Raw genomic sequence first — 72,089 nt, 5'->3', positions numbered from 1 at the left:
ACCAATAAGAAAGGCCAAGAATATTCAACTCTTCTTGATCCTAAGTTTGCCCCGGTGCTACTATTTGTTGATTACAACTTAGATGATACACACGATGAGGTCAACTCCGAGGATGAAGACTACACCATAGAAGATGAAGATGAAGAGTTAGATCACGAGGATGATAATTCATTTGACGAGGATATTAGTGACAACGATAAGGATGATGATAAACTTGGAGAGGCGGCAAATGACATTTGTAAAGGAGATTATAATGAAAACAATGAGGATGCTAGGACAGAGGAAAGTGACGACACCGATGACCAAGAGGAAGATGTCACCATATTCTTCTACAGTATAGCCAGAAAAGAACTATTATGCAAAAGAGGTGATATATTCAATTGCCACTCATTCTGGAGAACACCACAGGGCTGGTTGCTTATGGTACACCTTGAATCACATGAAACATTCTTATGGAGTCCTTTCACAGATCAAAGGATCAATCTACCCTTGGATGAAGATAGTTTCCTTACAAATAATGAGGTCGTTTGTTTGCTATCACATAAACCCACTTATCCAAATTGTGTTGTGCTAGTGGTAAATTGTAGGAACACATCATTTTGGTATTGCTATCCTCAAGGGCACACATGGTTCAAGCATGAGTACCAGTCAAGTATGATCACTACTCATGAAAACCGTAGAAACGTCATTCTAACAATGAAAGATCTCACTGCAGTTGGAGGGAGGTTTTGCACATATTTAAGTAAGGAGAAGGCAATTGTGACACTTGAGTTCTTGCCAAATCCAACATTTACAACTACGCCAGTTAAGGATGCATCAGATCCAATTTATTGGTACACCACTTTTACTAATTGCTTGTTAGAATCTTGTGGAGAGTTGTTCATGTTATCATTTAAACATCCAGTGGTATGTGCTCAGAAGGTTGTGCAGATTGAAGTTCATAAACTCGATTTATCTAGAAGAATTTGGGTGAAAGTTAACACAATTGGTAACAAGGCATTTTTGGTTGAGTGTATTGGCTTTGGATCATCGCTCACTGCAGAAGATGTTGGATTGAAGAGAAACTGCATTTATTTTGTGAGACCTAATGATAAGGGTTTGTATGTTTATGACATGGAACGAGGAACTACTGTAATGCATAATCCAGGGGCAGACCTACCGGATAACATGACACTTCAGATCGTGGTGCCTCCATTTTGAATCGTTCATGCTGGACATATGTTTCCCCTTGTTTTGTTTAATAATGTTCTAATGATACATCTTGAATGTTGGTTGTTTAAATTATTGAATATACATTTCCCTTTGTTATTTTTTCTTTTATTATAAATTATAAGAGAATATATTTTTTTCTTTTATTATAAATTATAAGAGAATAATAAGTGATAGAAAAGTACTCCCTTTTTAACAGATGACATCGTTAACTGTTTAATTGTGTTTGACAATTCGTCTTATTAAAAAAAAGTAAGTGTCATCTTTTTTTTAACTTGTTTCATTATTATTGAAGAAACTAAACGTGATCTACATTTTTACATATTTACACTAAATTTTTAAATAAGATGACTGATTAAATGTTATGCTAAACATTAACGGGTTCATCTGATAATAACGGAGGTAGTATTAGATTGGACAACGTGTATAACTTTTTTACAATTAATTTTGAGCTTTGGAACTATTAATAACAAAACTTTTCTTTTAAAACAAAGTTAGGTGCAAAGTATTATGTATATGAAATAAGGTGATAACGACTAGTTAAGAACAATCCTCGTTTCATTTCCGTGTTACATAATGAAATCGTGGGAAATCGTGCAAATGTCTAGCTTGAGCCGAGTGTCCATGTTTTCAAATAATCTGGCACAGCCATAGTGCTCTTTGATCTCCATATACTACATGACTGTCACGAGTACAACAACGATTTTCCCGTGCGGCTGGAATCGGTTTTTGCGGGCGGATCTTTCACCCGTCTGGAATGAGGTGTCTGCGAAAATCCCGATTTTCGCATGCGGGTGATGCATACGCACGGGAAAAATAAAAAAATCAAAAAAAAAAATTCAAAAACACTGTCACCACCGTCGTCATCGCCGCCGCCTTGCCCGAAGCCCGCTGCCGTCACCACCGTTGTCGTCGTCGTTGCCGCCTTGCCTGAAACCCGCTGCCGTCGTCCCCGTGGCGGCAGGTGACGGATCCGGCCTCCCCGCGGTGGTCGGCGACGGATCAGCTCTGCCGCCACCACCACCATGGCCGATGCCGCTGCCGCTATAACCCAATGCCGCCGCCTTAGTCGAGGCTGTCGTCACCGGGAGATGGGATGAGTGGGAGGAGGAGGCGGATAGGGAGAGGGAGGAGTAGGGCGGAGAGGGAGATGGGAGGAGTTGGTGGATAGCGATGGGATCTGAGAGTGGGTGTGGGGCGGCGACGACGGGATTTAAAGGTGGGTGGCTATTTTCATGTGCGGGTCACTTAATAGGTCCTGTTAAGTGGTCCACCTGTGAAAATTGACTTTTCCGTGCGGTCGTTTTAAAGAGCCGCATGTGAAAATGGAGCACGATTTTCGCAGACGTGACCACTTACGATCCGTCTGTAATCTAAAATGATTCCCGTCCAGAAAAAAATATTTCTGTAGTAATGTGTATCTCTGTATCTTTGCCTCTAATAACGTACTACTAAAAATTGTCCGTCCATCGGTTTCATCCTTTGTCCACGTGACGTGCTTCCTGTTTATTACCCCACGTCCCGAATCTCTAGCTTCCTCTCCTTCCCGTCATCCCGTGTCATGTGTTTATCCCCTCCCGTCGTCCGTCGATCGAAGTCAGGGTCCAATGCGTCCTCCTTTTGCGCTCCGCTGCCGCACCACTGCTCCCGTGTCGCCGCGCCTCTTCTACTGGCTTGGGTTGGCCTGTGCATGGCCTCAACCCCTGCATCGATCGACGTCTTCGGCAGCGTGGAGGCGCAGTACCTGGCGCCAGATAGGGGGAGCTGGAGATCGATCGAGGAAGCACCGAAGCAACACGCAGTATCACCATCGCTGCCGCGCGCTGCTGCACGCGTGGTCCGTGGGGGTAAGGTAGGACAGGAGGCCGGAGACGTGGTGCATTCTTTCACCTCCTTTGCTTGTCGCGCTCAAGGTTATCACTGTACCGGTTTGTACTCTATTATCTTATTACAATATTATGATCCTATCAAATTAAAACGATACCGATCTTATCTAATATCTTAATTTTTATAGTATCATGATCTTACTATTTATTTTTATATGATCCTACGAAATATTAGTATCCTGATTCTACGATCCCTATGATCCTGAAATATTCACAAGTGGATGTAAAGGTTTGTGTGGGTTTAGTGTTTGACCTTGGCCCTTACAATGTGTGTAAACAATATACTCCTATTACCATTTAAGGTTGAACATGGAATATATCTTTTTCTTTTTCAGAATTACATGGAATGTATCTGAATTTACTGTGTGGACATACCCTTGCCATGTTTCTCAAGTCAATGTATGAATATGCCCTTGCAAGTACTGTATTTTTTTTTCGTATTTTTACATTTTAAATATAAATTGTAAAAAACATGCCTTCCACGTGCATTATTACGAGTCTTTATATATGTATATATATAGTCTGAATCTGTTGGGTGTGTCTAAACTTCATGCGACACATTTTTTAGCCAAAAACCGTCGGATTTCAGCCTATGAGATTAAAACCCTATATGATTAAGACAACAACCATATGGAGTAGTAAAATATTAATTATTAATAAGTTGTGGCATAACTTAATTTAGTCAAAATACAAAAAAAAATCCATTTTAGAGAACTAACAAACACAAAATTTACATTCAAATATAGAAAAATTATATATGTAAGTGCAGTGTAATTATACTACATGTATAATGTAACTACACTGTAAACACCAGGTACATACTGTAAAATCTGTAATTCCATCCGTGCGAAACTGTATACAGCCCGCGGACCGCGGCAGACGCCAGACGCAAACTGCAAGTGTGAAACATGAAGTGTAAAAGTGTGAACACAGCAAGCAGCAAGCAGCGAGCAGCGGTGGTATGAGCACAGGCAACGGATTTAACTGGACACGAATCTTATAGCGAATCCAATGGCCATAAAACTGACTGCTATATATGGAGCCATAAATCTGGCGACAAAAATATAGTAAAACTGTTTGTCTTATTTAATAGCAAATTAGTGCTGTGCGTTACAACGGGAATACTCAAAATTTATGAGATGATTAACTTCACTTTAAGAAAAGAGTAAATTTCATAAAACTACACATATCATGATCAAACTATCGTAAAACTACATATTTAACTCGATGTATTACAAAACTAGACATTTAAAATAGGGTCTCACAAAACTACATAGTTAGTAACAAAATTATCATAAAACGATTTAGAACAAATTTAGTCACAAAACTAACAATGGTGCTAGAGATTTAAACTTTAAAATATGTAATTTTGTGATAACTTTAGTATTAAATATATAGTTTTATGATACTTAACCTTAAATCTGTACTTTTATGATAAATTTAGTGCTAAATTTGTAGTTTTGTAATATAATGTCTTAAATATATAGTTTTATGATATTATGATAAAATACCCTTAGTTTTGTAAAATTTACTCTTAGGGAAAAAAAATCTGCAGTTACAACTCATAACTTACAAAGAAATCAATCCAAACGTAGGTGTCGGATCTACCTTTCATGACATAACAGTAAAGCAAGGAAAGAAAATTACTATAACCGCTTCAATTCAAAGTAGGATGCTCTGCAAAAAATATTTCGTGGTGGATGGGACTGCATCATCAAAAGTCATGAAAAAAAATCATGAAGCTAACTCAACAACTAGATTAGCTCAAATCCCATGATAAAATGCTTAAAATGAATTAAAAATATGCAACTCAATGAGCTCAAATCTAAGGTACATAGGTCAAAAATCAAATGAAAAAGGGATAGGTTCTTAATCTTATAACATGAACAATTAGATAGTTGAATAGGTTTATTTCGATAATTCTTTTAGAAAAAAAAGGTAATATGATTGATTAGCTACTCCTCCTATGTTTTTTTTATTTTCTTCATACTTTACCGGACCGGGATGCCACATTAGTGAAACCAACTTCATACTACCAGGAGATCTAATTTAAACTAGTTTTCTAAGTTTTTTTTTTTGGTGTTGTAGTTCAGGGATACAATTTAAACCCGACAGAAAGATAAGGGATGTAAAGTGGACATATTCGTAACAAAAAAACAAAACAAAGCAAATTTGACCCAATAGGCCCAATCAGCTCAACTAAAACCAACACTAAGGGTTCCACCCACACCATCTACGCCGCCGCCTCAGCTCCGCATCACGCACCACTGCCTATCCCCGCTCCACATTGCGCGACATTTCATTTTCTCCTTTGTTCTGTGTAGTGCCGTCGTGCCCCACCACCTCCTCTTGCGCGATTCCGCCCCGCCCCCCCCTCCTCCTCCTCCATCCTGATATCGTCTCCTCACCGGCCATCCCTGTCCTTGCCCTTGCCCTACCAGGGCTCCGACGCTCATTGTCGCTGCCTCCACAAGTACCTCTACATCTAGTGGTGATGGCAACGGAGGAAGGGAGCCAGGGTTTCAGCGGCTGGTAGCTGATGATGTGATGACGATGATGCATCTCATGTGGCTTGAGGTATAACAAAGATTTTTTTAAGGAATTTTTGGATTTGCATTTTAGCTTCAGTTCTTGTCTTTTCCTTGTGGTGTTATGCATTCGATTTGGTTGTATGGAAGCTATGAAACATTTATTTTGGAAAGTGCTTATGTAAGATTGGGTTCTTATGAGGATTCTGTTGTTATGATTTTTTTTCCCTTTATCCGATTCTGATGATACGAAGGAACGACCAGGATTAGGGGCGACGGGCGCAACACGTGTGACGGGTGAAGGCGCATTGTGATGGACGAAAGCGTATTAGTACGATTGGAAAATTATGAATTTTAAGGGATGTAAAGTGGACCTATTGGTAACAAAAAAAAAACAAAACAAAGCAGCTCTGGCAGCCCAACTAAAACTAACCCTAAGGGTTCCACCCACTACATCTATGCCGACGCATCTCCCCCACTCCACACGGCGCGACACTTTCTCCTTTGTTCCATGTAGCGCCGCCGACCCACCTTGATCCACTGCCTCCTCTTGCACGGTTCCGTCCCGCCCCTACCCCCTCCACCACCTCCTCCCCCTCCTCCTCCTCCATCCTGATATCGTCTCCTCGCCAGTCATCTCTATGCTTGCCTATGCCCTACCAGGGGTCCGATGATCGTTGTCGCTGCCTCCACAAGTACTTCTACATCTATTGGTGATGGGAGCAGAGGAAGGGTGATGAGAACAGGGGTTCAGTGGCTGGTAGATGATGTGACGTCGATGATGCCTCTCATGTGGATGGAGGTATAACAAAGATTGGGTTTTCTTAGGGAACTTTTGGTTAGCTTTTTAGCTTTGGTTCTTGTTTTTCCCTTGTGGTGTTATGTATCCGATTTGGTTGGATAAAAGCTGTAAAACACCTATTTTGGAAAGTGCTTTTTTAAGATTGGATTCTTATGAGCATTCTGTTGTTATGATTTTTCCCTTTCTCTGATTCTGATGACGCAAAGGAACGACCGGGATTAGGGGGCGACGGGCGCAACATGCGTGACGGGTGAAGCCGCACCATGACGGATCGAAGCGTATTAGTACGATCAGAAAATTATGGATTCTTTAGTAGATATAGATGTGATAATCATGAAAATAAGGGTATGTTTAGCATAGCTTGAGCTCTTGAAATTCTACCAAACAGTTTCAGTTCTATCTAAAATGGGAGTGGAACTGGGGGAGCGCTATCACAAAACGAACTAGAGAGGTGGTTTTGTGTTTAGGTTGCTCCATAACTATACTCCAGACCTAGGGACTGTTTGGTAAAGCTCTAACTCCTAAATTTATCTCCAGGAGTTGAGTCTGGAGTAGAGTTGTTAAGCTATCTAAACCCAACTCTACCTCTCTAGTTTATTTTGTGAGAGCGCTTTACCCAGCTCCACTCCTTTTTTTAAAACTAAACTAGCAGGAGAAGTGTCAATTATATTTTCAATAAGCAGGAGTAAAACTTTAAAACTAAACTAGCAGGAGAAGTGTCAATTATATTTTCAATAAGCAGGAGTAAAACCTTAGATGGGTTACAAGAAAAGAAAAAAAAAACAACCACCGGCTGGCTGAACAACTACACAGCACATGCCACAACTCACTAACAACTGAAACCACTAACGGAGCCCAACTTAGGGTATAGTTACCAAGCTTGACCGAAAAGACATAGGGGTTCCGACTTTGCAACCGTGTCATCGTTGCCGAGCTTGCTGCCAAGTGACACAGTAGCACCGACTTCAAACCAGATGCATCATCCAAACCAAGCTCGCTGCCAAAATGATCAAGTAGCTTCGACTTTCCACGATGAACTTCAGCCAAAGCCGCGTAAGCGCCACATCCTATTCACAGCCAACAACAACACCCCTAGAAAGAGAATGTAGCATGTCATCGTTGCCCAGCTTTGTCACCCCGACGAACCAGCTCACCGCAAAATCAAACAAAGAGCGAAGGTCGCCCACCGCAAAACAAAAGGTGGGACCAGAAAGCGAAGGCCTCGTCAAAACCTAGGATTTAAAAGCTTCGAAGCCAATGCATAGACCATCAACGATATCCTTGCACGAAGAAGTCTCTACAAAGCGATGCCCCCAAGCTGGACATGACATAGATTGCCGCCACGACTCGTCTGAAGCTGGAGCAAGGTTTTCACCCAGAGAGCGGTAAGGACAGTGGCGGATCCAGAAAATTGATTCATTAGTATCATAACATGTCTATCAGTGTCATAGTATGTTAATTATGCTTAGAATATGATGATATAATATATGGATAAGTAGTTTTGCTATAGGTTTTGCCGAAAGTCATCGGTGTCGCCTGATACCAATGACTATACTGTAGATCCGCCCCTGGGTAAGGAAATGAGAGGGGTCAATGCCATAACGACGCCTCCAAGGGGGGAACGACGCCAAAAGGCATTGCCATCGTCAGCTGGCCAACGGCCCGGTGAGGCTTTCGCCAGTAATTACCCGTCCAAACCCACACAACCAATCCGCACAAGAAGGATCGTCGCCGGTCTACTACATAGTCTCTTCAGCGATTAGGCCTAGGCCATCGCCCACAGTTTCGGCAGAGTAACAACGTTGCTTTGAACGCCGTCAAGCCACTCCCCTCTGCAAGGCACCATCCTCCCCATGGATCTCTCTGCGACCACATCTGAGGCTGGCCATAGGAGGAGGAGCTGCACGAAGAAGAGGATGCCTTGCCACCAGTGGAGCACAAGCCGACGCCAGCGCCCAGAAAACTCCCCTGCATGTCACCAACTGTGATGGATGTCGCCACGCGCTTGAGGCCATGACCGCCATGTCGCGACGGCGCCTTTGGCGCCACCTCGTGCCCCCTACTACGTCCGAGGGGCGCTAGCTTTGGTAGGCTCTGGCTGCGCCCATTGCAGTAGCCGCCGCCCCACCGCCACCTCTCCTGCGCCCTCGCCGCCTGCCACCTCATCCTCCCCTTCCTCCACCTTCGCCGGCTCCAAATCTGGCGAAGCCCGCCGTGGATCTGGCCTCGTCGTCGCCGCTGTTCTCTTCCTCGGCGCCTGCCATCTACCTTCCTTGCCTCCACCTTTGGCCGTCGCCGTTGTCCGCGAGAGGGTGGCAGGACCGAGTGGGGCTCGGATCTAGCGAGGGACACAAAGTCTGGCGCCGTCGCCACCCCCGCACCTAGCCTGCCTCCGCGCGCCCTGCCCGACACCCCGACGACTCGACGCCACCGCACCGTCGCTGCCTTGATCTGGCCGGGGTCATGAGCACCGACCCCGCGACCTCGAGGGAGTTGGAAGGCCCCGCCGCCGCCGTCCTTGTAGCCGTGCGTTTTCCGGCGTCTGCTTGGGCGACAACGAAGCGGAGGAGGGAGTAAGGCGGGGGTGAGGAGGAGGCAGTGGTGGTCACCGCCCGTGTCGCCCCTGCTCCTAAGTGACACGGGGCTCCTCTCGTCTCACATGCAAATTAAACCACATCCACTCATCTTTTAGGTGGAGTTAAATCTGTTTGGTTAGACTCAAGCTCCAAGAGAGTTGGAGCTAGAGATAGAGCTGTGCCAAACTGATCCCTAATTTGTGAAGCTAAATTTAAGAGTTGGAGTTTTACCTAACGTGTCCTCGTAGATACGTACGGAACACTGGATCCGTGTCAGACACAGACACGCACCTAGCTTGCCCTATCAGCGCATCGTAGCCGAAAACGTGTAGACACCAACTATCCGTCCGATTCCATATCCAATTCTCATCCGCTTGGTGAATCCAGTTCAGCCCACGACGACGACGAGTTCCAATAAATAGACACAGGGCAGCGCGAAGTGTATCGGCGAGGCAGCGCGAAGCACTAGGCCACTAGCTAGCTGCTGTCGACGCGTAAAGGTATGGCATCAAACATCCGACTACTTCATACTAAGTAATATCGTTACTTGGGCCGAGTTTAGTTCCGAATTTTTTCTTCAAACTACAACTTTTCTATTATATTAAAACTTTTCTATACATAAACTTTTATCTTTTTCATCACATCATTCTAATTTCAATCAAACTTTCAATTTTAACGTGAACTAAACACACCCTTACTCTATCCCTTTCCAAAATAAACCATACAAGACATCCCTACTATGCTGTCATATCTCATATTAAAATTATAGATTTATTTATTTTAAAACGAAGAGAATATGCAGTTAGTTAGCCAATAAATTAAATATTTATTAGAGATTTCTTTTACTACATTATTTTATCATTGGTATTAAGCTACAGAGTACTTATTAATTTATTTCTTAAAATATTTAATTTATTTTTTCAATCAAATAGATAATCCAATTTTTTTTCTAATCAAATAGATAATCCACGGTAGTAATCAGGCGAATAATCTTTTTCTAAGGGGCCCGTAGTTTGGTTTGGTCTTTTATGTGTTTAATTGGATGTTATTTTTACTCAGTAAATTCATTTTATGTTTATTGCGTTTGTACCTACGTGTTGTTTTTAATAAAATCTGGCCAGTGTGTCTTTGCTGTCCTGACAGAAAAAGAAAAAATAAAAACAATAAGAATCCTTAAATTGTTTATTTTCCTTTTAAAATACAATTCAACCTTTTTTTGTTAGTAAGAGCATGTTGTCTAACCCTCTTATATATTCAATGATATTAGCACACTTGGCTCATGGTAGCTCGTTCTTTTTTTTTTAAAAAAAAAACAAAGCAGTCTAACCTTTCAATAAATTTCTGCAGCACTGTCACAGGGGAAAAAAATGCTATCCCACAGTATAGACAGTTGTAAGGAAGACCAAGAACATCTAGCTAGCTCTTCTAGATCCTAAGCTTGCCCCGGTGCTACTGTTGGTTGCTTACCGCATTATTGATACAGACGACAAGGGCAACACCGAGGATGAATATTGTCCCATAGATGATGAAGAGGAAGAATTAGATCACGGGGATGAAAATTCACATGATGAGGATATCGTTGATAACGATAAGGATGATTGTGACCTTGGGGATGAAAATGATAATCACACGTGCGAAAGAGATTATGATGGAAGCGATGATGCTGGAACGGAGGAAAGTGATGACAGCGATGATCAGGAGGAAGATGACACTCTTTTCTTCTACAGTATAGCTAAAAGAGAATTGCTATCCAAAAGAGTGGATGAATTCGGCATCCACTTATATTGGATAACAGCACAAGGCTGGTTGCTTATGGTGCACCTTGAATCGTATGAAATTTTCCTATGGAGTCCCATCACAAATTAAAAGATCAACCTACCCTTCGATGAAGACAATTTTCTTGCAAATAATAATGTGGTCAAGTGCTTTCTATCACATAAACCTTCTGATCCAAACTGTATCGTGCTAGTAGTAAATTGCAGGGACACAATGTTCTGGTACTGCCATCCTAAAGGAGACATATGGTTCAAGCATGAGTACCAATCAAGTATGATTAGTACAGGAGAGGACAGAGAAAATGTTATTGCAACTGTGAAACACCTTACGGCTGTTGGGGGGAGATTCCATGCATATTTAAATAAGGATAAGGCAATTTTGACACTTGAATTCCTGCCAAAGCCAACATTTACAACTACGCCAGTTAAGGATGCACCAGATCCAAGTTATTGGTGCACGTTTTCTACTTGTTTCTTGGTAGAATCAGGGGGAGAGTTGTTCACGTTGTCATTCAAACATCCAATTGAATGTGTTGATAAGGTTATGCAAATTGAAGTTCATAAACTCAATTTATCTGAAAGAATTTGGATGAAAGTTAGCACAATTGATAACAAGGCATTTTTGGTTGACCGTATTGGCTTTGGAGCATCACTCAATGCAGAAGATGTTGGATTGAAGAGGAACTGCATTTACTTTGTAAGACCTAAAGATAAGGGATTATATGTTTATAACATGGAACGAGGAACTACCACCATACACAATCCAGGGGAAGATCTACCAGATAACATTGCACTTGAGATTGTGATGCCTCCATCTTGAATCCTTCATGTTGTACATATGTTATCCTTTTCTTAAGATAATGTTTTAACGGTATATCTTGGACTGATAAGTTCTTTAAATCACTTGATTTTTTTTTTCATTTTCATATTTTTTATTAAATTAAGAAAATAATAATAAGTAATGGAAAAAATAGATTGGAGAATATATGTATGAAATTTCTTATAATTAATTTTAAGTATTGGAACTATTAGTAAAAAAAATATTTTTTTCTTTCATAATCTTTTGCAGCCGTACATGAACTATTTAAATTTAAAGAAAATTAATATATTGTAGGGGCCTCCCATACTGTTTTCCAATAAAAAATAATTGTTTTTTATGAAGAATACCTCTATTACTGTAAAGTTATGATTAATATTTGTGATGAACAATTCGCTGTGCAAATTATTTAACCAAAGAATTGGTTTTATAGTATGTGTGAATGTTGGTGTGAATGCGTGTGATTCATGTGGGTTAGGTTGTGATATCTATATCTAGAAACGATTGTTCTGTCTGATTATGTGCAGTTGGCTTGAGGTCCGCCTTGGTCAATTGTGAGGATCGGGACAATGCTCAGGGAGAAGCAGAGGTCTAATGCGGTTAGGATACCATGTGAGAAGGTGACTAGAGTTAGGATTTTTCGAGGTCAACTTCGGTCAAAGGTGGGGATCGGGATTAGACTCAGGGAGGAGTTGAGGTCTATACGATCAAGGATACCAGATGACGAAATTAGGTACGAGATGGCACATGGCATATGATGGATGGACATGGTGCGGGAGAGATCTTCGCAACGGGTTTCACGAGGTGTGCATGCAAGTGTCGGTGTCTGCGAAGGAGATTGGAAGAAATTCGAGAAGAGTATATGGTGCTACAGATGGGTGAGGTACTGTAGCATGCATATACGTGTGTTTACATGTGAGAAGTATATATGCATGTATGTATGCGTGCCGATGCATGTGCATGTGTGGCTCAGTGGTTCTGCATGTTGATGCATGCATGTGCAGTCGGCAGGCGGAAGCAGTGGGCTGCCAGCAGGCCGAGTAGGCCGAGTCTGGAGGCCGGCTCGGGCTCCACGCAGCGATCGATCGAGACCGGTTTGGAGTGCTATTGTGAATTCTACGCTTAGTTTGAGTAGTTTTTTTTTTATATAAATAGAGAAGGGGTTGAGACTAAAAGATATCGACTTTTGGGGAGAAAAGTTAGAGTTTACTTAGAGGTTTTAATCCTAGTTCGTGAGTTGAGAGAGCAGTGCTTTGGGTGCACTTTGCAAACACATATTAATGCAATAAAGTTGATATACTTTCAAGTGTTTTATCGATACGTGTTTTTCTGGATTCCGACAGTTTGACCGGAGGCAAGACGGCGGTCTAACCGGCGAGCGGTCACACCGGCAGTAGGAGGCGGTTCAACCGACGGCAAGGCGGCGGTTAGACTGGCGGCGTGCGAGCGGTCCGACCGGCGGTGACAGGACTACGTCGAGATCTCCATCAATTTGAGGGTAACTTTTATTTCCGCTAAAAGTTTTTTGGGTTTTTTTTTCCTACCATTCACCCCCCCTTCCCTGGTAGATTTGTTTGTTCTTGTGCGATCCTACAAAGAGAGGAGAGTGAATATGTTGGACTCGTGTGAGTCTCACGCTGATTTGGCTTGTCATGCAGTTAAAATCGGGCATAATACTCTCTAGGTGTTTGGGTGATCCGGTGTTGTGAATTGAGAGATCTATATTATATGTTATTTTGTTTTAGGGATGAATTTCAAACTCAATGATAAATCAAGAGACTTAAAGTCAATTTATTTCATATTATTTTAACACATAATAATAATAATAATAATAATAATAATCTCTATCTCCTCTCTACTATTATAAAAGTTGAAGATTTTTTTGTCAATATTTTGGTACGTCATTCGTATTTGAGTTGGTTTTTAAGTTCGTTCGCTTTTGGAAATACAAATCCGTGTATGAGCCGGATTTTAAATTCGTTTACTTTTGAAAATACAAAAAAGTCATATTAGAAGTTTCTTTAAAAAAACCAGCATACTAACTTGAGATGAAAGTCAGACTTCTAATTGCAGCTCATAATTTTCTTAAAAAAATATCCAAATGAATTCCATAATAAATTTCATACTAACTAAACCGTATAATAATAACAAAATTAAAATAAAATTCACCAGTTGTAATGCACGGACATTTTTTCTAGTAAAACTAATGCATGTCCGGGTTATTTTTGTCGAGCAAAGAAAGGAAAGGCTAGCGTGGCCGATCATCCCAATTCGATTGTTTTTTTTGGAAGCAAAATCCCATCCGACCGCTGACTAGAATTCGAATCTAATTCGCAGCAAGACGAGGCTTATATAAATAAACAGATTGAGGGCGTGAGGCCAAGGGAAGCCAAATTAATCTGTCGGTCGATCGAGAACAAGCATTGGCCTGAAGTTTACACGTTAAAGGTAATGCACCAAACTTGTCTTGCGTATACGTAACTGCAGTTAAAGTGTGAGCTTTTCATATGATTTCTATTAGCGCGATTGTTTATATCTTTTTTTCGTTCAAAACAAAAGGGCATGGTCTTTCAAAAAAAAAAGGAGATTAACATTTTTTTCCACAATACGATTCGACTTTGTAGTCAATACGAGCAGCCAAACCTTTTATGTTCATCACTCCCTCGTTTTATATTATAAGACATTTGATTTTTTTTCTAATCAAACTTTATTAAGTTTGATCAAATTTAGAAAAAGTTAGTAACATCTAAAATATCAATTAGTTTTATTAAATCTAGCATTGAATATGTTTGATAAAATATTTATTTTGTGTTGAAAATATTACTATATTTTTCTATAAATTTGGTTAAACTTAAAAAGTTTGCCTATAAAAAAAGTCAAACCTCTTATAATACGAAATGGAGGGAGTGTTTTTTTAATCTGATGTAGGTAAGGTCTTTTGTGACTCGGGTTCTGGTTGTTTGTTGCCGAGGAGTTCCTTCTTGCCCTGTTACTCCAAGTCTAATTAACATCTTTCCATGTCTTCGCCATCGCGGCAGGGAACTACTGCTTGTTGAGGGGCAGAGAAGCTCACAGTACGGAGACCAATAAGAAAGGCCAAGATTCAACTCTTCTAGATCCTAAGTTTGCCCCGGTGCTACTATTTGTTGATGGCAACTTGCACGATGTAGATGACGAAGATGTTGAGTTGTGATCTAAATTCATTTGCACTTAATAAAGGCCAGCTTCTACCGTAGCGGAGCGAGTTTGATATGAAGGATCTTGGTGCTGCTAAGAAAATTCTAGGTATGGAAATCACTAGAGACAGAAATTCGGGTTCGTTATTTCTTAGTCAGCAAAGCTACATTATGAAGGTTCTTTAGCGTTTTAACATGCATGATGCAAAGCTTGTTAGCACTCCTATTGCACCTCATTTTAAATTATCAGCTTTACAATGTGCTAGTACTAATGAGGATGTAGAATACATGTCTAGAGTTCCATATTCTAGTGCTATTGGTTCTTTGATGTATGCCATGGTTTGCTCCCGGCCAGATTTATCTCATGCTATGAGTTTGGTTAGTAGATACATGGCTAATCCTGGTAAAGAACACTGGAAAGCTGTTCAGTGGATTTTCAGGTACCTCAGAGGCACAGCTGATGCTTGCTTGAAGTTTGGCAGGACTGATAAGAGGCTTGTTGGATATGTCGATTCTGATTTTGCTGCAGATTTAGATAAGAGAAGGTCACTCACAGGTTATGTGTTTACCATTGGTAGTTGTGCTGTGAGTTGGAAGGCAACATTGCAGCCTGTTGTTGCCCAGTCTACCACTGAAGCAGAATACATGGCTATTGCTGAAGCATGTAAAGAATCAGTTTGGCTGAAAGGATTGTTTGCTGAGCTTTGTGGAGTTGATTCTTGCATTAACTTGTTTTGTGACAGTCAAAGTGCTATATGCCTCACCAAAGATCAGATGTTTCATGAGAGGACAAAGCACATTGATATCAAGTACCATTATGTTCGCGATGTAGTCGCGCAAGATAAGTACTCATGATAATCCTGCTGATATGATGACAAAGTCTGTTCCTGTTGCTAAGATTGAGCTTTGCTCAAGCTTAGTTGGTATAGTGGTTTAGCCCAAGAGGCTATTTGGCGCCGAAAGTGTTTTTTTTGTCTTTGTTGTGTTCAGGGTGAATGATTGATTCATACTACAAGAAGGAATTTGTCTCAAGGTGGAGTTTGTTGAGTTGTGATCCAAATTCATTTGCACTTAATAAAGGCCAGCTTCTGCCGTAGCGTAGCTTGCACCATGATTTGTACGGATCATCATCCCTTTTAGGGTTCCACTATATATATACCTCTTGTAAGCCGCCGTGCGGCGATGTAACCTCACCTCAGATATAGTGAAGATATTTTGCTGGCTGGCGCCCGTGATTTTTTCTCTCCTGTTTTGGGAGGGTTTTCCACGTTAAATCTCGTGTCTTTTGTGATTGATCTATTGTTTTTTATCGTTTATTCGCCTCTAGTTTCCTAACAAAAGATAGCACCGAGAACGATGAGGATGACAGTATAGATGATGAGGATAATTCTGAGGGTGAAGAGTTAGATATCGAGGATGAGAATAGCAACAACGATGATGATGAACTAGGTGAGGCAAACACTTACTTTGAAAGAAACGATGATGGTTGCCATGAGGATGGTGGAGATGACGATGATGATCTAGAGGTAGATGACACTGTGTTCTTTTACAGTATAGCCAAAAGACGATTGATGTCCAAAACAGTGGAAGAATTCAGTACCCATTTCTATTGGACCTCAAGGGTCAAGGGTCAGTACCCGAGCCAAATTATTTCCCCATGGCCCTCAAGGGTCTGGCGCGTGGCTGGTTGATGACCCAGCCCCCCGACTCCATCCACTCCTGGGAGGACCTGTGCCAGCAGTTCGTCACGAACTTCCAGGGCAAATATCCCTGTCCAGGAGAAGAGGTGGACCTACACGCTGTGCGGCGGAAGGACGACGAGTCCCTCCGCTCATACATACAACGCTTCTGCCAGGTCCGCAATACTATTCCATGCATTCTGGCCCACGCAGTCGTTTATGCGTTTCGGAATGGCGTGCGGTATAACCGCATGCTGGAGAAGATCGCCTCCAAGGAGCCCAAGACCACCGCCGAGCTCTTCGAGCTGGCGGACAAGGTGGCTCGGAAGGAGGAAGCGTGGGCTTGGAACTCCCCCGGCACCGGCGCGGCGCCTGCGGCTGCCCCCGAGTCTGTTTCCCGCTCTAAATGGCGAGATAGGAGGGGCAAAAGGAAACCGGCCAGCTCCGATGACGAGGGCCATGTCCTTGCGGCTGATGGGCCCTCACGGGCCCCGTGCAAGGGAAAGGCCACCGGCGACAAGCCGAGCTCCACTGCTCCATCTGGCGAGGGCCGGTCGGCACATAAGTGGTGCTCGGTGCACAACACTTGTCGGCACAGTCTCACCGACTGCCGCTCAGTCAAGAATTTGGCCGAGCGGTTCCAGAAAGCCGATGAGGAGAAGTGGCAGGGTCGACGAGAGGGCAAAGCCCCCGCGACCCCAGCCGATGACCGGCGAGGGGAGGCCAAGAAGAAGGCCCCCGCCGATGATGGCGTTGACAACGAGGATCTGGAGTTCCAGATACCTCAGGGGACCGTCGCCACACTCGACGGGGGGGCTTGCGCTCACACCTCCCGCCGAGGTTTCAAGGCCATGAGGCGAGAGCTTCTGGCCGCCGTCCCAACCCACGAGGCGGCTCGGAAGGCGCGCTGGTCGGAGGTGAAGCTCACCTTCGACCAAAGCGACCATCCGAAAGTGCTCGCTCGTGGAGGGAAGTTGGCCCTTGTGGTCTCCCCAACCATTCACAACGTCAGGATGAAGCGTGTCCTGGTTGACGGAGGAGCCAGCCTGAGCATCATCTCCCCGGTTGCCTTTGACGCGCTCAAGGCCCCGGGGATGAAGCTCCAGCCGTTACTGCTGATCATCGGCGTGACCCCGGGACACACGTGGCCTCTAGGCCACGTTGAGCTCCCGGTAACCTTCGGTGACTACACCAACTTCCGCACCGAGCGGATCGACTTCGACGTGGCGGACCTCAATTTGCCCTACAACGCAGTCCTGGGCAGGTCTGCGTTGGTGAAGTTCATGGCCGCCACCCACTACGCCTACCTACAGATGAAGATGCCGGGCCCTAGTGGCCCCATCACCGTCTTTGGCGATGTCAAAGTCGCCCTCGCCTATGCGGAGCAGTGTGCCGACAACTTGGCGATAGCCACGGAGCCGCGTGCCCCGGAGGCCTTCGCGTCCCGCGCCTCCAAGAAGCGCCTCACCTCGACTGACGAGGTGCCCATCAAGGACATCCCCCTTGGCGATGATCCGTCCAAGACCGCCAAGATTGGCGGTACCTTGGACACCAAATAGGAAAGCGCGCTCGTCTCCTTCCTGCGGGCAAACTCCGATGTCTTCGCGTGGAAGCCGTCGGACATGCCCGGGGTCCCCAGGGAGGTGATCGAGCACCGCCTCGCCGTGCGGCCGGACGCGCGACCCGTCCGGCAAAAAGTGTGGCGTCAAGCCCTGGAGCGACAGGCCTTCATCCAAGAGGAAGTGACGCGGCTCCTGGAGGATGACTTCATCCGCGAGGTTATCCATCCGGAGTGGCTGGCGAATCCGGTGGTCGTCCTGAAGGCCAACGGCAAGCTCCGGATGTGCATCGACTACACAGACCTCAACAAGGCATGCCCTAAAGATCCTTTCCCTTTACTACGCATAGATCAGATAGTCGACTCCACTTCGGGGTGCGACCTTTTGTGTTTTCTAGATGCCTACTCTGGGTATCACCAGATCCACATGGCTAGGGAAGATGAGGAAAAAACTGTCTTCATTACTCCTGTGGGCACCTTTTGTTATAAAACTATGCCTTTTGGGTTAAAGAATGCAGGCCCTACTTTTCAGCGTATGACTCGTATTACTTTGAGTAATCAGATAGGGCGCAATATAGAGGCGTATGTCGATGACCTAGTGGTAAAAACGCGCCACCAGGACACGTTGTTGCAGGACTTGGCTGAGACTTTCGATAGTCTTAGGACCACATGCATGAAGCTGAACCCCGACAAGTGTGTGTTCGGTGTGCCGGCGGGCAAACTCTTCGGTTTTCTAGTCTCCTCCCGAGGCATAGAAGCTAATCCTGAGAAAATACGCGCGATAGAGAGGATGCGCCCCCTAGCAAGCTTAGGGATGTGCAGTGCGTCACTGGATGCATGGCCGCCCTAAGTCGATTCATATCGAGGCTGGGAGAGAGGGCGCTGCCCCTATTCAAGCTCCTTAAGCGCTTCGGGCCGTTCGTGTGGACGGAGGAAGCTGAGCAAGCTCTCAATCAGCTGAAAACTTACCTCACTTCCCCTCCCATCTTGGTGGCCCCAGAGCCGGAGGAACCGTTGCTGCTCTACTTGGCCGTGACCCCCCATGCGGTGAGTGCTCTAGTAGTCAAGCGCGACGAGAGCGGACCAGAGGCCCCCTTGACTCGCGATGGCCCTTCGTCTTTCGAAGGCCTGGCGCCCGAAGCCACCAACCCCCGGGAGGACCCCGAGGCCCCCATGGGGGGAGGGGAGGTGTTGGCGAAGGATCCCAAGGCCTGTGATCCTGACACGACTCAAGACCCCCCCGGGGCCCCTGAGCAAGGGCGCCGCAGATCATCTGCCCCTGACAACACGGACCGGCCCTGCCGAAAGGTGCAGCGGCCCGTCTACTTTGTCAGCGAGGCACTCTGAGATGCGAAGACCCGATACCCACAGGCCCAGAAGATGCTTTATGCAGTCTTAATGGCCTCAAGGAAATTGCGCCACTATTTCCAAGCGCATCGGGTTTCCGTAGCAACAGCCTATCCTCTCGGCCAAATCTTGCACAACCGAGAGGGTTCTAGTCGGGTTGTAAAGTGGGCCATCGAGCTTGCAGAGTTCGACCTGCACTTCGAACCACGGCACGCGATCAAAAGCCAGGTCCTGGCTGACTTCATCGCGGAGTGGACTCCAATGGACGACCTTGTTCCGTCCAACGTTCCCTCCCTCCCCGGAGAAGGAGAAGACCCAAACGCCGACATTCGTGGCGGGCACTGGGTTATGCATTTTGACGGCTCCCTCAACCTTCAAGGTGCAGGTGCCGGAGTCACGCTGACTTCGCCAAGCGGGGACGTCCTCAAATACGTTCTTTGGCTCGACTTTCGAGCCACTGACAACATGGCGGAATATGAAGGACACCTCACGAGGTTGAGGGCGGTGGCCGGAATGGGCATCCGCTGCCTCCTGGTCCTTAGGCGACTCCCAGCTGGTCGTGAATCAAGTATCTAAAGAGTACCAGTGCACCGACCCGCAAATAGATGCATATGTCCGCGAAGTGCGGCGCATGGAATGTCACTTCGACGGACTCGAGCTCCGGCACGTGCCCCGACGCGACAACACAGTTGCTGACGAGTTGTCGCGTGTCGTGTCGGCACAAGCCCCACTCCCCCCGGGGACCTTCGAGGAAACACTAGCGCAGCCGTCGGCGCGACCGAACCCCCCGAGGGACCCCGACACCACGCCCTCCGCCCCGATCACTGGCGACCCGCGGGCCTCGGAGCCCGAGGTGTTCGACCCCGACCGCCCTCATCAGGTCGTTTGGATGACTGACATCTGGGCATATCTCGACAAAAATACTCTTCCTGAGGATCGCGCAGAGGCCGAGAAGCTCGCGCGTATCTCCAGGCGGTACGTGCTCGTAGAAGGGACCCTCTACCGGCGTGCCGCCAACAGGATACTCTTGAAGTGTATTTCTCAGGAGCAAGGCGTCAAGCTCATAGCCGACGCCCATCAGGGTGAGTGCGGAGCCCATTCGGCCTCACGCACTTTGGTCGGTAAAGCCTTCCGGCAAGGTTTTTACTAGCCGATTGTGTTGCAAGATGCCCAAGAATGGGTCCAGCGGTGCAAGGCGTGCCAGTTCCACGCCAAGCAAACCCACCAGCCGGCCCAAACCTTGCAGGTCATCCCACTCTCTTGGCCTCCCGCGGTCTAGGGGCTAGATATCCTCGGGCCATTCAAAGCGGCTCGAGGCGGGTATCAGCACCTGTACGTCGCCATCGACAAGTTCACCAAGTGGCCCGAAGCTTACCCGGTCGTCAAGATCGACAAGCATTCCGCCCTCAAGTTCATCAGGGGCATCACGTCCCGATTCGGAGTGCCCAACCGTATCATTACAGATAACGGCACCCAATTCACCAGTGAACTGTTCGGCGACTATTGCGACGACATGGGCATCAAATTGTGCTTTGCCTCGCCTACCCACCCCAAGAGCAACGGCCAAGTCAAGCGAGCCAACGCCGAAATCCTCAAAGGCCTCAAGACCAAGACGTACAACGTCCTGAAGAAACACGGGGATTCGTGGCTCGAGGAGTTGCCCGCCATGTTGTGGGCAAATCGAACCACTCCAAGTCGCGCCACGGGGGAAACCCCGATTTTCCTGGTGTATGGTGCCGAGGCGGTCCTACCTTCGGAGCTTTCCCTAGGATCGCCTCGCGTCGCGCTGTATGATCAGGCCAACCAGGATGATCTTTGCCGCGACGACCTCGATTATCTGGAAGAGTGGAGAAGGTGCACGGCCCTACGTGCCGCGCGCTACCAACAAAGCCTGCGGCGCTACCATTAGCGCCATGTTCGAGCCCGGTCACTGCAAGTTTGCGACCTCGTCCTACGCCGCGTGCAGTCGCGCTTGGGGCTAAGCAAGCTCTCGCCGATGTGGGAAGGGCCATACAAAGTGATCGGCGTTCCCCGGCCAGGCTCTGTTCGACTAACCACGGAGGACGACACAGAGTTGCCTAACCCCTGGAATATCGAACACCTCCGTCGCTTCTATTCATAAGCGTCACGGTTTTTTGCTTTCCAGACGCTTGGGCCAACCCCTGGACAACCCCTCGGCTTGTGCGGGCTTGGCCGGGGGCTACCACTGTGAATTACTTTGTATCTTTTTTCCCTTTCCAAGCAATAAATTTTTTCCACCCAAAGTGGAGGCCGTTACGCGCCCTTTTTTCTCACTCTTTCCTCTGGCTTGTCCTGGTTCAAAGGACAATTCGCGCTTACTCCAAACCCTAAGTGCCGTTGGGCGACCTGAAAAACGCCGAAAGGGAGCCCAAACGCGGGCCGCGCCCCGGGTGCGCCGAACCCCGGGGGCTCGGAAGGGCCTACACACGGCCGTCCCCGACCCCCGATCGTCATAGCCTCAGTCTGGCCAGTCCCGCTGGGCGGCTCCCTCGGGGCGACGGTCTTGCCCCTCACCACTTAGTTATCACGGACCGAGCGCGGATTTACCTTTTCGCAAGAGCGAGCCCGAGGAGCGGGGGATGGGGTAAAAACGGCATTTCGACCACAGGGAGGTTAATTATATACTTTTGCTCTTGTTTCTTCTTTCCATGCCGCAGGCATTCAAGGGGCAGAAAGTGCGAAGGGGAAGCTTTATTTACAGACAGGACGGCACGATTTCAAGGGTTAGAAAGTGTGAAAGGGAAGCTTTATTTACAGACAAGACCGATGGCCTAAAGACAGAAAGTGTCCGCTGCGGGCACACAACAAAAGGAAATTAAAAGTGGGAATAATCATGGAGTACCCGAGCTCCCGAGGCTGGTGCCGCTGACCACATCGTCCCAGTCCTCGCCGCCGACGTCGTCACCACCGTCTCCGCTCCCGCTCTCCTCGTCCGAGGCAAGCCTGAAGGTGAACCGAGGGGCAGACCACTCGAAGTTAGAGACGATCCTCCAGCGCGCGCTCGCAGGTGGACTCCCGCTGATCTAGCAGGCGCGCTCGCTCCTCCAGCGCCTGAGCCCGCCTCTCCAGCTCCTGGGCTCGCCGCGCTTGCTCCTGGCTGCACGCGTCCTGCTCGTGCTGATTCCTGTCGAGGACCTCGATTCGTCGATGAATCGTCGCCTCGAACTCCTGCGCGAAGCGGGCACACTCATCTAAGGCCTTGCGCTCAGAATCGAGCGCCGCCGTCTGAGCCCGTAGCGAGGCGTTGGCCTCCGATACCCGCCGTTCTTGTTCGGCAGCCGCATCGAGGACACCGCGGGCGTCCCTCACCATCCTCGCCAGGTCCTCGGCGTGGGCCTCGTACTGTGAACGGATGTCGCCCAGCGCTTCATCCAGGACGCTTGAGGCAATCAGCGTTGCCTACCGCTCTTCCTCCGTCTCCCGCATGACGGAGTCCAGCGTCTCCTCGCGCGCCTGGATTTCAGCCAACTGGGCTTGGCGCATTTTGCGTCCCACCTTCACCATGTCATCCACGGCGCGGCGCCCCTCGTCAACCCGTGCGCGGTCTGCAGCGAGGTGTGTCCACTCTGCCTCCAGCACCGCTCGCTCTTCCGCTAGGGCTTGAATTTGGGCGTTGAGCCCCTCCCGGACAGTGGAATCGGCGGCGGCGAGCACCTGCAGGAGCAGCTCCATACTTGCTGGAGTCGGAGAAGAAAAGGCTGCGGTCCGCCCCTGGGACGACGGAGTGTTGCTGGACCCCCCGCGAGACTGGGGGCTGCTCTCAGCCCCTCCTTCTGTGCGGCCAGCCCTGAGGGCGCCCCAAGTGCAAGGGGGAGCGGCTTTTCCTCTCGCCCCCCTGCTTCGGGCCCTCGGGTAGACTCGGCCTCAGGCTCGGGGCCACCTCCAGCCTCGGCTTCTGGGCCGCGACCTCCCTCGCCATCGGGAGGGATGCCGCCACCGTTATCGCTCGCGGCAGGTCGAGTCCCGGCTGTGGGAACCCAGGGTCGGACCCGGCGTGCGGCCCGTGGGCCGCGCCGGGAGGCTGTGAAGGCCCCACGGCCCCGGATCGGCCAGGCCCGAGCCGTTCCGGTCGTTCGAACTTTGTCCCCTACAAATGGTCGGACCCCGAGATCCCCTGGGAAGGAATCTCGCTATAGAAGAACGCTGATCGCGTTAGCAAAGAAAAAGAAGTGCAAGGGACAAGAGACCGAGATGAGTAGAAAGCACCGAAGCGGGTGCCGGCAGCCGTACCTGCGGGGAGGGTGTTTGAAAGTCCACTTCGGGGGCTCAATGAGCTCCCCCTGCACGGCTCCGTTTGACCTATCTTCCGGAGCCGCTTCTTCTTCCGTCCGGCCTCAGGCGCAGCGGGGCGCTTGTGGCCCGCCGACGGTCGGTCCGCCACGCGCTCGGCGCCCTTTCCGCGCGGGGGAGAGGGCGGTCGAGATTCGGACATCTTCTGTTTCCATCTCGGGTCCGCGGCTCGGGCTGGGTGCCCTGGAACTACCACCCCTGCCGGGGCCGCTGGTCCAACTCCCGCCTGTTGTCGCGCCGCCGCCACCCACGCCGATAGCGCCACCACCAGCGCCGCCCCGGCGGGACCGACTCCTGCCTGCGCCGACGGCCGACATCACGGCCAGGATTCTCTTCCGGTCGCGGTCGCAGCAGAGGGGAAGGATCCCGTCTGGAATCAGTGTTAGCTCGGCGGTGTCCAGGCCCAGCACGCGCCGAATCACCATCTTCGCGTCCTCCTCGCCCCAATCCCAGCACTCGCCCACATGTGTGCGCATGGGGTCGTTGGGTCCAGTGTACTCCCACGCGCCACGGGATCGATCTTGGAGAGGCGCGATGTGGCGGCGGAAGTAGTCGACAAAGACCATTGCCCCCGTGAGGCCCAGGCTTCGCAGGCCCCTGAGGCGATCCCGCACCGCATCGTACTCCTCGCCCAACTCCGAAACTGCCAGCCATGCGGCAGATCGTTCGGGAGGGCCAGTAGGAAGCCGAAGTCGCGGGTGGTCCGGCAGCGCGGTGTAGAATCAGTCCTTCTTCCAGTCCTCCCATTTTTTGCGGAGATGACTCTCGATATATTGCCCCGCCGTGCCTGGTCGGGGCTAGAAGTAACATCCCCCCACCACCGCACCTTGCAGCAGTTGCGGGACAAAGAAAGACTGGAACAGCCGCATCATCGGCCGCACCCCGATGAACATCTCGCACAGATGCGCAAAGATGGCCAGCGTCATCACGGCGTTGGGTGCGAGATGCAAGGCATGGATTTCGTAGAAATCCAAAACCTCGTGGAAGAATCCGGAGAATGGCGGGATCAACCCCGCCATAGCGAAGGACGGGAGGTGCACGGATCGCTCCGGGTACCGCGGCCGCGGCCGCGACTCCCCCGCCCTCACGGCGGCACCTACCGACATGATCTTGCGGGGGAGACTAAGGTGCCTGTCCGCCATAATGAGCGATGCCAAAAGCATTGCGTCGCCAGCATCTTGAGCCATGGTGACCGGCGGAGAAACGACGAGGGGCTTGGCGTGCGAAGTAGCATGGAGTGGCAAGAATGTTAGGGCTTAGGGAGCGAGTGTGCAGGTGAGCAGTTGGCGAAAGGAAGGAGGCAAAGTCCCCACCTCCATATCCTTTTATCCCTGTCTCGCCCACGCTCGCCTCCTCATTTCACGCCCTCACGGTTGCCCCCACGGTTCTCGCGCCTGTAGTTGCCTCCTCGTTTCTCGCGACCACTCATCACGTCGCCCACTGAATCCGCGACCCCGCATTTAGTGCGCCTGTCAGCGCCGCACTCAGCGTAAAGCGTGCGACGGTCGCGGGCGCAATCTGGGCGAACCATCACTAGGACCGCCGTGTGCGTGGCGGGCGAGAGAGTCGAGGTGTGGTCTAACCGACCCCCTGAATTTCGCGCCTTAAGCATCCTCATCATCAGCGCGGTCAGTGGCGGTCAAACCGCTGTTGTGGTTGATATGCCAACCTGGCCACTTGGCGGCATCCGCTTACATTCCCTGCCGGGCCCACAACCCCAGCTTGGGAAGTCGTGAGGCACCACGTCAGACCGACCTCAGGAGGCCGATGTCCGATGTGGTGACGAGGGCTACTGTCGGAGATATGAGCCCGGGGTATGCGAAACGAGGGGAATCTACCTTCCTGTCCTGCCACGTATCCCTACAGCCTGGTCCTGCCCCCGCATTCTACGAACCGCAGGAGCGGCCGGGGGGGGGGGGGGTCGAGGCCTCGGGGTGCCACGTCATGCCCCTCGGGCCCTTGCACCGCTTTGCCTCGAGGCCCTCGCCCGATCGCCATTTGGCGGGGGGAGCGAGCGAGGAGGGGGCCCAAGCTGAACCCCCTTTAATGCGCGCAGCACCCCAACTGCCCCCTGTTGCATTTAATGTAGTAGGGCAGACGTGCGGCGTGCTGAGCTGATGTGCAGTAGTAAAAAATGACCAGTCTGTGACCTGCCTGACGCCGGTCACGTTTGACTGGACGGATAACCGTGCTCCCACGTCGCATCTGCTTCCGGCGGAGTGGAGGTAGGTGTGACCCGTCTCGTCGGAGGGTCATTTGGACGGCGGCCACCACAAGTCTCCACTCATTAATGAGAGAATGACAGGGTTGTCCCCTGTATCAGGCGAGGGACGGCGTTGGGCCCCGCTTAAGGAAAAGCTGTGGTTTAGCTTCTAGGCAAAGGCACGGGTCGAGTTCCTAGGAAGGAAGGATGGGTCCCCACCCAAAAGAAGAGGAGCAGAGGCAATGCATGTGGTATCCCCTTGAGATATAAAAGGAGGACCTTGCCCACTAAGGGAGGGGGACGTTGAGTGATCTTGAGCTCGAGAGGAAGAGTGTTCTCCCGAGTTTAGGAACCCTTGTAACTCCAAGTCTAAATCTCATACACAGGAGTAGGGTGTTACGCTTGATAGCGGCCCGAACCTATATAATTTGGTGGTGTGTGAGCTAGCTAGGAGCCTCAGGGACGGATACGTGATTTCTAGAGGCGAGCTTCTTCCCCTGGCCGAACTGACAAAAGGGGTCTCACGATCTCCCGCTAGAGAGGATCACTCCTCGACAGGGGTATAGTATAATTTTTTTTCACATAAAAAATATATGTTCTACTATTCTTCACCCCCTCCTTCCCATGGGTCAAACCCATGTCCTCGTCCCTTTCGATGGCCCAAACCCACCTCCATCTCGGTCAAAGGGTGGTCAAAGGCCTCTCGCGTCGGTCAGATCCTAGTCAAACCTGTCCAGCAACTTCTCCCATGCCCACATCCTTTTTTCAGTTCTCCTCTCATAGGAATGATGTAATAACGTGATGACCAATTTATAGTAATACCACGGCTTTCTATAGTAACGTTTTAAAAATATAGTCATGATGGATCTAGTTTTGTTAAACATTTTTGTTCGACAACATAGTAAAAACAGATTAAAAAATATTATGATGTGAGAGATGTTGCTCTCTAATTATTGGGATTTTTGAAGTTTAGCTCCGTATAAGCACTTGTACTATAGCATTAATGTTAGCAATACATATTCTATATTACTACAATTCCGTTAGGATATTACTGTAAAGAAACAAATATATGAATATGCGGTAACGTAGCATGCTAATACACTTCCACAATACTGTTACTACTAAATGATAGTAACAAATTATAGGTTTCACATTAATATAACTGATTTGTTCTATAGTGGTGGAGAAAAAGAGGTGGACCGCATTGTCGGTGATATGGGCCCGAGGTACCATGTACAGAGGGAGAAGGCCGCCCCAAACCAACGTGCCCCCCCGGGGGGTCGGGCCTGGGGTTGGAGCGGCGGCTGCCTCCCATGCCAGGGGTTGGGCCGCCCCGACCCCCTCCACGCTCTGTCTCGCGTGTGCGGCTTGGGTGGGCGCTCCCAGCGTCCACCTACCGCATTTATTAAGGCAGCGTCAGTGCGGCACATCGCATTTAATGCGACATGCAGGCGCACTAACTGGCCACTTGCAGCCGAAATGACCGATGCGACGGTAGTCAGGGAGCCCTGCGCACGCACCTACTAGTAGCAGGGGACATGGTCTGCGCCCGCCCCGTCTAATCGCCATTAATGAGGGGCTTTTTGCCTCGCATTTGAGCTCGGACCAGTTCTTCTCACACCGGTCCGTATGAGAGATCCCCACCCAACGGTGGGAATGAACGACCGGAAGTCGTCGATAATTAAGAAGGAATGACACGGCCGTCCACCCGTGTCGCTCGACGTGACAAGACAAGCATTAATCGCCTGTAAAGAATGTTTTTCTTACCCTTGAAGCTAGGTTTTGGGCCTTTGTGGTAACCCCTTAAGATATAAAAGGAGGTCCATGCCCCAATGGAGAGAGGGACGAATCCTAGAGAAGAAAGGCACTTTTATTCTCCCACCTAAATCAATCACACAGGAGTAGAGTATTATGCTTCTATAGCGGCCAGAACCTGTATAAACCTCTTGCATTTCCATCACTCTCGAGGGGCCCGAACCCTCTGCCTCTCTCTCCATCAAATGTCAGACCTACAACCGTGCCCCTGGACCGAACCAGAAAGGGGGTCCCCACGGTCCCCCGCTTGAGGAGTTCACCCTTCGACATGCATGGTAGGAGGACAAAATAGGTTGGCGTGGGAGAGGATGGGCTAGATTGGTTTGGTTGGATGGTTGCGTGGGGGGGGGGGAGGGCTAGGATTTTTAACATTTTTGACATTCTTGAATTTTTTTTTACAAATAGACCCGTAGAAAAACTTATTTAAGGAGTGATTGGTGCCATGATCAAGATGGCGACTCCAATGTCATTGGTGTCAATGACCTATTTGTATAAAAAATCAAAAATAATTTTCAAAGGACTAAAATGTAAATATATTTCTTCCAAATAGGTCCTCGACTTCATTGGCGCCGTCGATATGACAACGCTAATGATGCTGGTACCGAGAAAAGGGTCCATCCTAGAGTAAGTTTTACTAGTGTCTATTTGCAAGATGAACTCATTCAGTTAATTTGATAAAGAAGGGGAAGAAAAAGGTCACGTAGTTTGGTGCTGAAGAAAAAAATTAAGCCGTTCATTTAGTCTGAGGGGGTGTAAAATTTTTGTGTGGAAACTAAACAGGGCCTGAATCCGAAGAAGAAAATAATGAGTTACATTGAATTCAGTGAATTCGAAGGAAAAAAACGGAAGATTGAATTCAGCAGTTAGTCTGAATCCGAAGAAGAAAATTAGTGAGTTACTTTGAATTCAGTGAGTTCGGAGGGGAAAAAAAGAAAGTTTGAATTCACTGGTTGATTTGAATCCGAAGATTAAAAAGAAGAAGAGAAAAAAAGAAGAAAAATAGTGTTTGCTTTGAATTCAGTGAGTTCGGGGAAAAAAAAGTTTGAATTCAGTGGTTGATTTGAATCCGAAGATAAAAAAAAAGAGAAGAAAAATAGTGAGTTACTTTGAATTCAGTGAGTTCGGAGGAAAAAAAAACGAAAGTTTGAATTCAGTGGTTGATTTGAATCTGAAGATAACAAAAGAAGGAAAACAAATTCAATTGGCTTCGCCCGGGTTCGAACCGGAGACCTTCAGTGTGTTAGACTGACGTGATAACCAACTACACCACGAAACCATCTTGTGCTGATTGTCTTTACCAACATAAAAATTGAATATTTTGTCAATACTTGTCAACAAAGATTTTTTTTTTGGGCACTTTCCGTGTGTGCCGACTTTTTCTTCCTCATCTCTTCTTTCGAATGCACTAAATTCTGAAGGGTATTTTCCTCGTCTGAATGGTTTTTTCTCTATAGATGAGCGGAGCATGTGATGAGCGCAGTTGCAACGTTTGCTGTCGTGTGCAGGAAGGAGGGCATCAAGCAGCTGGGAGCTGTGTCGCATGGTGCAGATCTGGAGCAAGCACAGCCACCAACACCAATACTTCCTTCGTTTCTGAAAATTTAACGCAGTTGATTTTTTTTAAATGTATTTAACCGCTCGTTTTATTAAAAAAATTAAATAATTATTAATTCTTTTTCTATCATTTGATTTATTATTAAATTTACTTACATGTATACATATAGTTTTATATATTTCACAAAATTTTTTAATAAGACGAACGATCGAACATGTGATAAAAAGTCAATGGTGTCAAATATTTAGGCTGTGTTTAATTTCACGCTAAAATTGAAAGTTTGACTAAAATTGAAAGTTTGAAAAAAAAAGTTAGAAGTTTATATGTGTAGGAAAGTTTTGATGTAATGAAAAAGTTAGTAACTAAACAAACACTTAGAAACGGAGGGAGTACTCTGCAGGAATCTTTCTTGAGTTCAGAGAATCCACTGTTATTTTTTTCACCTAGCTCTGTTTAGTTCCCACCCTAAATTTTTCACCGTGTCACATCGAACGTTTGAACACCTGCACAAAATATTAAATATAGGCTAAAGAATAACTAATTGCACATATTATGACTAATTTGCAAGATGAATTTTTTAAGCCTAATTACTCTATGATTTGACATGTAGTACTATAGTAAACATTTGCTAATGATGGATTAATTAGGCTTAATAAATTCATCTCGCACTTTACAGACGGAATTATTAGACTACGTTTAATATTTCAAATGTGTGTCCGTATATCCGATGTGACACGCTAAAACTTTTCACCCCTCCATCTAAACACCCCCTGGCTATTAGTGCGTCAGCGCTTGTGGATTCTGAATTTCATTGGACTAAATTTTCCTTCTTCGAACGGCAGCGAATCTCTGAATTTTTGCTGCTCCGATTGGTTCTACGTGTTGTCCTGGATTTTTTTTGTTGGCTTACTGTATGTCTGCATGTCCAATTTTTGTGCAGGAAGGTCGTGGTTTTTTCATGGACCAAGTTTATAGGTTCTATATCCGATATCTCTTCCACAGCCTTTATTTTCCTTTTTCTACACATATTACTACCTCAGCGGCGTTTATGAGTTCTGATTTTTTTTTTGAACTGGATCGATGGAAATTCTGAACTTTACATTTATGTGTGTAGTTCGTTTGCCAAAAATTTTTTAAGTATACGGACATACATTTGAATTATTAAACGTAGAATAATTCCAAAACAAATTACATATTCCGTCTGTAAACTGCGAGATGAATCTATTAAGCCTAATTAATTCATCATTAGCAAATATTTACTGTAGCACCATATTGTTAAATCATGGTGTAATTAGGCTCAAAAGATTCGTCTCGTAATTTACATGCAAACTGTGCAATTGATTTTTTTCGTCTACATTTAATGCTTTATACATGTGTCTAAACATTTAATGTGACGGAAAAGTTGGAAGTTTGAAGAAAATATTTTGAATCTAAACAAGGCCATTACTATTGTGTGTACTACGTTTTGTGTTCTGTTTTCTGAGCTCCCGATGCATTAAACAAGTGAAACAATGGGGTTGCAAAGCTGAAGCTAAAACCTTGTAATCCCTGGTAGAAATTAGGATATATTTTTTTTTGGGGGGGAAAGTTAGGATATCTAGGAAGAGGACTATTTTTCGAGGGGATAGGGAAGAGGACATTGCACACGTTCTTTTCCCCCTCTTAAGTTCATACTACTTGACACAGTGAACATAGGCTGTGTTGTGTTCAGGAGGTGAGTTGGGAGCTCACCTCCTGCGCACGTAAGTATTTACTTTTTTAAAAAAACAATGGTTTAATATGATTTTTTAAAAGCAATTTTTGAATAGAAATTTTTTTTAAAAAAACATACCGTTTAGCAGTTTGAAAAGCGTGCGCGTGAAAACGAGAGAGGTGAGTTGGAAAAGTTGGGAAAAAACTCAGCCTTAGGACAGTCCTCAAATTGCATTTCCGCACTAGGTCATGCAACCGCTCCAATAGCATGTAATTAATTTGCCGTAATGTTTAGCCAGCTAAGAGAAGAGCATCTTTATTTTTCCTTTTGTTTTTGAGATGGAGGAATTCCGCCTCCATCGTCTGTGCTTCATCTTATCAGTTCTTGCCAACATTTAGATTTTGAAACTTGATGTATTTTTTTTAGTTTACTAGCAAATATGTTGGTGCATTGCAACGGGATCTAGTAAGAGGGGTTAAACGTTCCATTCCACTCTATTATAGTATGTTTTCAGTTTTTTTAGTGTGTTTCAAAAAAAGTTTTCTACGGTTGTTTTGTACATTTGTGTATGTTCACCGGTTTTTCAGAAACTTTTTTTTGGACGAGTAGGCAGATAGACAAAACTCTTTCGCCCTTCCTGTGTTACAGGAATAACTTCTACATGATTGATTTTCCTAGACATCACCCCATTTTGTTCTATGCGGTCCATAAGTTAGACCGCATGGAAAAATGGGAGGAGCGTCGCTCGTGTGCGGGTCACTTAATAGGCCCGCACGCAAAAATAACTCTATTTTCGCGTGCGGGCGTCCTAATCTAACCGCACAGACTAACCGCACTTTCCTCCCATCCTATTCAAAAAAAATTGGACTTTTCTTCTCTCTCCCCCCATCCCCTCTCTCCTCTCTCTCCCCTTATCTTCTCAGTTTCCTCTCCTCTCATTTTCCTCTCTCTCACCTTCTCCTGCTCTCCTCCGGGCCTCCTCCTCCGACGCTTCCTCCCCTCCGGGCAGCTCTCCGCGGAGGGGTCGACGGCGGCTGGCTGGCGTTGAGGGCTCGCGGCGGGCGGGCGCGGCTGGCGGGCGCAGCGGCCAGGCACGCGGCGGCGGCGAGCAGACATGGGGAGGCAGCCGGGAGCAGCGTGCGCGCGGCCGACGACGACAACGACGGCGAGACGGCGGCCGGGAACAGCGTGCACGCGGCCGACAAGGCGGCGGCCGGAAGTGGCGTGTGCGCGACGACGACAACGACGGCAAGGCGGCGGCCGGGAGCGAGAGGAGGCGGCGGACGGAAGTGCCGTGCGCGCGGCCGTCGATGGCTACGGCGGCCGGGAGCGGTGCCGCCCTCCCCACGCCTAGATCCGGCGGCGGCAGCAGTCCCCCGCCCGGATCCGGCGGCGGTGGGGTGCCAGATCGGGATCTAGGGTTAGGGTTTTGGGTTTTTTGAAAATTTTTTTTTTGGATTTTTATTTTCGAGCATAAGCAGACGCACGCGAAAATCGGATTTTCGTGTGCGTTTGCGCCACCCGCACAAGAAAATCGTGATTTTCCCAGACGAAATGTTCCAGACGGGCAAAACAACCGCACGCAAAAATCAAAACAACCGCATAGAAAAATAGCTATTGTAGTAGTGTTGGAGTGAAAAGCTTGGACCCCACACGCTGGTCCCTTGTGGTGGCAGTACAACTCAATGATTAAGAAGTCCATTGAACATATGATGATCGTGCATGTGGGATCAAAGCGTGGGCTCCTGTACTACTCTCACCGTCTCCTCAACTACATCGCTTCCCCATCTTCATCGAACCGCTTCCACTGTTGGACCTCACCAATGCCTTGCGACACCGACCATTTTGCCTCCCATTACGAGTATCTCCACACTTTACACCGCCATATTAAATGTCACGTAGGCCTACCGGACACCACATGCATGGCCTCCGTCGGCACATGGGTCACCGTCAACGGCCAGGCACCACACTTCCTCGAGAATGTATTATTCAAATTATCAGATGAACCATTTCTCAAATTGGGTGAACCATTTCTCAAATTGGGTGTTTGTTTGTTCATGACTTCATGTAGAACGAATCCATGTATATATTCAAAAGCCACGGGTGCATAGTGGACCTACTTTAATTAATTATTAATTTAGATTTCCTAATTATTATGGGTCCACTTGTCATATGGATTATGAGGCTTGTTATTATTGTATATTTGTTATATTAATGACTTGGTTATTTCCTAATTCATGAGTTGGCAATCCTTTGACATCGTTTAAATTGTAGATTTACCGGTAGAGCATAAGCAAAACAGGATATGATTTATGGTTGTGCGCTTAGCATGGAAAGGCAAATCGGATATGCTGCGTGTGGAGCCAATTGGATTCTGACGCGTGGGATGCTTGACCGTCGACGTGGAAGTGGTGAATTTTGGTTTGGAAGCAATCATACTCGCACGTGCTGCTAGGGCGCCAATGTAGAAACACGAAAATCGTTGATGTACGCTAGACAGTGACAAATAATAGAAACACTACAAATATTTTAAATATGTAAAGATAAAGATAAAGAAAAAAAATGAGACCACGAGGAAAGAAAGCATGAACGGGATGCGGTGAGACATATTTTCATTCTTTTATTATTGATCACTGTCTTTTTGTGATTATGAATTTAAATTATTTGTTTATTTTTTTAAAAGAAAAGGTAAAAAAAAGAGATCGGAAGGGGGAGAAGCGAAGCAAGCGCAAGGTGTGGTGGGACGCAGTTTTGTCTTTTTTTTTTATTAGATCTTTTGTTCTTTTGTGATTAGGAGTAGGTCCGATTATTTTCGCTCTTCTTTTCTTCAGGTCGCCATGATGAAAATCGCTCTTTTTTCTATTAAATGGATGACAAAATCATTTAAATTTTTTAAGTAGCAGAGATTTGTAACATTGCTTTTAAGTCGCTAAAAACATATAAATTTAAAAGTTTTAAATACAATTTATTTTTATTGTTGATTAGTGTGACAGGTTATAATCAACACAAATTATATATCCATGTGAAATGTCTAGCTTGCACATAAACGCTACCCATATAAATACAAGGAAAATCACTGGCCTTTTCTTTTTAGAAAAAGAAAATCCGATCCCTTTCTAACTTTCTAAGGAAAATCATCGTTCCAAATTGCCGACCGTATATACGTGCAGCAGAGCTATACCGTGCCGGCCAGCGGCACACGTATGTACGTACGTTTACGTGTAGGTTTCTTTTTCCCCGGACAACTCGTATCGCATTGCAACTCCCACATGTAAACCGATTGGTATTTTCGCTCCACTACGTCCTACGTACATATATAAGCTCCCGCGCGCGCGCGGCACACCACGATATACTCCATATAACACTGTAATGTTTAAAAAAGAAAACGACATTGGCAGACGAAGACACACCGTGCTCACGTACGTCGTCTCTCCTGATCAGGCCGGCACTGGGTTTAAACCGGCGAGATCGAGCAAGCGATCGAGCTAGATGGAGGCCGCCGCCGCATCGACGTCACAGGCTCGGGGCTGGTCGTCTCTCCCGACGGACGTGCTCGTCCTGATTCTGGGGAATCTGCGGTGGTCGAGCCACCCGAGCGTCGCGTTGGTGTGCCGGCACTGGCGCTATGCCGCGTCGCTGTGTCCCTTTTACCCGGCGTGGATCACTCCGCTCCTGCTCAACACCGCCGAGGTTGGCACCGCCAACATCCGGTACTATAGCCCCTACTACGATAAGAATTTCAAGGTCGACGACACTCTCAAGGTGCCTAGCGCGAAAATCTGCTGCTCCACTGGACGACATCTCAAGATGCGCGCAGATAAATCCTTGGTGTTTGATATCGATCTCGTCAGTGGCGCCCTTGTTGAAGTGCTGCCACAAAAACCTTTTATGTTGTTTAATTTTGTCGTCTCCGACCGTGATGAAAGGCTATTTGGTATCAGGGCGATGTTCACAATTGAGATTGCTTGTGCCATCCGAACCAATGGTGACGAGTGGGAGGACTGGAATTTGGCGGAGAACAGTCCCGACTGGTCGCAACTTCGGGCGTCGCCAGGCACCAATCCTGTTCTCCATAACAGCTTGCTATACCTTCTAGCTCAAGATGGAAGATTAGCAGTTTATGATCTTTGCAGGCACCATGAAGGATTTAAGATTCTTGACAAGCCTAATAGTTTTGGGTTCAAATGTGAAGACAGCTACTTGCTCGAGTCCAACCAAGGTGAATTAATGGTTGTAGCGATTGAACGACGTGGGAAGAAGGTCCATCTCGTCAAGCTTAACGAGCAAAGCATGGAGTGGGAGAAGGTAGATAGCTTGCATAGTCAGACAGTGTTCACCCGGTCTCTAACAACGATGATGAAGAAGACCAAGTTTAACCGGATGCAGAATATGATATTCCTTCCAAGATTCTACCAGTGGCCTGAGACCGTCCACGTTGACCTTGTTGCTCGCGATGGCGAATTGGCATTTGTACCCAAGTTACCGTTCTGTGCAGATACGTACCTTGATACATGTGGTACAAACATCTGGTCTTATGAATTAGCACACGGAGCAGCAACAAAAGAATTTTGGGGGACAGAGAGGGCAGATTACAGTATATGGGTTGACTTTGGTGATAATTGATTTATACATCGTTTTCTATAGTATATGTAAATTTGTTTATACTCCCTTCGTTTTTAAATATTTAACACCGTTGACCTTTTAAATATATTTGACTGTTCATCTTATTTAAAAAATTTAAGTAATTATTAATTCTTTTTATATCATTTGATTTATTGTTAAATATACTTATATGTATACATATAGTTTTAAATATTTCATAAAAATTTTTGAATAAGACAAGCGGTCAAATATGTACTTAAAAAGTCAATGGCGTCAAATATTTAGAAACGGAGGGAGTATGTTGTATAGAGGGTTCTAGTATATTTTAATTAGTTACCTGGGTAAAGTTCTTTTTAATCAGTAACATACAGTAGTTTATTAGAGCAGGTACAATAAGCCACTTTAGTTGGCGATACTGCATGCATGCATGCTAATGTGCTGAGTTGGCAAACAAATTAGGGGAGAGAGGGTGTGAGCCGGTGACTAAATAATCGCCGGCTGCACACAAGCTCCAACACAGACCAGTAGCAGATGCATCACTAAACAAGACTATCAGCAACAGTTTTCACTGGGCTCTCGGTGGTCAGCTTCCTTCCCGAGAAGAACGAGTGGATAGAATAATTTGAAGTGAAGAAGAAAGAGAATGACTGGATTAAAAAAAAATCAAGAATGAATGCATAAAAATTTGTGTGTAGGTGATCTAATAGCTAACTATTGTATAGATACTACTCTTATTAATTATTTTTATTGGTGATGTGGATATTTTTATAGCCAACAGCGGGCTGTATTATTAGACTTGCTCTTAGGCCATTTTCAACCCAAAACACTAGACATGGTTTCCATAAACTCCACATCATCAAGAAACTAGTACTAGGCACTACTCTTCCAATGCAAACAATACTATTACATACTTAAATTTAATGCTCCTTATCTCACTTATCTCACATGATGTCTTGGATATTGTGTAGAAACCATGTCTCATGCAAGACATGGTTTCCTTCTCTTTCTAGTCATTGGGTTGGAAATGGTATTAGGAGGCAAGGCCTAACTACTAATTAATCCGAGCTTTAGGGGGAATAGCCTTTTGTTATTATGGGATAAAGATCAGAACGTTATCTAGGAACAGGGAAGTGGATTATCGCAGCGTTAAAAGACGGAGAACATTTAATTTGTTTGACTGATAAGGTACTGGCGTACTGCCAAACGATAGAATTAATGAGAGTTGTACATACAATTTGTCATTACGCAAATTTCTTATAGCAATAGTTATAGACACTTTGATCAATGATCTTATACATACGGGCGACGTTTAAGATACACTTCTGCATAACTGTTTATCCGTGATGACACATCATCGACGGATGATTGTGACCCGTTACAGATAACGTTACTTCTATCGGGTTAAACAAATACCCATTAACAACACCATCATAGATGAGTAGTTATTTGTGACGGGTCGTTAACCATCAGTCATGGTCATAAACAATCCCATATCTCTAACGGGCACAACAGTATTAAAATACTTACTTATGCAATTTTCTAGGTGTGACAGATTGTACAAACAACCCGCACTACTAGAAAAATAGTTTTTCCAACCGGAAAAGAGAACGTCTGCATGTAAAGGCATGTGAAAATAGATAATTTTCGTAGGCAGTCCGGCGGACCGCCTACAAAAATCATTAGGTAGAACCACCCGCCTGTGAAAATATTTTTAGTGAATAAATAAATCCGCCACCACCATCCCAACCCACCGGTGGCGCCGGCGGCCTCCCCTCCAGCCGATGGCGGCCTCCTCCCCTCCCCGGATCAAGGCGGCGGCGGCATCGTCGTCGTCAAGGCTAAGCACAGAGGGAGAGTAGAGCTGCGGGATAGGAGAGGGAGGGGAGCTGTACCTCCCCTCCGGCCGCGTCGCTGCGGACACCCCCCCTCCGCCCGTGCCGCCACCTCAGCTCCTAGTTGCGGTTACCGGATTTTCTTCAAGCGTGAATTTCTTGAAGATTTGTGAAGCTCAAGTCCTTGAGCAAGGCAAGCCACTTTTGAACATCTTGAGCCAATATTTGAACTTAATTATGTTGCTTGCAAAATATTTATGCACTGATAGGATTGCACTGGAACTATTTGCCTCGTCTGCAAGGCAGACTGGCGGACCTACCTAACTTGTTGCATTTGATCCTTCCATTGTTACTTGTTATATCATGTTCCCTTGTAACCACCTTGTTGCGCCTCGATATTCGTGCACTTTGTGCAAGTATCGACGGTCGCCTGCAAATTTAAAATATGAGAAACATCTTGGGTAAAACTTGGTTTATAAAAGCTTTGGAAAACCCGATGCCAGGGGTCGGTGCCTTGTGAAAGAAAGTGAGTTTTAAAACAAAACTCGTGACACAAGACCATTCCTGTGCGGGATGCTTGTGCGGTCACTTTTAAGGACTGATTCCTTAGCGTAGATTTTGTGTTACCCTGCTTTGTGAAAAAGTATTGTGGTTTGGGAAACCTGATGTTTGGAAAAGCAAGTGGCTGTCAAGGAGACAGTGGGACAGGGAGTCCCTAGAAGTAACTGGTTGTTTGGAGACAACCAAACTCTGAAAGATTGGGAAATTGGTTTGGTTGGGAAAACCAACTTTGAGGCCAACTCTGGGAGTTGTGCAAAACTTGCAAATCAATTTGTAACTTCTCACCCCCGACCGAGCTTAGACTCGTCTCACTCTGGTCGTGGAAATCCCACACTTAGATTGTTGAAAACTCGAAAACAAAACTGATTGCAAAATACCAGTGTTGGCAGCTATTAAATGACAATTCTATGCCGCCAATACCTGCATAAAACATAGTTAATAATATATCAAACATAGTGGTAGGGTTTAATTCTAACATGTTCCACAAGTGTTGGTGTATATTTGGATGCAGGTGATAAACCGCCAAAGTTGGGAGGAAATTTAGACTTAAGTGAAGAAGAATTCTGTCCATACAAGAGCTGGGCTCCTAAACTCCATCAAAACATCAAAACATGGGCCCAACTACCGAATAAATGGATAAGGCAGAGCAGCGAGGAGGCCCAGACCAAATCTGGGGGCCCAGCCCAGGTTCGGCTGAACCCTGGTGATCACCGTTGAATCCAGGTTTTGTAATGGACGTTCCAGATGGTCTCCTGATGGCAGTTGTGGGGCAATTCCGTCAATTCGCATAGTTATAATCACCATTACATGCCTATAAATTGAGCTCCCATTCTCACTTCACTCACACACTCCAACCTTGAGCTGAATTATAAGAGGTTTTGTTGTACTTGTTTGAATACTAGAATTAGGGAGAGAGTATAGTAGAAGAAGTCGGAGGAATTCCGGAGTTGTCGGTAATCATCTTCTTATTTATTTTACTTTGTTAATTACTCATCTTTAATATAATTATCATTCTGAGTAATTAAGATTTTCTCGGTGAGAATTAACTCTTGGTTAGTTCCTAATTAGCGTGCGTAATCTTGTTCACTGTAACCCAGTAAAATATATTGATTGCTTTAGTGTTTAGCTAGCTCTAGGTAATTAATTTCTGGTGATTGCTCCGTCTTCCACAGTAGATTTGAGGTGGATGTAGAGGTGGTGACAAACCTCAATTACACTAAAGCCTAGTGGGCCTTTGTAGCCTGGTCCACGTGCTCGCCAGAACCGCTGGTTCAGATGCGTCCAGTTCGCCGGTTTTCACCAAAAAAACGCGCAGTTCATCCGGTTGTAACCAGTTCGATGGCATATCCGGTCCTTACAGCAAACTGAACCGGCTGAGGGGCTGGTCCCGGTTTTTTCTGGTTCAACCGTTGGGCCGGTCCGGTTTTTTTTCTAGGGTTGCAACTTAAGTTAAGGTAGATAAGTCATTTATTTAATTTAAGGATTGCAATGGTTCATTATCGTCACCGTGGGTACCAGCACTATGTACTAGGAGTGCTACCGATATCGCGGTTTCGTAGGAAGCGGTTTGCACTGTTTTTTTTACGACACGGTCCCGTCAGGTGCCGTTGTATGGTAGTGCTGGATCGGGGTGTGACAGGATGTCTATGCAAACTTTTGGTTCAAAAAAAATTGTTGGTTATCTGATCTGATGGCGTCGATTGTTATGTTTCTAATACGGAGGGAGTAGTAGAGATACTAGAGAAGAGATGTAGTACAATATCGGTAGAGAGCTGAGCATCAGGTCGGAATTTTTTTTTCTCCTTTTAAAGGAGCGCGGTCGGATTGGTGTTATGGTGTTTTGTGGCAGCGCGCGTACGCGAACCCCACGCGGTTACGGCCAGTTCGAATCTGATTCGATTATTCAGTCGAGTTGGAATCTAATTCACAGCGCAAAACACGAGCCTTCTTATAAAATAGACAGGCAGCACAGCAGCACAGGCCAGCAATACACCCGATCGATCGGTCAAGCACAAGCGCTAGCCCTGCAGTTTAACACGCGAAGGTATGCACCAATTGGTAACCATGTAGTTAACTCGTGACTTTGTGAGCCTTTTCTATGGTTTCTGGAAACATATAAATATCTCTATCCTTATATACTACCTCCGTTTCATAATTTTAATGCATTTTATTCCTAATCAAACTTAGTTAGATTTAACTAAGTTTATAAAAAAAATTAGTAATATCTACCATATAAAATTAGTTTCATTAAATACAGCATTCAATATATTTTGATAATACATTTGTTTTGTGTTAAAAATATTGCTATATTTTTCTAAAGACTTAATTGGAGAGAGCTACAAATCGGGCGTCCGATGGTGTAAAAGAAATCGGACGATCAAATGTTTTAGTTGACCGTTGGTATAACATTAAGTTATACATGGTGAAACAGAAAAATCAGCCTCTGAAACACATAAAAATTTTGTGAAACACAATAAAATCACATGGTGAAACATATTTCTATCACATATAAAACATTAAGTATTTATTGTTTAAAACATATGTTTTTCTTTCATCAGAATATAATCATGTGATATATTGTTGTAAAGATTTAATTATAACGAATTTAACGGTGTGATCGAATCGCTCATCGGATAAGTTGTTTGGAAGAAAAATTTTTTGAAGATCACTAAATAGTTATATGCATGTATGGTGTGGGGAGAAAGCCAATAAAATGGTACGAGAGAGAGTAGAGGGATATGCGTCTTATACTTTTTTTTAGCATGAAGCATTGAGTTATACGTGGTGAAACAAAAAATTCAGTTATTGAAACATTTAACTTTTCTATAAAACATAATGAAAACTCACGTTAAAAGGTATTGCTACCGCGTCTGAAACATTAAACTTAACGGATTGAAACATACGTTTTTCTTTCATTGGAATGTAATGATGTGATATCTTGTTATAAAGATTTAGTTATGACGAGAGTAAAGTGCATTGGCGGTCCTTAATCTTGTAGGGTTGTGTCATATAGGTCCCTAAACTCTCAAAATGCATATATCCAGGTCCCAGAATTTGTCAAAGTGTATCTTCTAGGTCCCAAATCAACACATCCTCTCTAGAATCCTAGTGGCGCTGATGTGGCATGCCACATTGACGTGATGTGTCCTTTTCTTTTTTTTTCTTCTTTTTTTTCTTTTTCTTTTCCATTTTCTTCTCACTCTTCTTTTTTTTATTTCTTCTGCTCGGGTCACAAAGAAAGGAGAATAAAGGGGAAAAAAGAGAAGAAAAAAAAAGAAAAAGAAAAAAATTTTAAATGGGTCTTATTTGTCAGTCAAAATAATGCCACGTTATGTCCGTGTGGCATGTCACATCAACGTCACGTAGAATCCTGAAGGGGTTGTGGCGATTTGGGATCTAGATGGCACACTATGACAAGTTTTGAGACATATATATGTATTTTGAGAGTTTAGAGGCCTAGATAACATACAAAAGTTAAAGTTAATTATAATATGAAACGGAGGAGTACCTTTCAAAAACAAAAAAAGAAACGTGGTCAGTGGTAGGTGATTATTGTTAATATTCTCTTGGCCACTGACGATGTACTCCACGTAGGTCTTTTTTTTTTTTCCTTTTGCCTTTTGCCTTTTCTGTTTTAGTCAGCTGTACGTTATTTTGCTCTAACAATCTGGCGAACGTCTTATCATTTTTAGGTAAATTAAAAATTATTGTGAGGAAAATGGAGAGCGTCTTTGATGACAAGCTAGGGAAAAAGAAACAGATCCCATCTGAGCACTTATTTACCTTTTAAAGTACAATTTAATTTTCTTGTCAATATGCGCAGTCGTTATAACCTTTCAATTTTCTACACCATTATAGCAGAGGAACTGAGGAAGAAATGCTAGCTCACAGTATGGAGATTAGTAAGGAAGGCCAAGAATATTTAGCTCTTTTGGATCCTAATTTTGCGCCTGTTCTACTATTTGTTGATTACAACGTCGATGATAGTGAGTATAACACTGATGATGATTATTATTCTATCGATGATGAGGGTGAGGAGTTAGATCACGCGAGTGACGATTCACTTGATGAGGATATCAATGAAGACACTGAAGATGAGGAAGATGGTAAACTTGGGGAGGTAGATGATAGGTGTGAAGAAGATAATGAGGGAAGTGATGAGGATGTAGGGACAGATGAAGTTACGGATAATGATGATCAGGAGGAAGATGTCACTGTGTTCTTCTACAGTATAGCCAAAAGACAATTGATGTCCAAAAGAGTTGAGGAATTCAATACACACTTCTACTGGACTACACCACAGGGTTGGTTGCTTATGGTGCATCCTGAATCACATAAAGTTTTCTTGTGGAGTCCCTTCATAGATCAGAGGATCAACCTTCCATTTGATGAAGACGGTTTCTTTACAAACAATACAGTTCGGTGCTTGTTATCGCATAGACCCACTGATTCAAACTTGTTGTGCTAGTAGTGAATTGCAGAAAGACGATATTTTGGTACTGCCATCCTCAAGAACATACATGGTTCAAGCATGAGTATCAATCAAGTATTATTAGCACTCGTGAAAGCCATAAGGACGTCATTAAAACGATGAAGCTACTCACAACAATTAAGGGGAGATTCTACACATATTTATGTAATGATAAGGCAATTGTGACACTTGAGTTCTTGCCAAAGCCAGCATTTAGAACTATGCCGGTTGAGGATGCACCAAATCCAAGTCATTGGTCCATTTATACTAGTTACTTCTTAGAATCTTGTGGAGACTTGTTTATGTTGTCATACAAACATCCAGTGTTATGTGCTCAAAAGGTTTCGCAGATTGAAGTTCACAAGCTCGATTTATCTAGAAGAATTTGGGTGAAAGTTAGCACAATAGGTAACATGGTATTTTTTGTTCACAGTACTGATTCTGGAGTATCAGCATCACTCAATGCAGAAGATGTTGTATTAAAGAGAAATTGTATTTATTATGTGAGACCTAAAGATAAGGGATTATATATTTATGACATAGAAAGAGGAACTACTAGCGTACATAATCCAGGGGTAGATCTAGCCGATTACCTGACACCTGACATTATGATGACTCCATTATCTTGAATCATTCGCGCTATATATGTTTTATTTTCTTTTGTATGATATTCTATTTTTGTAATGGTATATTTTGGAGTGAAATATATATTGGCACGTTGGAAGAGAATACAATCTTTTATTTAATGCTACAGTACAACTTTGCCAGGTCCAAACGTTTGAGTTATATTTAGCGGATTAATGACGGTAAATTATTCTTGCCATGTTTTTCAAATACGAATTATCAAAAACTTATGCTACACCAGTATTACTTAGACATTCATTCTAATTTATTTGTTAGACTTATATTTATCTTTATCTATTATAAAAATTGGAGATGATTATGTACTCATCCTTATTTTCGTAAATAGTCCAACTTTGGAGCTGGGAAGCCGTGTGAACGGGTCACACGATGGCGCGTGCGTGTCCTCTGATTCGCGAACACGTCGCGCGCGATGGGCAACGTCAAAACGACATCGGACTACTTGTCCGTTCTTGTGATTGGCCTTTTCAGCGTGCGTGGATCCGTTGCGAACTCCGAAACTCGTGTGTTCTGTCGTGCGTGGTTGCCAGCCTTCATCGGTCCTCATTGACACCTAATCGTATCAGGATTCATTCCCGTGTTCGATCACATATCAGGATTCATTCCCGTGTTCGATCACATATCAGGACAAGATTACACATACGCGCTCGCTCGCCCGCCCGCGGAACAACGCCTCCATCGTTGCAATGACGACGAGGTCCTTTGCCCAAAATAAAACTCTTGACATGCATTTCATCGCATCGCGCATGTAACTGTTTTTCTCATTCCATTGCACCACGGAGCCATGGACCCAATCAAAGTTGCACAAAAATATATTCCTCTTTTTTAAGTTATGATGATGAATATACTAGCAAAGGCCCGGTGAAAAATATTTTGCAGTGTTACTAGGAGAGAAACTGAAATTATGATAAATATTAATTAGTATATTATTATGGTTCAATTTTTGTGATCCAAACCATTAAGAAAACATAAACTTCACCCTAAATTGTAACTTTACTTTTACCTGTTGCAACGCACGGGCCCTTTAGCTAGTAATATATAAATAATACTACCTCCTTTTAATATTATTAGTCGTTCTGATTTTTTTCTAATCAAACTTCTTTAAGTTTGATTAAGTTTTTAGATAAAATTTAGCAACATCTATCACAGCAAATTAGTTTAATTAAAAAATAATATTTAATATATTTTAATAATATGTTTGTTTTTTAAAAAATATTTCTATATTTTTCTATAAAAATCAAGATGACTTATAATATAAAACGAAGGGAGTATATAATTTATTTCATACTTTTATAACAGGCTGGTCTTTGTACGAATTAAGAATTGAATTGGCATTTAGGTATGTAGGTTCTAATTAATTTATAGGCCATAATTAAATTATGGGAATTGTTATGCTTCTACCTGCTAAATGTTTTGGGGAAAATCCAAATAACCCTTACAAGTCAATGGTCTTTTCAATCTCCCCCTACAACTTAATGTGGTGCAAAGCACTCCCCATAGGTCTATTTTCTCTTCCAACTTCCCACCTATGTCTAGTTTTCGGTGATTCCTCGTCACACTAAGTGATTTCTAAATCTCTAGTGTGGTGAGCAAACATGTCCCCTGTGCCTTCTCGATGAATGCAACTGCCAGCAGAACCTGACCACAACCGTGGCATAGACGTCCTCGACGATGGTGCACCTGTCGTCGTCCAATGAACTGGAAATTTCATCCGCAGTTCTACCGCCGGTTTCCATCATGGCATCAACAACAAGCACTCATGTGTGGCCTACTCCAGAAGTACAAGCAGTACCACAGGTTTCGGTGATGGCCATGTTGGCTATTTCAACTACCCCACCATCGTGTGATCCTTCAACTATACTAGCATCTCCAAAGAAGGTAATGCTCATGGTGTTATTAATGTATTGGTTGTGCAACATATTCACAAGAGAATTTCTTTAGTGTTAGATCCAAATTTAATTGTTAGTGTAAGACCAATGTTCTGAGAAAATTTGTTCAAATCTCATGTGGGTATTCAAAACTTTTTTTTTTGAAACAAAAAGCGGCAAAAGACTTGCCGAATATATTAGAAGAAAGAAAGAGAACCCACATAGTTGTTACATATTACAGACTGCGCCACTGGGGGTGAGACGACTAAAAACAGATGGACAGTACTTGATAGGATTACAATTTCTCAGAATGTGGGAGAGGCAACTGAAAAACAAACTCACAACCCCTTAATGGGATTGGTTAGCTAGATCAAGCTGGGCAAGCCACTTGATTCTCAGTTTTGGAGATTTGAAGGAAAATCCTACGGTTATGCTCTAGCCATACATTCCACCAGGTTACCAGGAGGTCTCCCAAAATTATCTTCCTCTTGGCTATTGGAGAAATGTTGCAAAGCATCTCCCACCAATCCATCAAGGTGGGCGCTGAAGGATGCTGAGAAACCATATCATGGCCCTGCCACTGACAAACTTGGTTCCAAATGGCTCGTGTCTTCAAAGTCACTTCTACAAAGACTGCATATCCAATCATAGGGCCAATGTCTCTTCAACAATTTTTTTCACAGGGTAATCAAAACAGAGAATCCCCACATATTCCTAAAGTTGGAATGACTTTTGAATCAGAGGATCAGGCATATGAATTTTATAACTACTATGCTGGTAGGATCGGGTTTAGTATCCGAAAGAGTCACTCAAGATTGACACATGTTGAGGTCACAACGTCGTTTGGTATATGCCGATAAAATTTTTATTAGTCAGATGCGAGAATAAGCTGAAATGTACAATTTTTTCAAGCAGTGGTATGGAGGTACTCAGAATGTACCTTTTTTGCAAATGGATTGCAATAATCTTTTGGGTCGTGAGCGCAAGAAATATTTGGAAGTGAATGATGCACAAGAAGTTAGAAGACCCTTCCCTTTTCTTTATGCCATACAATTAGATGAAGAGGATGGTCAGATAGCTAATTTTTTCTGGGCAGACGGTTAGTCCATCATGGATTATACTTGCTTTGGTGGTGATGTTTTATTTGACACTACATTACAAACGAATAAGTTTGAAATGCTTTTTGCAGGGAATTTAACTATTTGCCACTATTTTCATTCGCCACTTATCCAATTGCCCCTCTTAGATTTGCCTCTCTTTATTTTTTGCCCTTCTAAGGTAATGGCTTTTTAACTAATTGCCACTTTGCTTACGTGGCTTGCAATCCTAAAAAGCAGAGTGGGACCCACAAATCAGCCTCTCCCCTTCACTTCATCTTCCTTATCCTCCAGCTCGCCAACGGGGAGGAGCCTGCTCCCAGTCTAGCATCCCTCCCTGCCTTCCTCCGAGCCTGGCGCTAGCAAGCTCCCGCGCACACATCTCCCTCTGCAAGTGTTGATGTGAAAACACGAGGCCTAGGAGATCTTCTTAACTCTAGTGCAGGTCCAAAACTCGCCTTTGGATATGCTAGCGTGCCAGTTGATTTGATCCTGCAATCAACAAGAAACAAAGACAAAGAAGCCGTGGTTAAATCCATAAACGATAGCCGATCGGCTAGATGCCGATGACATATCATTTATCTTTGAGCCGATGTCATATATGCATCGATCGGCAATCATTAATAAGTATGAAGGAACTAAATCTACTTGATCGGCTGTAGATATTAACAATATATAATCCCTTTATCGATATATACTTAAATCAAGTGATTGGGATAGATCGGTCGCCATGCCGAGACAGTATAAATCACTTAGATCGAAATATATATTAATAACAGGGCTAAATATATTCATAGCATAGCCGATCAGATAGATCTAGCATGTATCGGCTAATACTCCGATACCACTCTATATTAAGATGTTAAAACAAGTAAAATATACCAAACAAAAGCTTAATATATTCAAATGCAACAAGATCTTAATATAAAAGACAGATTTAACATGTCGGTAAAGATAGTTAAACCAGGTAAGATCGGTTGAAACCCCGATACTACCCTAATCGGCAACCAAAAGGCAGGCTAGAGATTGAGATTCTAATCATGACTCATAAGATCAAACTCAACTGATGCAGCTATAAGTATGAAAAGAAGGACAATATCTAGACAATCAAGCCGTTGGAAGTTTCATAGAGTGGTGGATATCCTATATAATCTAAGCCAATGTCGCTATTTAACCTAATCGGCTGCCTTCTACTGACAGATGTTAGCCGATTGTAGGTTAGATAGCGATATTGCCAGAGATTATGTAAGATATATGATAACTCGATGAATTACATAAGCAAGATTAAAGTATCATAAAGATAGAAGCACTAATCCCGAGAACGCAAGCCAGCATAACAAGTTTTACCTCTTGTTGAAGATCGAAACCGATGCAGCTCAACCCGAAAGCAAGAACTCGTCGAAACAAAACGAAAGCAAAAAGGGTGGCGATGCGCCGAGATTGTATTGAACGTGTGTTGTTTGATTACATGGGGCTCGGGTCTATTTATACCCGAGAATTAAAAGATATGTCCATATCGGACACGACTCTTATCTTTAACAAACTCTAAGATACCATAGGTTTTTGTGGCAGACTTTTGCCCAAACATATCTCTAAGGAAATTACATAAAATATCCTAATTAATAGATACAATTGCCTTCTCAGGACTCTATCCATGCATGGAAGTCATCATGAAGCACATCAACCTAAACCGACAACGTATGCTGTGTCATATTGCCAGAGTCGGCTCAATCGGCTAACCCCGTCCGACTCGAACTCCGCCGATCTTAGCCGCCGCCGATTCGGACTTCAGCCGATCCTCACTCTGTTTCCGGGACGATTTCCATCTTGATTTCTTCTCAATTTCTTCTCCATCTCTGATCCTTAGATTAATTTGGTCGTTAACAGCGAGCTCCCTCCCTCCCTCCAAGCCTGGTGCCGGCGAGCTCCCTCCATGCCCTGCGTCCCTCAAGCTCCGGCGGCCCTCTCCTCGGGGGCGGGCGCCCCCGCCTCTTGGCGGCGGTGCGGGTGCTTGGTGACAGCAGGCAGTCCTCCCTCCATGCCTGGCATCCCGCGAGCTCCGACGGCCCTCTCTTCGGTGATAGGGGATCTCGAGGAGCCCATCCGCCACCGCCACATGGTCCCGCCATCGCTGAGAGGAGGGCCGCCATCAACTGCCGAGGATCAATGAAGGGGAGGACGGCGGGGCTTGCTGGGCTGAAGGGAGAGAGGAAGGGGAGAGTTTGTGATACTGATAAGTGGGTCCCTCATTGATATTTACATTGGTTTGCCACATTGGCACACCACATGGGCAAAAGTGGCAAATAGTTAAGAGCAAAGCACTGAATTTTCAAGCGTAAAGCATCGTCCTTGCTTGTGGCACATTTATGAAAATGCTGGTAAACATCTTAGCCATGCAGTTTCTAAACATCATCAATTTCTTCCAGATTTCAAGAAATGTGTCTATGAAGAGAGGTTTCTGTGGCACACTTTGAAAGAAAATGGCATGAACTACTGAGTGCTTATAATCTTGAGCAAAACTCATGGTTGAAAAGCCTATATGATTTGCGAGAGTGGGCTAGCTTCTGTCTTCCGCCATGATTCAAAGTTTGTAATCTGAAATATTTAATCTCTGTAAAACGTTAAGAGTTTGCAAGGATTGTAGTGCAGATGCTATAAGCTGTGATTTGTTCAAATTGTAAGGAAATCGAGATCCCTTTGTAATTTGTACAATGTATTTTCCTATATAAAATACATTTGGCGTGTTAGGTGTTTGAAAACTTCATGTGTTAAAAAATGTGATTATTTATCTGATTCCATAGATAAATAAAATATGGAATATTGTGTAATCCGAAATCTTAAATTTTTGAAATCGTATAGTCCAGCATTATGCATCAATTTGATGTTGTCTGATGAATTGATAAATACTCCCCAAAATGTTTCGGCACTGGAGGCTACTGGTTATAATACAAAGCTGTATTAAAATTCAGTGCCCTACAGTTAAGTAGCTTTGTTAGTCCTGTTGGATCATTTCCAGAACACGCTGTTTTGAATTGTAGAATCATCTATTCAGTAATCCACGATCCCAGGCGACTTCGTCATCTCCACGATTCCCAGTTACTGCTCCTCGTCGGCTCCATGATCCCTGGGCGACTGCGTCGGCCACATGTGCAGGTCTGGGTTCGATGCCTACCCGGGTGGAACTGCGTCGGCCACATGTGCAGGTCTGGGTTCGATGCCTACCCGGGTGGGCGTTCGGTCTACCCGTAAATTTCGGTCTCGGTCTTCAGTTTTTCGGTTATTTCGGTTTTTGAAAAGTCAGGACCAAATTTCATCCAAAAAAATCAGGACCGATGAATCAGGACCCACCCCTACCGTGGAGGATTCTCCTGCCAGGGCAACTGCAGTTGCCGGTGATTTGGCTGCGATCAGACGCAGGAAGACAAACAGTCCTGCTCCTCCAACGACGATCTGACTATCGCGGACACACCATCGCCAAGGGGCGGATCTACAGTAGTATCACAGGTGTCATGTGACACCGACGACTTTTGACGAAAGCTATACTTAAACTGACTATCCATATATTATAACACTATATTCTAAATATAATTAGCATGCTATAACACCGATATATACGTTATGACACTAACAAACTAAATTTGTGGATCCGCCACTTATCGCCGATTGGTGAGGCGCACATCGCACCCGCTTCTATAGCCGCCAAGTCAAGGTTGAGTCGAGCTGACGAAGGCACGCGAGCCGAGTGGAGGATGGGCCACCACATATCACACACGGTGTGGAGAGCCGAGGAGAGCGCACCATTGGATCATGCACTTGTGCACGCGTCAGATATCTGGAACAGTGTTGCAGACGAGAAGGTTTGCAGCCAGTCTCAACCCGCCCCAGATCAGAATTTTTTCCCTTACTAGAAAAAAATGCCCGTGCGTTGCAACGGGTAAAAATATTTTAAAATTGATATACATTATCCAGCTTGCTTGGTTTTTTTAGTTGAATACTCCTTGGTTTTAGGCTGAAAGTCCCATTCATTTCTTTTCAACCCTCAGCCTTGTTCGCTAGCTCCATCCACTCGGCTTGCCTCTTTGGCACGGCCAGTGTTGGACTCAGGATGTTGCGGATGAAAAAATTTAGGTAAGGACGGACGAATCCTTACATACTTTTTTATTGTTAGGTACATATTAACACCATAAAAAGTGATCGTGGGCCCTTTGCATGTGCAGCAACCTTTTGTTTCTTTCATGGAAAAAAAGGGCATTAATTTTGTATACTTGAATATGTATTACATCCTATATATCGGTAAGCATATATTTATATATATTTTTGTGTATATAATATAATTATCTTTACTTTTCGAATTAAAAAATGGTTCATTATAAGATTTCAGAATCAATAATTTCAAATTAAAAAATGGTTCATTATAAGATTTCAGAATCAATCTGTTGAAGAAAGAGGTGCAATACTTTTGATTTTTCAGCAATGGGATGTGCATGGTAATATGATTTGACACGAGGGAAGGAAAGTAGACTTATTCTAGGATGGGCCCATAGACATAGTGCCAACAATAATAGGTGAAAAAATGCGGGAGATTTGACACGAGGAAGGGAAAGTAGACTTATTCTAGGAGGGGCCCATTAGCCCATAGGCATAGTGCTAGCAATAATAGGTGAAAAAATGTGGGAGAGGAAGGTGGGAATCGAACCCTAGTCGCCGGGATGAAAACTTTCGATGTTAACTATGTAGGCAGATTACTATATGTGCTACGAGATTACATGGAACTTACATATAGTATATAAACCTCGGTTTTGGAGTAGATTGAAAACTGTCCGATCCGTCTATTAATCAGATTAAAACAGATTTAGCTACACGTGTGGAACGGACGAAAAAAACGCCCGGAATCTTTACATATTTTTTAATTAGGTATAGAAATTTGGCCAGAGTCCGGCATCCACGGGGCCCATGGGACCCACGGGGTATGCATATGCATGGTGCCAGAACATATGCAGCGTGTTTAGTTCACGCTAAAATTAGAAATTTGATTCAAATTGGAATGTGACGGAAAAGTTGTAGGTTTATGTGTGTAGAAAAGTTTTGATGTAATGAAAAAGTTTAAAGTTTAAAGAAAAAATTGAGACCTAAACCAGTATGAGTTTTGAGTTCTGGGAGTCCGGACATAACTCGTCTGGCACCACGGCAAGAAGACGGAAAGGAAGCGTGCGCGCGTGACCAGGTTTGGTTTGCGGACTCGCGCTGGGCAGCACGACGCACGAAGAACGCGCTTGGCTTACACGAACGCTAGGTGCGGTGTGGTGCGGTGAGGCGACGCGCGCGCTGCGGCCGCCCTTCTCCACACGCACGTAGGCCGCGCAGTGCAAAGCCATGTGCGTGTGACCTTGATGGAGGTGGCCGCGCGCGTAGTACTAGCTTAGTACTGTTCTGCGTGCCGCTGCCGCCGAGGCCGAGCGCGTCCAGATTCACCCTCACAACCACGTCCCCCGTCTCGACGCCACCCTGTGCACGGAGGCCAGGGGAAGTCGTCGAGCGCGGCGCTAGCGTACGTGAGCGTTGGATTCGGCGAGAAATCCAGCGTGACGACTGATGAAGCCGTCGATCAGGTAGGCGTAGAACCTGCCTCCGATCGAGTCCGACCGCTGTGAGGCTCTGTCCATCCAGCTGACGACCTCGTCGTGGCTCTGAGAGGAGTCTCTCTCTTTTAAATAGAGAGAGGGGTCACCAGAATGTAACCATAGCGACTACAATATAGCGTAGACACGTATGGAGATAATGGCGGCGTGGCCATAGACTCGTAGCGGCTAGGTGATATATTGGTTGGGGAGGAGCGTCCATAATCAAAGCTCCGGGGATGTAGGCTTCGGCTGAACCTCGTTAACATAATTATTTTTTCTTGCATGCACAATTGATCATGCGCGGGAAATAGATCAAAATTCTGATAATTTACACATCAAAATCTTAGACTGGATGAACGGAGCAGACAACCAGACGAGTCAACGAGTTATGTGCCAATTTCTGACATCGTGGCTATTGATCATCCTATACTCGAGTTCTGGTGCGAACCTCTCTCTGCATTTTCAAATCTTTTTTATGCATATCATACTGATGTTTGCATAATTTTGTGTAAGTTTCTCGGTTGGCCTCTCCAGAGTGACACAAATGGCAATCAAGTATCCATTTTTGCCACCATTCCGAGCGACTTCCTCTGCCCACTGACGAGGCAGATCTTCAACCGTCCGGTCACAATCGAAACAGGTCAGACGTTCGAGCGGCATGCTATAGTGCAGTGGTTTGATAAAGGCATCAGGATGTGCCCAATAACAGGTCAAGAACTTGAAAGCCTGTCAATTCCAGACATAAACCGTGTGTTGAAACGATTGACCGATAACTGGAAGTCCGAACACTGCAAAACTCTGATCTCTGAAAGTACATGTCCTGAAGAGAATTTAACTGCAACATTCGTAGAGAATGTCCTTTCTGCCGAATGCGAGATGTCTGAAAAACTTGAGAAGGCAAGGCATCTTATGGCAATCGGTGGCATAGACTTTCTTCTGCATAGATTTCATGGAGAAGGAAAAGATGAGAAGGCATGAGCAGCCGAGATCCTTTTGCTCTGCATCAGGGCAGAAGGAAGCTGCAGAAACTACGTGGCCATAAGGCTTTGTAGCTCAAGTGTTGTGCAGCTTCTCCACAGTGAGGTGATTTCAGCACGGAGTTCTGCAGTTCGTCTGCTTGTTGAACTGCTTTGCCTGGTTGAATTGTTCCTACGTGGAATGCGCACGGAGTTGACAATGGAAACAATGAATCTGCTACTCGAGCATGTTCGACGCTCGCCAGTCGAAGAATAAGCTCTGGGTGCTGTTCTACTCCTGCATTTTGATCGTGCATTGGTATGCTGCTTTAGTCCAGCATCTTGTGTTGCACCTAATATTTATTGTCATTTTCATGAGCTTGATATGGATATTGCATTTGAAAGTACTACTAACCACCTAAATTTCTTGCTTCTTTTCTCTGCATGATCTATGATATTACTAAATTGCTACCCTTAGAGGAAAAATGTCTCTGAATAAATAACCAAGACTGTTACACAATTCAACTATGACAAGGCAATATACTGAACCTGTAGTCTGTAAATAATCTGGAAGGTGGAGCCACACAGAGAGAGCGTATACAGAGAAGAGGCTGCCAAGATCATCACACATTCTCTGAGATGCTCCCTGTCTGAAGAAAATGTCGTTGCCAACACCAGGAAAGCACTGCTGCTGCTGGGAGGGCATTTCTCCTTCTCGGGCGACCTCCTTGCAGAGGACCGGATGCTGAAACAAGCCGGCTTCGTTGACGGCTCACGTGTGGCGTGCAGCGTGCTCCACCCATTGGGTTCCTGATGTGTTAGCAGTAGTGGAACACCGTGTCGGTAAGGTCGCACAGGAGAGAACGACGCAGCACGCAGGCACTTGGCACTTGCCTTCAGTGCTGCCTAGCTGCAGCCTAGTACAGTTGATTCGTAAAGAGTGGCTCGCTAGTACTAGTACAAGATAAGTTAAGGATATGTCAGTAGAACCAAGATGATAAATTAAAATCGAAAACAAAAGGTTAAAGTGGACTAGCAACCTAACACTATAGAACAAATATATAGGGTCAAAATTTTCATAATATCTTTGCTTGTTCAATTTGTGTTTACCCAGATATATCTCCTAAAAATACAAACTATTTTCCACGAGAAATAGAAGGGAGAAAACTAAGACTAATGGGTCGAACTCAATAAACTATATATTAACTTGTCCTTCATAGAAAAAGAGAATATCACAACATTAAGATAATAATGCTGTAGATTTATGTAATGCTTGCTTCTTCAACTTGTTGCGGAAGCTCCTTTTTCTGCTGAATGCTTTCTCCTGAACAAACATATAGATAGCTTTCTGTAAGCATGTTTAATTGTTTCTAGGAAGATGTTATCAGTGAAAGGATGATGACTATATGAAGCTTACTACTGGCTGGGCCAACTCCTCCGCTTGACGGACCGCTCTCACAAGATCACGGTTTGCCTCTGTGTATAGGCTAGTCACTATCCCAGATTGACCAGCTCTGGCTGTGCGACCCACCCTATGCAAAAAATCAACAGCACAGGCAGCAAACTCCGCCTAGAGGTAACAAAAGGAAACATCCAATGAGATAACACCAAAAAAGAACTGTGATTGGATGGTTGGTAAATCTAATAAAAGACAGGATATAGACTTTCTACAGAGCAAGGATCCTCCATGTATACCTAGGATGATATGAACACACTTTGACAACAAAGTGGGAAAGGAGCATATTTAGGAAGTTGCAGGTCACCAAGAATAAAATTATAGTACAAGACCAACATCAGACAAGGTTTTCTTCCATCCTTGAGAGTTATATACCTCCTTATATTTGAGATATACCTTTCCATGAAAGAAGGTATCAAAACTAATGTTAAAGTTTCGAATGGAACTAGAAACTTGTTTTTGTATATGTTATTGACCTTTTTTTTTTCGTTTTTTGAGTGGTACAAGTATGTATGTTAGTTGGGAGGTATATACCTATAGGGTGGAGGTATATATATACCTCCTAACTAACACTATATTACTATATTGTACATATACCTCCCTGTACCTCCCAAGAATAAGGAAAACCTTGTCATTGTCAATCATAAATTTATCTTCTAATCAGTTTAATCAATTTATTTCTTTAGCACTAAAACAGTAGGGATGTATATATATCTCTTCAATGATGGGACAGAGGATGATATTTTATAGAAGTCAGATCATACCTGAATGACATGAGAAACATTTGGTACATCAAGGCCACGAGCAGCAGCATCTGTGCAAACAAGCACACCACCATTTTCCCGAAAAGATTGTAAATTCTTGGCCCTTTCCTCAAGGGAGCTATCACGATGGTATAAGATGCATGGGACACCAACACGCTGCAATATATCAGAAACTGAATTTGCAGCATCAACAGTGTTTGTGAACACCATAGTTCGATTTGGACCAAGTTTTGTGTCATGAACTTCACTCTTGAGACCATATTTCACTGCATCCAGAAGAGCTGATACTTGTGTATCAGCAGAGACCTCTATCCATCTTCGCTCCAATCTGCATGTATGGCACACTGCATATCAGATATGTGGGGATTATGCTAGCAATATCAAATGAAATATATCAATTTGGGATCCTATCTCTCTGTCTAAAAGAACTGAGGTTCTATAAAATATATCACCTACTAAATGTAATACCATGAAATCTACCATGCTGAACAAACAACCAAACAAATCGGAAGTACAGTAACTATATATCTCAATACAGAAGATTCAGAAACTTGTAGTTTTGTAAAACAATGTGCATACCTGGGATTGTGGCGGTGAAGATATGCACCACTAACCCATACAGCATTAGGAAACATACGCTTCAACACACCACCGGCAGTCTTTTTGCCACTTTGCGGAAGGGTGGCAGCAACAAAGACATACTGCTTGCTGCGTTTATAAACTTTTCTGACCCTTCTCCAATCCTTCTTGTGTGCTCCAATATGAGCATTCTCCACATTGACTGGTCTATGTTGAACAAGACCATCTTCATTTTCCTCATCATCAACACTAAGTTCAGCACTCTCAGAGTCTGAATCCTCACAATATTCATTAGTATCACCAAGTGATATTTCCTTTCCAGAATCTTCCATCCTAGACAGTAGCTTTTCATCAAATCGCAGCATGTGGATGAGACGAATGACCTGATTTTCAAAACTTCCACAGAGTAGCATGTCTGCCTCATCAAATACCTATCAAATCAACTGCTATTAGGAACCTTATGTAGCCCAGAGATCAAACTGTGCAATCTAAACATGTCTTGATACAAGCCAGACATACATGAAAAATGAAGATTAGGAAATTATGTCAAACAAGAAAAATTCCACATATTTGCATCTTAAATTTTTACTTTGAGATTGTTTCAGATACATTGTTTAGTACAAGTGACAGGAGGAAAAAAGAACTAACCTATAGTTGCCTAATTGTTTCAGCGGATCAATCAGGAAAAGATCTCTAGCCTAGCTTTGCAAAGCATTTTCAAAAAATCAATTGATAAAATAAATTGCAATAATGCCTAGATAAACAGTACAAAAAAGTTATAAGATCTGCTCAAGTACTTACTATGAATTTTACATTACGTAGGAATCTCTCCCTCCTCCTCTTTTCTGGGTCATAGTCAAACAGATAATTTAACAGAGCAGCTGGAGTGGCTACAAGAATATCAGGCCGAACAATGGGCCAACCCTGAAATGTGCAACGTAAATTAAGAAAACATAAACAATGATTATTAAGCCAGAATAAGTTTTATAACTGTAGCATCAAATGAGGCAACGAGCCATGTAAGGGTTATGTAGCATTAGCAAATAGGAACAGAAAAGCCTTAAATGACACCCAATGTTGACTCACAAATTGATCAAAACACAGAGCTAAAATTTTCAATGGGCATCCAGTTGTAAAAAGTGAGGCAGACAATTTCATAATCATCCGAAAGTAGAACAGAAACAATGACATGAGTTTACCATGTTATCAATTAGCATAATGATGGACATGTAGAGTATACCTTTGGTCCACAAACTGCAGCAGCACTTTTAAGTGGTTCACCAGACTCATCAACCAAAGAATTAGCCATGCGAACAACTTGCTCACACAGCATTACATTGGGACAGAGGACCAACGCAATATTGGGTGACCCTGAGGTAATGTCCTGAGAATTACCATCTTCTGCGGAAATTGATTTAGAGCACAGTTTTTCAATCAATGGAACAAGGTAACCATGTGTTTTGCCGCTCCCAGTCTCAGCAGCAACAATTACATCGTTTGTTGTGAGAACGTGTGGTATACAGGCTGCCTGCATTCAGCATTTGAAGTAATCCGTAAGCACTCATTTGGTGTAGCACAAATCTCTTGAGGGCAATTAGAAAAATGCATATACAGATCCCTAATGGTACATAGGTCCTAGAAAGAGTATTATTCCATTATCACCACGCAGATAAATTAGCATTCAAATGCTACAGTAAGTAAATACTATGCACGGTTCTGATCATGAGCTGAACTCTGATAACACTCAGTATCTTGCAAGATGAAATTTTTAAAAGAACGATGTAGGTAATTGTAAGTTTGAAACTACTTTGGAAAAAGGCAGAGATATATGGTCATTGGCAAAGCAATTGGTTTGGCCAGCATTGTAATCCTAGAATGCACACACAACATGAGCACCATCTGAATTCTGAAAGGTCTAATATTCAGTTACTCATCTAACTAATTGTTGCATGTAATTTCAGTCCATGATGTAACAAGTTAAATACTGTAACATTTAGTACAAATGAAAAATGGGGATTCTGCGTTACAAGGACAAGATTATTTCCCCAAGATAAATGGGCTGAGAAATGATTTTAACTTTCCAATCCCGATAAAACGCCCAACTTGACAGGTTTGGTCAGCATGCCACATTGTCACTTAGTTGACTCACTTCACATGAAGACTGATGCTCATGCAGTAATTCTAGAAGAACAAAGTGTCCAGGTTATATCTAGAAACTGAACATTTGGTTCCAAATAAGCAGAAAGGCAAAGCACGCGAACTCAGGCATTTCGTCGAGCACGTAGCATCACCGCACCTGCACAAGCGAAGGCCTCGCGAGGCCGGCCCCGTGCAGCGCGGAGGCGAGGCGGTCCGATACGCCGAGGGACTCCCACGACGTGCTCTCCTCCGAGAAGAAGCCGTCGCCGTCGCCGTTGCCCCCGGCGCCGGCGTCGTCGGCCTCGGCGGCGGCCGTGGCGAGCGCGCGGGGCCTGGAGAGGAGGCGCCAGGGCGGAGCTGGATGCTGCGACGGCGCGAGGAGGAGGAGGAGGCGGCGGCGGGCGGCGGGAGGAGGAGGAGGGGAGGGCGCGAGGTGAGGGAGCCTCGCGAGGCGGAGCGCGAGCGGCGCGTGGCGGAGGTGGTGCAGCGCCATCGATGGCGAGGTAGGGGATGAGTTGGGTTGGGTTGGGTTGGGCTGGGCCGAGTGATCGAGAGTTCGGTTTTTCGCTAGGGCCAGTATGTCACTGACATGTGGGTCGGGCGTATTTCTATATGTCAAAAATGCGAAGATTGCTGCCAAAATTGGTCTCGTACAACTACAAATCAAACCCGCACCGACGCTCCGAACTCCAACGACACGTCCAAGAAAAATGATCTCTTGTCGAGCGTGCTCATCACCTCCACCTTCGCCCGTTTCAAAGAGGTCCGCTCCTATCTCGAGGCTCCATGTAGTACATAGCGACCAAGAACAGCTCTCCGTCGGATTACACCACCCTAAACACCATTGTGGAGTGCCCCGCCGACGTGTGCTCCGTGTCGTTGGTCGCCATGACCGTGAACTCGGGGGCGCCGCCCGCCGGCGAGAGCTCGAGAGCCACGATGACGAGCTGGTTTTGTGAGTCATCATCCACGCTGTAGAATCTGCCCCCCACCGTCGTGAGCCTACACCATACTATAGCAACTGCAGCAGCCTAAAACTGTCGGTGAAAGGTACGAAACTGTCGCGGATGCCATTTGTCAACAACCAGCTCTTGGGTATTTCCTGTTGGGGTTGCTATGTCGGGGATGTGATCTCATTGTTGACAGTCATGTCGTGGTTCTTGTTTACTGACTGTCCACATTGTTGGGGTAACTTGGTGTCAAGCTGTCTCAACATGGTGTCCAACTAGCCCCCTTCTATGACTACAATGTTAGAAAATTCAACATACACAGTCACAAGTAGCAAAATAAAACAAGGGTATTATAGCAGTATCCACAATAGGTATGTCATGGATACAGATGCTTCCACGATAGCACGGTCAGAAATCAGTGGATATTACTTTAGAATTATGTTTATTATAAATGAACCACTGCCATTTCTAACCATTTTCATAGCACTACACTTTTCAATACTATTACATACTACAACCAGTGATCTCATGACTTAATTAATTATATCACATATAGTCAGAAATTGTACTGACATTAGGTTTCACAATAAAAACATAAATCATCATTCCTAAATAAAAGTAATTGTCTTGCACTAAGGATAAGTAAATTGAAGTTCCTAACCAACATAAAACAGTGAGTACTACTTTGTATAAGTATAATCAACTATAACTGTAGCAACGAACGGTTCTTATATTCCAAGTAAACTAAAGAATGGATCAGGAGTTTCATCAACATCATCATAGTTTCCATCATCAGCATAATCATCTTCACTATCAACATAGTCGCCATCTCTCCCTCGCTTACTGTTGCCTTGATTAGTAGCATGGGCAGTTTGTTGGCTAGAATAACCAAATGTGCTTCCATCCATGCGTTGTAACGCCACATTTTCAGAGTTGTTTCCCATGTCACCCTAAAAGGATAAAGGATCAGGTGACAATGTATCCCTCCAATCTCCAATTTAGCTAACAGTACAAAAATGTCTTCTAAAGATGTTTGAAACAGATACACTCTACTTGGAAAGTGTTCTATGGATAGGTTAATGTCTATATGGTTCAGCATATGAAACAATGGTTTAGTTGTTGTACAAGCTAGTTTTTAGTCTCATGTGGTGGTCATTGATGACTTCAGTTTTTTAGGATACATCACATCAAGCAATTCTATCCCTCAATAAAAGCTCTAAGTAAAAAAGCTAGAATAATGTTAAATATGTGGAATGATATGTCATACTATATCTAATCAACACATTATCTTTAATTATGTATGTAACATATATGCATAATCCGGTATAGTGTGGGTAAAAAAAAATAGCTAGGGTAATATAATGTTCGAGGGTCATATTGGTTTACACTTGAGAAGACAAAGAAATTGCTATTGACTAAGTTCCACAATTTAATTGACAAATGATTATTAGTTTTTTACTTTATCAGTCATTCTGAAAAAGGAACTATAGATTTGTTAATACATGTTCATTGTTGCTCAAGCCAGCATCTTGTTGGCTGCAGTTTCCACTATTATTTCCATCTATTTGGTTGAACACATTTCTGGAGCTATTCTCTGTAGCATTCTACAATAAAAGAAAATATGATACCATTAGTCAAACATATATATTTTAAATAGAGATGGATGAATGCTCCAAAAGTAGTACAGATCTGCAGTAGAAAACTTTTTTCAGAATATTCTTACCTGCTGAGTAGTTGGAGATGAATGGCTAGGAAATAATGCAGCCAAATTGATCTGAGGTGGAGGTGTACTTGCAGATCCATTCATCATATACTAATAAGAATTCATTAGGCAATAGTTAGACACGTTCACATTGCGGTAAAAACAAAGAAGAACAGTAATATAGTATCATGAAAAGAGGAATAACCTCCTTTATCTGATTATTGAAATCAGATAGAGCATTTTGTATTTATTGGCAATCCTCTTGTCGCTAACGCTTGAAATTAGCAAGCTCTTGATGTAGTTCAACCTCTATTTGGCTAGGTCTAACTGTGAAGTGTGAGAAGGATGAGCATTTGTGGATAATTGCACTTCTGAGCTATCAATTGCACCATCCGCCATTGCAAACTTCCCATGTGCCTTGCGTCCAGTGCATTCGTACATAATCTGTGCATCCAAAGGGGCCCTTGCCCATATAACATTTGGTCCATGTGCTGCTTGCATCCCATCACGGTACTTGTCCTAACACCAAGAAATGTTATAGACAAATCACTCACATTAATCATAAGGTAATGGTTGGGTCTAATACCATATTTTCCTGAGCACGCTCATCAGGAATAGGAGGCAAATCATTGCCTTGACCTTCAGCCACTGCTTGTTTAGATGCCCCCATGTGCACAGTATATGCCTCAATTATGCTAAATGACCTGCCATAAATTCTCTCCTACAAATTGAATAATATAATAAGTTTGTTCAATGGTTTTTTTTATAAGTAAACAACAAGGTAGCTAACATAAACTAAGTGGTTACCAGAATTTGTTGAGTGCGTGCAACAGAGCTTGAGCCCCCACGATTGGTAGATTTAGGTCTACTTTGGCGTGCATTCCTCTTCAAAGTACTCAGTCGCTTGAAAGAATCTGAAGTCCACCAATTGCTTAGTGCTTCCCAAGCATCAGTATTTTATCCACATGAAAGGAACTCGTCGGTACAAATTTGCTTCCAAGTGGACTAATTTTGCTTCATCAAAACTGATAATTTCCTTCAAGATCTCTATGTGACATGCCATTACAGCATAAATTCTCACTTGGTATATCTCTTGTGTTGCCAACTTTTCACAACATTTTTCAAGAGTTTTAATCCATTTCTCCTTAAGGTCAGGTTGATCATCAGGCCATTTATATCTTGCCTAATGGACACACATAAATATGACATACAGTAAAATTAAACCAGGTAATTCTATCAGGTACGTGTTAGCAAAAAAAAATGATGTAAATGGTGCCACATACTTACCATAAAGTCATTCCTTACTTTGTGAGCACAAGTGTCATCTTGTGGTCCTTTCATGCACCCGTGACGCTATTTTTTAGCAAGAACATCACATGGTTGCTTCAATGATCTATCACGCACAATCTGAGAGTAGTGATGCTTTAGCACAGCCCCAAGAATGGTATTGGGGACACGACCTTTTGGGTTAAATGGCAGCTCTTTCCAATTTCTGCATGCAAAGAGCTCAATTTCACATTATATGATTTTAATACATGTATAGAAAATATAATGAAAGTGTATCATGAACAAATAAGCTTAAACCATTTCCTTTGGTACTCACATTTACATTGTCTCGTAAATTTTTGCAGGAATGTATTAAACCTACATTTTTACATGGAGATTCGGACACAGAACTTTACGTGGATTACTAGTAATCGTGCACGTGCAATGCACGTTATGGCCGTTATTTGATTGAACCGCCTATGTACATTTATGTGTAGAATGTTTAAAACATTTGATATCTAATTGTGCACAACAGTGCTTACTATTTTCTGGAAAAAAAAGATAATAGTGATTTGAAGTTCTTTTTCTATACTAACCATTAACCCAACTGAAGAACATCAGGGCAAGATATATACTATCTTTGACCAACGACAATAAAAGAACAATGGGAGACAGATGACAAATATCACTACCCCCAAACCTTTATGCCCCAAAATTTGATCATATCGGTCACATCAGTTGCCAGGTGAAGAAATATACATTCAAAGTTTCTATTGCATGTACCAATTTACAACAATAAGTAAATACCATTTGATTGGATCTTGAGCAATCCAATTAATCAACTTTGTATAAGTAGTTTTGCAACTCCATAGTGTTACAAATAAGCAAGTGCTAAGCATCTAACAATAAAGAAACAAAAACCCTTAAATGATCATTTCTTAATTCACACGATCCTCGTTTTCAAACATTTTTCATGAATATGAAAAAAAAACAAGAACAATACTATATGGGAAATCAAAGCTAAATATCAAGAAGTGTTCATAGTTCTCACAAGCTCCATTCTGTCCCAAAGGAGGCTTACCTTGCTCCAAAACAGATTCGGCTTACCAACTTGTAGTTTTCACCGAATCACCGTGTTCAATGCCGATTACTTCAAATAATAGAGGTTATTCTTCTTAATCTCTGGTCATGGACGACAACTTGCCTCTCGATCACTGTCATTGTTGGTGGACACTACCAATTGAACAAAAGACTCCCAATATCACTTCTGTCAACAGTATAGATCCAACCATGTCAGTGCACGAACCAACTTCAAATACCAGAAATATATTGAATATTTCCCTAATTAGTTTGCTTCAGCACCTCAAAACCTTCCTTCATAATCCACAGTTATGAGCCTTCATGTTGGCTATACTGGGGATGGAAATTAAATTTAAGTCATCTACATTAGAAGCTATGAAAATTATTTTGATCAACAAATTACGATTCCTAAGGATGACGGTAACTAAACTTCTTCAAGATAAGGTGGCAAATGGAGAGATGATTATAAAATTTATATTCTTGAAGAAAGCTATATATAACTTAAACCAGGTCATAAAAAAATTCTTTATTAGCAAATATCTACTATTCTACTCCATAATATATTAGATGTTTCCTACTTTGGCATTTCAGTATAGTTTCTTTCAGATTGTTGCATTTATAGCTAAGGAAGACACAATGCAATGCAAATACTAAGAGTGCACAAAGTGAGCTGGAGAGGTGAAATATCATCTGGTAAGAAAACAGAGTATTTGGTAACTTAATAGTCTCACATTATTCCAATGATAAAATAAAGGCATTGTGTAAAAACCATAAACTAAAGCATTTAACAAAGTTAACAGGAAAAAAAAGTTTTCCCTAAACAAGAAAGTATCAATTTGGTATTTAGATCCAAAGCATGATCAGATCCTTCGCATCAATTCTTCACTTTGTTTGCTAAACTAATATGCATGAATCAATCTTCCCTTTGTTTGTTAAACTAATATAAATGCATCACCTTACAGACTATTATTCCTTCAAGCCTTATTACTCATCATTCCTTTCTGTTGACTCTTCTCAGTGCATATACACATGTAGAAAAATAAATTGACCGAGCCAAGGATCAATAGCATGAATCCAACAAATTCGTGCCACAGAGCTGTATATACAGTTTGCCAGTGTTATGATGATCCATATATTCAGATGGAAACTGAGAACTGAACTAAATTGAAAAATTATGAACTTGCCTGTGAACAAATTGTACATGCATAATTTAATTCCTTTGGAAACAGAATTGCAGCAAAAAGAAAAATATAATGACCTCTACTTTATGCTCACTTGCTCTACAAGGGGTAATTGTTTAACCAGACAAGAAAAGCAGAAATTGGGTGAGACATTTTCTTGAAGTTAGCAACACCATATCTTTTTATACTCAATTTAAATACTTTCATAATTCCTTAAATCTGAACAGTAAAAAAAAAAGAAGAAAGGCAATACTTTGTTGTACCTGAAGCCTTTAGAGTATGTATTGTGATCTCGAGGTTGGTGGACACCCCAAAGCCATCACCTCTGAAGCTACTAACAGAGCCATCTCCAGTATGTATATATCTGTATCTCCAAGTTCCATTTCCCTGTAACTCATTGGCTGTGGGCAATTCCTTGCGTACTAACAGATACAAGTGAGGGAAAAAATTTCCAATTCAACCACAGAATAGAAAACAGCCACTCTACAACGTGGACAAGTGCACAACAACAAATTGACCGCTCATTTCAGTTGCTGGCACATCGTAATAATTGTGCACACCCGAGCGCAAGGAAAGCAAAGCGGTTTCTGTGGTTCTTATCCTCCCAAGACAGTCTCCCAAAGTCCCAATCATCAACATCCAACTTGTCATAACAGTAGTAGTTGTAGAATGCGAGGGAAGCATTTCAATGCATGTCATGCATTGGGTAATTTCATCAACCATCTTGTGTGCATAAAGAAAATATTTAACACCTAATTCCAAGCAGTAGAAGGAAGAGCAGGAAATGGATAAGGCGTAGATCAGCATCAGAAATATATGCAGAGAGATTACATTAGTAAAAAAAAAACAGCTTTGAACAATCTCCTCATAGGTAAAAAAAGAACAGAAATCTGTCACCATGCCTGTTGTTTCCGCGAGATTGCCAGCATCTCCGGTCGGCTAAAAATTACAACCGACATCTCACGTTCTCAGCTGGAGAGCTGCATTACAATAGCCCATGGTTAGCATTACCAATATAGCATAAATCTCATAGCAATCGACCACAAACAAATCAAAGAAATTTAATGACTCACATGAGTTGGCTGGTGGTTTGTTGACGGAGAGCAGGTATTGACAGGAGGAGCTGCGACGACGAAGATTGAGTGTGTGCCCAACTGGCCATGGAGATTGAGGGTGCATCGGCGGCACAGATGAGAAGATGGCTGGTTCAGTTGGAGAAGTGCTCCATAGCGCTAGCCACGCACGGCATGGAGGAGAGGGGACATTGATCTGTCATTCATGGAGGAGAAGGGGATCGAGATGGAGTTACCGGTGCATGGAAGGAGATCATCAGGGGATGAAATGCGTGGTCTCGTGTCGCGAGAGCCGAGAGGAGACCGTCGGCCGGAGCTTGGGCGTGAATCTAGGGGGGTCGCGCGGTGTCCGGCAAGGAGGTGCCAATCGCGGTGACTCGCGACCTGCGGCAAGGAGGTGGGAGGAATAGCGGCGTATGTATCGTACCGGCACCGGCGGTAGCACCGGAGTCATTGGTGGAAGGCCGGAGGCGCAGCGGCGCTGGTCCGGGTCTGCCTGGTGGAGTTTGTGAAGCATCTAGGCCTCCGGTGTTAATTTTGGTAATTAATGACAAGCACTAATTGTGGACTAACCGTTGTCTTTGAACTATACATTTTAAAGTTAGGTCCACGTCATATGTACGCATGGATGATTATCGATGGATTAAAATTGACGGCGCAAAGCAAAGGGAAAGAATACGGTAAAACTAGCGCTTTAATTTAGAATTGATTAAGGTGTAGGGCGATCAAATTTGCTAGTTTAATTTTAGTTTCGCCGTACTATTAAGAGGGGTAATGACCTAGCAAAGAGATGATTTTAATTGCCACATTAGGTCATTGCATTTTCATTTGTGCTCTCTTTTTCATTACACACACATTCACTTGCAAATTCACTGGGTTCGGCCTGACCAGGGGCGGTCAGACCGGCCACATAGTGGCGGTCTGACCAGCGTGCCCTGGCCGGTCTGACCGGCCCCGCAGGCGGTCTGACCGGCGGCACTTTCCCGGTCAGACCGGCCCCCTGGAGGCCGAGATGATGCTGCTCGGGATGGCCGATACAGAGCCGACGGAGCCGTAGTCGGTCAGACTGAGCTGATGGCGGTCTGACCGAGCTGAGGCCGGTCTGACCGGCCACCCCATGTCGGTCTGACCGGTCAGGCCGATGGGGCCCTCTGACAGCACTTCAACGGCTAGTTTTCTAGCCGTTGCAGAGTAGCACGGTTTGACCGGCCACATACCTTCGGTCAGACCGGCAGAGCACAAAGTTGGGGGATTTCGCCACCAACGGCTAGTTTTGGTGGGTGGGAGTATAACTACTCCCTCACCAGCAGCAAGGGGGCTCTCTTGGCACCCAATTCAATTGCATACACCCCTTGCACCTCTCTCACACTCACTTGAGCTTTGTGTTCATCCATCTAGTGTGTTAGAGGGTTATTTAGTCAAGAGTCAAGTGCATTTGCTTTCATTGTAGAGCTAGTGTGGCACTTGATCATCTCCACACCGGGTCATTGCTTGTTACTCTTGGAGGTTGCCGCCTCCTAGACGGCTTGTGGAGGAATTGCCCGGTGACCTCTCCGAGAAGATTGTGGAGGAGGCCCAGCGCCGGTTTGTGAGTGGTTTAGAGTTCACCACCTTCGGAGTGAAGGAAGAACTACCCCGAGTGATTGAGGCTTGGGTAGTCCTCTCCGTGGGCCGGCTCCCGCCGTGCCCACCCCTTAACGAAGGGGGCGTGCGGTGGCTTCATGGTTGAGCGGTGGAGTTGGGCTCGCCTCAACGGGGAGTAGGAAACCCGCGAGTTTCCGAACCTCGGTGAAAAATCTCTTGTCTCATTGTCTCATTTGATTGTCGCATTTACATTTGTGCAATTTACTTTCCTAGAGATATAATTGAGCCACTATCACCCTAGGTTTGCAAAACATAATTTAGTTGCTTAGTTAGAGTTCACCCTCACCAAACCTAGCAACTTAGGTTAGATTTGATTAGGTGTTATTTAATTTTTAAATCGCCTATTCACCCCCCCTCTAGTCGACATCTCGATCCTACAAGTGGTATCAGAGCTTAGTCTCTCTTGATTGGGCTTCACCGCCTAGAGAGAAGATGTCGAACGAGGTGAACCATGTAGGGAAGGCTCCCATGTTTAATGGCACAAACTACTCTACTTGGAAAATTAAAATGTCTACTGACCTCAAAGCTATAAGCTTCCATATTTGGAGTATTGTGGATGTAGGCTTTGCTATCACCGGCACACCCTTGACGGAGATTGATCACCGCAACCTCCAACTCAATGCCCAAGCCATGAATGCCTTGTTCAACTTTTTGAGCCAAGAGGAGTTCGATAGAGTGAGCAACCTTGAGACCGCATATGAGATTTGGAACAAGTTGGCGGAGATCCATGAGGGTACAAGTGAGTACAAGGATGCCAAGCTTCATTTCCTCAAGATCCAATATGAGACATTCTCCATGTTGCCTCATGAGAGTGTGAATGACATGTATGGGAGGCTCAATGTCATTGTGAATGATCTCAAGGGGCTTGGGGCAAACTACACCGATCTTGAGGTTGCCCAAAAGATGCTTAGAGCCCTACCGGAGAAGTATGAGACCCTTGTCACCATGCTCATCAACTCTGACATGTCAAGAATGACACCCGCAAGCCTCTTGGGGAAGATCAACAACAATGACATGTACAAGTTGAAGAAGAAGGAGATGGAGGAAGCCTCACCCTCCAAGAAGTGCATTGCTCTCCAAGCCGAAGTTGAAGACAAGAGCAAGAGCAAGGTGAATGAAGTCAATGAGGACTTGGAGGAAGAGATGGTCCTTCTTGCTAGAAAGTTCAATGATCTCTTGGGAAGGAGAAAGGAGAGAGGAAGGGGCTCCAACTCAAATAGGAGAAGAAATAGAAGACCCAACAAGACTCTCTCCAACTTGAGGTGTTTTGAGTGTGGTGAGAAGGGACACTTTACTTCCAAGTGCCCTTCCAAGGATGATGATGGAGACAAGTCATCCAAGAAGAAGAGTGGAGGCTACAAGCTCATGAAGAAGCTTAAGAAGGAAGGGAAGAAGATTGAGGCTTCCATCGGGGAATAGGACTAAAATGAGGAGAGCTTCACCTCATCCGGGTCCGAGGAAGAAGGTGGTGATGATGCAAGCTCCAAGAAGAAGAAGATGGCCGTTGTTGCCATCAAGGAGGCTCCATCGCTCTTCGCTCCACTTTGTCTCATGGCAAAGGGCTCCTCTAAGGTAACATCTCTTAGTGATAGTGAGAGTGATGATGATTGTGATGATGTTTCCTATGATGAGCTTGTGAGTATGTTTGAGGAGCTCAATGCTTATAGTGAGAAGGAGATTGTCAAGTTCAAGGCCCTAAAGAAGGATCATGCTTCTTTGGAGGTCTTGTATGAGGAGTTAAAGACCTCTCATAAGAGACTCACCATTTCTCATGAGAAGCTTAAGGAAGCTCATGACAACCTCCTTTCCACTACTCAACATGGAGCTCACATTGATGTTGGCATATCTTGTGATTTGCTTGATGATAGTGCTACTTGTCATATTGCTCATGTTGCATCATCTAGCATTTCTACCTCTTGTGATGATCTTATGGATATGCCTAGCCCTAGCTCTAGCTCTAGCTCTTGTGTTTCTATTTGTGATGCCTCACTTGTTGTTGAGAACAATGAGCTTAAGGAGCAAGTGGCTAAGCTCAACAAGAGTTTGGAGAGATGCTTCAAGGGTAAGAACACTCTTGACAAGATTTTGAGTGAGCAACGGTGCATCCTTAACAAGGAGGGACTTGGATTCATTCCAAAGAAGGGTAAGAAACCTTCTCACCGTGCTACTCGTTTTGTCAAGAGCAATGGTAAGTATTGCTCCAAGTGTCGTGAGGTTGGGCATTTGGTGAGTGATTGCCCCGGTGGTAAACCTCCTAAGATATGCATGTTCGATTCTCATTATATGCTTAGGAAGGCTTATGATGGTAGTATTGTTGCTAGATATGTGGGTTCCCCTATACTCGGTGGTAAGAAGAATGCCATTTGGGTGCCCAAAGCTTTGGTCTTTAACCTCCAAGGACCCAAACAAGTTTGGGTACCTAAAAGAGCTTGATTTTCTTTTGTAGGTGAACTACCGCACTGGTGGGAGCCATTGGGTGCTTGATAGTGGATGCACTCAACACATGACCGGTGATAGGGCTATGTTCACCACATTTGAAGTAGGAGGGAATGAACAAGAGAAAGTGACATTTGGAGACAATAGTAAAGGAAAGGTAATTGGGTTAGGTAAAATTGCTATCTCCAATGATTTGTCAATTGATAATGTCTCTCTTGTTAAATCTCTAAATTTCAATTTGCTTTCGGTTGCTCAAATTTGTGATCTTGGCTTGTCATGTGCCTTCTTCCCACAAGAAGTTATTGTTTCTAGCCTTCTTGATAAGTCTTGTGTGTTCAAAGGTTTTAGATATGGAAATCTTTATTTGGTTGATTTCAATTCTAGTGAAGCAAATTTGAAAACTTGTTTAGTTGCAAAAACTTCATTGGGTTGGCTTTGGCATAGGAGGCTAGCTCATGTTGGCATGAATCAATTGAGCAAACTTTCAAAACGTGATCTAGTTGTGGGCTTGAAAGATGTGAAGTTTGAGAAAGATAAGCTTTGTAGTGCTTGTCAAGTATCATGTCCACATCTAGACCATTGGAGCTCTTGCATATGGATTTGTTTGGCCCAACAACCTATAAGAGCATTGGTGGTAATAGTCATTGTCTTGTGATTGTTGATGATTATTCTCGCTATACTTGGGTGTTCTTTTTGCATGATAAGTCTATTGTTGCCGAGCTTTTCAAAAAGTTTGCAAAAAGGGCCCAAAATAAATTTAGTTGCACTCTTGTGAAAATTAGAAGTGACAATGGTTCCGAATTTAAGAATACCAATATCGAGGACTATTGTGATGATCTTGGTATCAAACACGAACTTTCCGCTACCTACTCACCTCAACAAAATGGCGTAGTGGAAAGGAAAAATCGTACATTGATTGAGATGGCAAGGACTATGCTAGATGAATATGGTGTTTCCAATTCCTTTTGGGCGGAAGCCATAAACACCGCTTGCCATGCAACCAATAGGCTTTATTTACATCGTCTCTAGAAAAAGACTTCCTATGAGCTAATTGTTGGGAGGAAACCAAATGTTGCCTATTTTCGAGTTTTTGGTTGCAAGTGTTATATTTACCGAAAGGGTGTTAGACTAACCAAATTTGAAAGTCGGTGTGATGAAGGGTTTCTTCTAGGTTATGCCTCAAATAGCAAGGCATACCGGGTCTACAACAAGAACAAAGGTATTGTGGAAGAAACCGCCGATGTTCAATTTGATGAGACTAATGGCACGAAAATTTGGATGATATAGGTGATGAAGGCTTGATGAGAGCTATGAAGAACATGTCTATTGGAGATGTCAAGCCTATTGAAGTGGAAGACAAACCATCCACCTCCACTCAAGATGAGCCATCTACTTCCGCTTCGCCAAGTCAAGCTCAAGTTGAAGTGGAGGAGGAGAAGGCACAAGATCCACCTATGCCTCCAAGAATACACACCGCTCTTTCCAAGGATCACCCAATTGACCAAGTGTTGGGTGACATTAGTAAGGGTGTTCAAACTCGATCTCGTGTCGCTTCGATTTGTGAATATTACTCGTTTGTTTCTTGTCTTGAGCCAAAAACATGTAGATGAAGCTCTTTGTGATCCGGATTGGATGAATGCTATGCATGAAGAGCTCAACAACTTTGCAAGAAACAAGGTGTGGACTTTGGTTGAAAGACCTAGAGACCACAATGTCATAGGGACAAAGTGGATCTTTAGGAACAAATAAGATGAGAACGGATTGGTGGTGAGAAACAAGGCAAGGTTGGTGGCGCAAGGTTTCACACAAGTTGAAGGTTTGGACTTTGGTGAAACTTTTGCCCCCGTGGCAAGACTTGAGGCTATTCGCATCCTTCTTGCATTTGCATCATGCTTTGATATAAAACTATTTCAAATGGATGTGAAAAGTGCTTTTCTAAATGGTGAAATTGCCGAACTTGTCTTTGTTGAACAACCTCCCGGTTTTGAAGATCCTAAAAATCCTAACCATATTTACAAACTCTCAAAAGCTCTTTATTGTTTAAAACAAGCTCCTAGGGCTTGGTATGAAAGATTGAGAGATTTTCTTTTGTCAAAGGATTTCAAAATTGGAAAAGTTGACACCACTCTTTTCACAAAAATCATTGGTGATGATTTCTTTGTGTGTTAAATTTATGTTGATGACATCATATTCGGTTCTACTAATGAGGTATTTTGCAAGGAATTTGGTGATATGATGTCTAGGGAATTTGAGATGTCCATGATTGGAGAGTTGAGCTTCTTCCTTGGACTTCAAATCAAGCAACTCAAGGATGGGACGTTCGTGAGCCAAACCAAGTACATCAAGGATCTACTCAAGAGGTTTGGCTTGGAGGATGCGAAGCCCATCAAGACACCTATGGCAACCAACGGGCATCTCGACCTTGATGAGGGAGGTAAACCGGTAGATTTAAAGCTTTATCGTTCCATGATTGGTAGCTTGCTTTACCTTACCGCATCTAGGCCGGATATCATGTTTAGTGTTTGCATGTGTGCACGGTTTCAAACCGCTCCTAAGGAGTGTCACTTAGCGGCCGTGAAAAGGATTCTAAGATATTTAAAGCATTCCTCTACTATTGGCTTGTGGTACCCAAAAGGTGCTAAATTTAAGCTTGTTGGCTATTCCGATTCGGATTATGCCGGTTGCAAAGTGGATAGAAAGAGCACATCCGGTAGTTGCCAAATGCTTGGTAGATCCCTTGTGTCATGGTCATCCAAGAAACAAAACTCCGTAGCCCTCTCTACCGCCGAGGCGGAATATGTTTCGGCGGGTAGTTGTTGTGCCCAATTGCTTTGGATGAAACAAACCTTGTTGGACCATGGCATATCCTTCACCAAAACCCCACTCCTATGTGACAATGATAGTGCCATAAAAATAGCCAATAACCCGGTCCAACATTCTAGAACCAAGCATATTGACATTTGCCATCACTTCCTAAGAGACCATGTTGCCAAGTGTGACATAGTCATTAGCCACATAAGAACCGAGGACCAACTAGCCGACATCTTTACCAAGCCTCTTGATGAAACCCGCTTTTGCAAGTTGAGGACTGAGTTAAATGTCATAGATTTCTCTAATGTGGTTTGAGATGGTGCACTATGGTTGCTTCTTTTGCATTTTGTATATTTGCTCCTATTTGCTCTTATGCTTTGGACTTATTGCCATTTGGTTCTTCATTGCGAAAATGGAGCATATCACAT

The 72,089-nt window shown here is 44.2% G+C and overlaps 3 protein-coding genes, 1 non-coding gene and 3 pseudogenes across 4 annotated transcripts in view; 5 read left to right on the top strand and 2 right to left on the bottom strand.

Annotated features, from left to right (window-relative positions):
* Positions 1–1,200, top strand: part of LOC127783739 (uncharacterized) — a 1,221-nt gene extending 21 nt beyond the window's left edge. Inside the window, exon 1 of the mRNA XM_052310914.1 lies at positions 1–1,200. This exon is cut by the window's left edge and continues 21 nt beyond it. Within this exon, the coding sequence (XP_052166874.1) occupies positions 1–1,200 (1,200 nt within the window).
* A 9,168-nt stretch (positions 1,201–10,368) lies between these two features.
* Positions 10,369–11,596, top strand: LOC127784078 (uncharacterized; annotated as a pseudogene).
* Positions 11,597–28,884: 17,288 nt separating this feature from the next.
* On the bottom strand, positions 28,885–28,958 carry TRNAV-AAC (transfer RNA valine (anticodon AAC)). The gene has a single exon. It is a non-coding gene; the product is annotated as a tRNA-Val (tRNA).
* Positions 28,959–34,419: 5,461 nt separating this feature from the next.
* Positions 34,420–35,553, top strand: LOC127783601 (uncharacterized). Its single transcript, XM_052310790.1, has one exon. The coding sequence runs from the start codon at positions 34,420–34,422 to the stop codon at positions 35,551–35,553; it is 1,134 nt and encodes a 377-aa protein (XP_052166750.1).
* A 6,249-nt stretch (positions 35,554–41,802) lies between these two features.
* Positions 41,803–43,025, top strand: LOC127783738 (uncharacterized; annotated as a pseudogene).
* A 1,684-nt stretch (positions 43,026–44,709) lies between these two features.
* LOC127783737 (putative E3 ubiquitin-protein ligase LIN-2) lies at positions 44,710–53,394 on the top strand (annotated as a pseudogene).
* Positions 53,111–58,048, bottom strand: LOC127783942 (DEAD-box ATP-dependent RNA helicase 22). The gene is made up of 7 exons (XM_052311098.1): positions 57,676–58,048; positions 56,620–56,907; positions 56,181–56,303; positions 55,380–55,810; positions 54,801–55,128; positions 53,998–54,150; positions 53,111–53,904 (listed from the first exon to the last, which is right to left on the bottom strand). Exons 1-7 carry the CDS (start codon positions 58,009–58,011, stop codon positions 53,821–53,823), a joined length of 1,743 nt encoding a protein of 580 aa, XP_052167058.1. The 5' UTR covers positions 58,012–58,048; the 3' UTR covers positions 53,111–53,820.
* Positions 58,049–72,089: the final 14,041 nt, after the last annotated feature.

Source organism: Oryza glaberrima, chromosome 9 (assembly GCF_000147395.1).
Source record: "Oryza glaberrima chromosome 9, OglaRS2, whole genome shotgun sequence".
NCBI classification, from domain to species: Eukaryota; Viridiplantae; Streptophyta; class Magnoliopsida; order Poales; family Poaceae; genus Oryza; species Oryza glaberrima.
This window is presented reverse-complemented; position numbering and strand designations above follow the sequence as displayed.

Coding starts and splice junctions, on each gene's coding strand:
- LOC127783601 (XM_052310790.1), top strand. CDS start 34,420: ATGGAGGCCGCCGCCGCATCGACGTCACAGGCTCGGGGCTGGTCGTCT.
- LOC127783942 (XM_052311098.1), bottom strand. CDS start 58,011: ATGGCGCTGCACCACCTCCGCCACGCGCCGCTCGCGCTCCGCCTCGCG. Junction 56,908..57,675: donor CGAGGCCTTCGCTTGTGCAG/GTGCGGTGATGC, acceptor TGCTGAATGCAG/GCAGCCTGTATACCACACGT. Junction 55,811..56,180: donor TACGTAATGTAAAATTCATA/GTAAGTACTTGA, acceptor TTGATTTGATAG/GTATTTGATGAGGCAGACAT.